Source organism: Pinus tabuliformis, chromosome J, assembly GCF_031772625.1.
Source record: "Pinus tabuliformis cultivar Carrire ecotype Pingquan chromosome J, CPIR1, whole genome shotgun sequence".
In the NCBI taxonomy this organism is placed as follows: domain Eukaryota; kingdom Viridiplantae; phylum Streptophyta; class Pinopsida; order Pinales; family Pinaceae; genus Pinus; species Pinus tabuliformis.
The window spans coordinates 1,085,214,534-1,085,286,622 of NC_142295.1; the positions used below are offsets into that span (position 1 = coordinate 1,085,214,534).

Genomic DNA, 72,089 nt, shown 5'->3' on the forward strand with positions numbered 1-72,089 from the left:
TATTTCTTGATTCTTCATCCTTGATATATTGATATACTTGATGTTTGGCTAACACCTATCATTTTGGATATGTTGATCCCATGAAGAAGGCTAGCACCTTGATTCTAATATATGATAACTTGATATTATTAATGTTGAAGAACATGGTAGCCATAGTGATAGAAGTATAACAATGAGATTTATATTTAGTATATTGTGTTGACCATGGTTATGCTTTGATGTGCTTAGTAATTATGACATATGTTAAAATTGACTAACGTGAGAAATAAGTAATGTTGTGATCACGACTCTTGGAGTATGATCCTATTAGCTATTTGCCACTGACCCTTGATGAAATATTGATTTCATGATGTCATGGTGAAGTAATTGATGCTAACATATATGATCATGATGAATATGTGATATAGTCTGAATTTATGATCTAACAAATCTGTTGATGCATGACAATATTATAGTCAAGTTGATGACTTGAATAAAGATGACTGAAGTGTCTTCCCATTCAGAGGGAGAATCCCTCCATAAGATCCCTACTCCTATTACCATTGGCATTATATGTATACTATTTACTATTGAAGTATGATTTATGGACATGAATAGACAAATATCTGACATTGTTGATCTGCAACAAAATTCTAATATGAAAAGACAGAAGTTTCCCTTACTTTAAGCCTAATTCGCATAAAAGCAGGGTTATAGGTGTGACTATAGCCTCTCAGCCGCAAGAAGTAAGGTCAAGGGTGCGACTGTAACCTCCCAACCACTCATAGAGAAGGCCTATGGGTGCAATTATGCCTGCTGGACACAAAAATGAAGTTTTGTGCATGAAATCAGATGTTCACTTGAAGGATGTTAGTCCTACAGATGTGGAGTAGACAACAAAAATATCTGTGAGAAAGAAATTTTGAATGTTTACTATAATATGAATATATAGACTGAACTTGTGTTTGCAGGTGACCGAGACATGCATATAGATATGTCATTATGTTTGAAGTTTGTGCTACAAGAGTTTGACATGATTTGGCTGATTGATATAGATGAGCAGTGTTTGGAGTTTTGACATGATGCTTGATAATGACTTAGAACTTTGACTTGATGTTGAGATATGTTATGGACTATAAATCTCACTATGATAGTGAATTTGGGTTTTGACTTGATGATTAATGATTTGATTTGACCACTGATGATTTACCTTGATAACAATGTTATGTGGGCATAATGACTTTCAGTGATTAATATTGGTATTTGATAATGGTTTTGTATTAGCCTCCTTGTTCTTAGCACATTGGTTGAAGTATTGACAATTGAGATTCAATGTGAAGAAACATAACAATGATTGGATGGAACTTGCATAAATTATTCTTGGTGTATGAATTTTCATCTAGTGACTTATATTATGATCATGAGGATGACTTGATGAAATTTGGATTGATATTGTTTGATAAATGACAACTTGTTGGCATGATAATAGATGAAGTCATGACTTGATGAGAACTCTACCTGTCACTTGGTCTAAAGAATTTTATACAAATGATATTGATGAGTTTGATATTAGTTTTGATCTGACAACAATGTTATGTTTGCAAGAATATTTGGATGAAGCAAGCTCCCTGATCGAGATATGTCCGCATTGACCATTATCTGGTGAAGCTAAGAATATGTGTTCATCCAAACCTCTACTTTAGAAGTGTTCCAAGGTATGACTTTGATTTTGATTTTTGTTTTATTTTGATGACAAGAAATGAGCCCTTGATAATCAAAGTAAGAGGGAAATGGTCTATGAAGTGAAAAATACTGAATCATGGCATGATGAATCGGTTTTTGAAATTGGGAAAATAAAATATATATTGCGAAGTTATTGGAAAATGGAAATGAAAATCCTTGGACACTTTGATTGAATTTCAAGAAGTTGTGAACTGATATTATTGAAATTGACATAGAAACCGACAGTTGATTGAAGCATTAATGTTCTGTTTGAACTCCCATTTGTATACATATATGTTTTACATATAACTCGAGTTGATTCATGAGTGAGCTGTCGAGTTGCTTCCTAACATCCTTCAAAATACTTGCATGGGATGATATTCTTGTGATATGCGACTACTTGGATGTAATGATGATGATTAGGATCAATATTAATGAGCTGAGCACATTTGGATGCTGCCTTAGTATGAGATCTTCCATGATATCTTAGATGAGAGGTTCGTATTACAACTGAGGTTGAGTACGATGTTGCTAGCATGGATAGCTATGTGGTAGGATGAAGAAGCTCCTTGGAGAGTCATCTGAGCAGGATCTAGATATGGCATGGATACATTATGATGACAAAGAGTGGGAACTGATTGGTCGGGAATCTCGCACATAGTTGGGACTGAGTTACCTTCATATATTGAGACAACGCTGCTATATGAGACAAGCTCAATCTTGTGGATTGACACCTCCTTGAGAGGGGGGATGAATATGGTATCCCTTTTGTGATATATATGATTATTTATGTTCTAATATGATATTTGATTTGATGTCCTATATGAAGAGGAGACTGCTGCTTTTGAAACATGATGATCAAGCTGATACCAAATATGAGTTTGATGAGATCATCGTTAATCGTGGACACTGTGTTAGGGTCCCACCCTAACCCCCTTATTTATGTCATGGGATCACGTCATAGTCAAGAGTCAATAAAGCCCATATTAATATTTGTAAGTGGTTAACCCGCAATTAATGACGGGACCACAGTTAGTTGTAAATGGGCGGTAGTATTAGATAGATGGTATTAATAAAACCCACGGTATTGGCCCGTGGTATTGCATGTATGAGTCATATATAAAGGATAGAGACTCCCTGCGAGGAGTATCATGTCTTGTTTTTGTAATCGAGCTCTGATCTATTGGAGGTTGCCCCCTCGAAGAGGCCTATGAACATTTCTCTCTGAATAATAAAATCATTGCTATTCTGTGTTCTGGGTATCTTTTCTTCGCATATTCTATGTTCTGGGTATCTTTTCTTCGCATATTCTGTGTTTGGGTATTACTTTGCAGGTTAAGAGCATAACAAGTGGTATCAGAGCACTTTCCAGGGCTCGGTGGGATCTCCAATTTTTAGCAAATTTTTTTTTTGGCTAGAGACGTGTTCCGGCGTCTTTAAACCACGGGATCTGTCGTTAAGCGCATAAACCTGCGGATTTGGGGAGGCATGCACGCAGGAAATACAAGAGGTGGTCACGTCTGTTGGAATCCCTTGTAACCCCTGTGGGTACCCCTTCGAGTAGTAGCGCATTAGACAGAACCGCGCACGGACTGTCTTCCACGTACCCTCTGGGTATATAGGAAGCCCCCTAGCTCCCTTGAAACCTCGCCATAGATAAACCTTCGGCCGTCTTGTGGCTACAGTACACCAAGAACAACACTCGGAGAGATTACTCGCCCGTACAATAGGGTAGTCGGGTTGTACGGCTAAGGGTACGGTCGATCCTCCTTAGTTAGAGCCCTGAAACATTGGGCCGAGTACTACTGTCAGACCCTTATGTATATTGCGATCTGTAGCACCTGACACTCCTCAAGACCATAGTTCCCTTTCTATCGGGGGATCACACATCATCTATTCCAGATCAGCAAGTGCAGCAGCAGCAGACATCAGTCCCACAGCTCCATCAGATCAGCAGCAGCAGTTGTTCCACCATTCATATCTCTCAGATCCACCAGATCAGAGTAGTTGTGAAGGGTTCCTGTACCTGGATATAATTTTCGCAGGACTTTTAGCGACATTGACATTTTGAGGATTTGGCGACTGCAGTATTGATAAGGAAGGAGTAAAACTCCGTTAGGAGTTTTCCAAAAAAAAAAAAAAAAGTCTGAGATCTTCCGAAGCGCTTATTTGTGATCTAGCCCATCAACATCAGGACGACGAGCTGAGCACGGTGGTACCATTCAATTTATTAGAAAAATTTTTTTTGGCGGTCCCAATTTTTCATCAAGTTGGTGTATGGTAGAAACTAGAGCTCAAGAAATGGCCAATGAAAGGCTAGACAAACTTGAAACAGATATGAACGAGCTCAAAACTACGATTAACGGACTCACTAGCCTGGTACGGCAAGCACTCGATAAGGGCAAGGAGCCAGCTCTCGAGGAACCGTATAATGACCATGAACACCATGAGGGTGAGTCTAGCCACTCTCCTCACCTCTGGCACACCCATTCACCACCCAGTCAGCGACCTCCCAAGTTGGATATGTGGAAATTTGACGGTTCTCACCCGTCCGCATGGCTAGCACAAATGGACTAGTATTTCAAATTGAATCGTCTCCAAGATGATTGGACTAAGCTTGGAGTGGGGACCAGGTACTTGGACAATGAACGATGGCAATGGGCGGAATGGCATCAACGTCGCCATGGACCTTTTCCGAGTTGGGCCTAATTTGCCAAAGCTCTTCGAGATCGCTTTGAACAGGGAGACTCCTCTTTGGGCCGTCTCACTAAGCTCCGACAGACGGGTACAATGGATGAATATATAACCGCTTTTGAAGCCTTAGCCTTCCGCACTCAGCATCTCTCAGATGAGTTCTACACGGAATGTTTTATCAGTGGTCTTAAAGAAGCCATCAAAGCTCAAGTTCTACTCCACCACCCTCCCACATGGACGGAGGCTTGCCAGGTAGCCCGTAAGGTGGAACGTGCCATAACAGCCCAATACAGCCGCCCCAATTTCCCCACTAAAGGTCGTCCCCCACAAGCTCACAACACGACTCAGACACTTAAGGTCCAAAAGGTGTCACCTCAGGAAATGGCCGAAAGAAGGAAGAAAGGACTATGTTACTACTGTGATGAAAAATATTCCCCTGGTCATAAATGCAAGGAGCCCAAGTTTTTTCAAATAGATGCCACTGACTACAGCTCCACCGAGGAAGATCCACCTCTTGAGGAACCGGAGGCGATCGAAGAAGACAACCAAAAGGAGATTGTATCTGACGAACCAGTTATTTCGCTCAATGCGTTGGCAGGAATCTCTTCCCCTCAAACTCTCAAAATCAGGGGTTTTCTTAAACATCGCCCAGTAATAGTCTTGATTGATAGTGGCAGTACCCATAATTTCATCCATCAAAAAATCGCCGAAGCAGCGCATTGTTTTGTACGGGCAGTTTCTAACTTCCAAGTCCAAATTGCAGATGGGGGCACAATGAAATGTGAAGGCCGCTGTGAAAATGTCAAACTTCAAATGGGGGATTATCAGTTGAAAACCCACATGTTTGCCATACACATGGGGGGATGCGACATTGTCCTAGGCGCTGAATGGCTCCGCACCCTTGGGCCAATCACAATGGATTTCCAGGAGTTATATATGAGTTTTAAGCAGAACAACTCCACCCATACCCTCCGTGGCCTCCAGGCGGGAGCCCCCTCTGTCATCAGCTTGCATCGGATGGAAAAATTGTTAAAAAAGGGCCATCATGGAGTGGTAGCTCAATTTAATGCCATCCAGGTAGTCGAAACCAGGTCTCTGCCAATTCATCCTGAGATGCAGCAGATTTTAAATAACCATCGGACGGTCTTTGACAAGCCTCATGAGCTTCCACCCTCGCGAGGGGAACATGATCATAGCATCACCTTGGTTCCAAGGGCCCAACCCCCAAATGTACGGCCATACAGATATCCGTTCACTCAAAAGAATGAAATAGAAAAAATCGTCAAGGAATTGTTGGAAGCAGGTGTCATTCGCCCCAGCATTAGTCCTTATTCATCCCCAGTGGTCATGGTCCTCAAGAAAGATGGGGAGTGGCGGATGTGTCCCGACTTCAGGGCCCTCAACAAGTTGACCATCAAAGATAAATTTCCCATTCCAGTGGTTGACGATTTGCTAGACGAACTCAATGGGGCTCAATTCTTCACTAAGTTGGATCTTCGCTCCGGCTACCACCAAATTCGCATGAAGGAAGTCGACATTCCCAAGACGGCTTTCAGAACTCATGAAGGCCATTATGAGTTCCTGGTCATGCCATTTGGTCTCTGTAATGCCCCTTCTACTTTTCAGAGTCTTATGAATCACATCCTCAAACCATATCTCAGAAAATTTGTCCTTGTCTTCTTTGATGACATTCTCATCTATAGTGGCACTTGGGCGGCACATCTTCAGCATGTAGATCTACTCTTGCAACTGCTCCGCAAGCACAAATTATTTGTCAAGATGTCTAAGTGTTCGTTTGGCATGGAAGAAGTTGAGTATTTGGGCCACATTGTGGGGTGTGAAGGTGTCAAGGTGGACCCCAAAAAGATCCAGGCAATGCAAGAATGGCCTCGACCTAAGACTTTGAAGAGCTTGAGAGGATTTTTGGGTCTCACAGGCTATTATCGTAAATTTGTCTGCAACTATGGCCGCATAGCGAAGCCCCTCACTCAACTCCTAAAGAAAAATTCCTTCTTCTGGACCGAGGAAGCACAACAGGCATTTACCGCTCTCAAAAACGCCATGTGTACCACTCCAGTCTTAGCACTACCTGACTTCACCAAATCCTTTGTCATTGAATGTGATGCTTCGGGTACAGGTATTGGGGCGGTCTTAATGCAGGAAGGGCGACCATTGGCCTTCACAAGCCAACAACTCAGTGGGAGGAATCTGGGCCAATTTACCTACGAAAAGGAGATGATGGCCATCTTACATGCAGTCGAGACCTGGCGACCTTACTTATTGGGGCGACGTTTCCAAATCCGCATAGATCATCACAGTCTTAAATATTTTTTGGAGCAACGCCTATCCTCCCCACAACAAAATAAATGGTTAGCCAAAATGCTGGGATATGATTATGAGATCATTTACAAGAAAGGGAAAGACAACAGTGTAGCAGATGCATTATCGCGCCAATTTGAGGAGGAAAGTACTCTGCTCGCAATTTCCCTTCCCATTCCAGACTGGATTGAAGAGGCTCGCAGGGAATGGTTTTCACACACATGGCTCTCCCAACTCATTTCTCAATTGCAGGTAGATCCTAATTCCAGCAAGGGCTACTCGTGGCAGAATGATATTCTTCGCTACAAGGACAGAGTCGTAATATCACCAACATCTACCCTCAAAAGTCGCCTTTTGGCAGAATTGCACTCATCTCCCATTGTAGGACATTTGGGCTTTCAGAAGACGTATGCTCGCACCAGAAGATCATTCTTTTGGACAGGCATGAAAAAGGATGTCCTTACTTTCGTAGCCGAATGTGATGTCTGTCAACGCCACAAAGGGGAAACCGTCAACACACCAGGCACCTTACAACCATTGCCCATTCCGGCCTCAATTTGGACGGAGGTTTCTATGGATTTCATTACAGGTCTTCCAAAGTCAGGGAACAAGTCAGTCATCATGGTGGTTGTGGACCGACTGTCGAAGTATGCTCATTTCTGCGCCCTACCCCACCCGTTTACACCAACCTTGGTTGCTCAAACTTTCATGGATCAGATCTTCAAATTACATGGCATGCCCACTTCTATAGTGTCCGACCGCGACCCGATCTTCACCAGCAATTTTTGGCAGGAACTCTTCAGAATACAAGGCACTCAACTCAAACTTAGTACTTCATATCATCCGCAAATAGATGGTCAAACCGAAGCCGTCAACAAATGTCTAGAAACCTACCTTAGGTGTTTCACTTCCGAAAAGCAACACCTTTGGGCACAGTGGTTACCTCTGGCTGAATGGTGGTATAACACCAACTATCATGCCACCACCAAAATGACTCCCTATGAAGCAGTCTATGGTCAACTTCCGCCTTCCCCTACTTCTTATTTCAAGGGATGCTCCAAAGTACAAGTAGTGGATCAACTCCTACAACACTGCGCAACTATGCTCGCCCATCTTCGCGAGAATCTTCATCAAGCTCAGAACCGCATGAAGCAACAGGCCGACCAACATCGCTCAGAGCGCCAATTTCAAGAAGGGGATCAGGTCTTTTTGAGGCTGCAACCATATAAGCAAACATCACTCAAAGATAAGGGTTGTCAAAAGCTCGCTCCAAAATTCTATGGACCATACCAAGTACTTCAGCGCATTGGAGAAGTGGCTTACAATTTGGCTTTTCCCCCTACGGCAAAAATCCATCCAGTTTTCCATGTATCGTGACTCAAGAAAGTGATTGGGAACAATTGCCGAGTTCAAACCAGTCTACCTGAATTAGACGAAGAAGGGTCAATCTGGCTTCAACCCGAACAGGTTCTAGACACACGAGACAAGCACCTGCGCAGCCGCATGATTAAGGAGGTCCTCGTCAAATGGAAAGACACCTCTCCGGAAGATGCAACTTGGGAACCAGCCACTATTCTTCAGTAGTTTCCGCAGCTTCAGCCTTGAGGACAAGGCTAGTCTTAAGGGGGAGGGCATGTTAGGGTCCCACCCTAACCCCCTTATTTATGTCACGGGATCACGTCATAGTCAAGAGTCAATAAAGCCCATATTAATATTTGTAAGTGGTTAACCCGCAATTAATGACGGGACCACAGTTAGTTGCAAATGGGCGGTAGTATTAGATAGATGGTATTAATAAAACCCACAGTATTGGCCCGTGGTATTGCATGTATGAGTCATATATAAAGGATAGAGACTCCCTGCGAGGAGTATCGTGTCTTGTTTTTGTAATCGAGCTCTGCTCTATTGGAGGTTGCCCCCTCGAAGAGGCCTGTGAACATTTCTCTCTGAATAATAAAATCATTGCTATTCTGTGTTCTGGGTATCTTTTCTTCGCATATTCAGTGTTCTGGGTATCTTTTCTTCGCATATTCTGTGTTTGGGTATTACTTTGCAGGTTAAGAGCATAACACACTAAGCCAACTCTCCCCCCCTTTATGATCTCCCAGGGTGAGGAATTGAGATAGAGGGCTCCTGGGGTTGAGGGAACTATGGACAATAGTGTATCACCCCTATATGTTACCCATAGGGTTAGAGTAATATCTCACCCTATCTTGGTCTTTGTAGAGTATAACCTAGTTGGCATCATACCCACAAGCTGGGCTTGTTGGGATTGTCCCTCCTCGTCTGGCCAACAGGTTGAGGAGGTTTGGAGGCATGTGATCCTCACGTCTTGGTAAGTCGGGTATCTTGTCCAAGCTCAAATTATGATGCAGGTGTTCTACCACATGAATATTGAGGGTCATTGTTGGGAAGATCGGTAGGCAATAGGATGGGTTGAGTAGTAGCTCCCCTATATCACCTATTGCTCAATATGGAGTCGTAGTAGTAGCCCCCCCATGAGATTCCGGGTTAAGATATGCTCCCCGATGTGATTCCAGGTTGAGATATGCTCCTTGATGATATGCTCTCAGATGATGATGCAGGTCGTAGATCTGACTCCCCGCTGATATTTCCAGAGAGTATCCCGCTGGCAGAGATTCCAGGTAGTAGCCTGCTGATTGAGATTCCGGGTAGTAGCCCAATGAATAGAGGGTGGGGGCTTAGGCTCCCCTCCGATGATAAATTCTTCTTCTTTTAGGTTTGATAATATTCAGCATATGAGTAGGGACAATTAATATATAAGAAAGAATGATCAAGATATGACCAGTGATGATACGAAATGATGAGATACTGCTAGATTGGATATGATTTGATGATATGATACACATGACATGATGCAGGTAGATTTCTCCCTAGTTGAGAGGGAGTGTTAAAATATGTAACTGCAGTCAAATTCCACTTTTTAAAACTCACCTGATGGAGATAAGTATTTCATTCAATTCCTCTTTTCGAGAGGACCAAAATCAACCTAAAGATCACTGAAAACGCATAAGGGAAAGTGTACTTATGAAGAAAAGCCTAGATCTGCACATCTGACAAGGTCGACCCTAAAGCAAAGTGGACACCCTTGGAAGGATATAAATGATCTGAACTTAAATAGGAACACAAAAAATTTACATAAATAACCATAACTACAGATATGCAATAGAAATAACACTTTATTTCATTAATATCAAAACACTGAAATATGATTACAAATAGAATGGAAATAAACTAGCTCGGGTGATGGTAGCTTATCTCTGAGAAGAGATGTGGTGGCTACATGCCTTTGAACTGCTTTACAATGAGGCTAAAATGCCTATTTATTATTGAATAACAAGAGAAAACCCTAAACAACCAAAACCCTAACCCCAAGAGATGTAACACCAAGAGTTTGTGGGCCCCATTGGGGTTAGTTGGGCAGCCAACTTCTCGGGGTCGTAACTTGGTCATATTATATCCATTTATCACGTACAATACCTTGTTGGAAAGGTCACTTTGAGTACTATAGGATTTGTGGCAGTCCCTTGTCTATGGTTATGGGCCTACAACAGACCTAAAAGAACGTTGTTTAGGGGGTCAAAACTGCTCCGGAAGTTCATGACCTGAAAAACTGCTAAAAATAGTAAATGATGAAATAAACAACGAAACCGATGAAACCGACTGGAGGTCTAGGTGGAATAGGTGGGTGGCCACCAATATCCACCTGGATCATTCCTCCTCCCTTAGGAAGAAATGGTCCCCATTGCGTGCAGAGCCTCCATGAGGTGAGGAAATTTATGTTGAACCTAGTCCCTGGGGAAGCAGTTGGCATGCTTTGACAACTCGATATAGCTGGATCCTCTATTGGCGAGTGTTCTTGACCTGTCTGCCTATGAGGTGATTAGTTGTGGCTTGTTCCATGTAGTCTAGGTTGAGCTCTATTTGTGTGAGTTGTTTTGCAATGTCGGATGTGTCCAACAATGGTCGAAAGTACGGCCGAGGGCGATCTACATTGAATACTAGGTACAGAACAAGGAACGGTGGGATGCTGAGCTTGAAGGCATTGTCACCAACAACCTTTTTGATGGCGTATGGCCCATATCTGAGTGGGCAAATCTTGTGGTGGGGTCCGATGAGGCGCTCCTTCTGCAAATGTAGCCAAACTTTGTTGCCCACCTGGAACTTGTGCAACACTCAATGCTGATTATGGCGTTGCTTGTACTTAGCATTGACTCTGTCCAATATATCATGGACTTGCTGGCGAATGTGTTGAATGTGCTCGATGATGTTGTTAGCCCTGCTGGCTTCGGACTGGATGTGAGCTGAATCTGCTTGAGTGGCTGCGAATGGTATGGCCACATCAATGGGACATAATGGCTGAAATCCCAGCCTACCTGAAAGGGGTTGTGGCTCGTTGAGTTGTGGAGAGCTCTGTTGTAGTTGTGCTAGACATAGGGGAGACTTTCATCCCATGTGCATGGATGCTTCGAGTTGTACATGCACATAATGTGTATGATCATCCTATTGACAACCTCTGTTTGGCCATTAGTTTGGGGATGGAAAGCCGTGGACTTAGTAAGTTTTGTATCTAGCATCAACTAGAGACTTGACCAAAATGCACTCGAGAATCTGTTGTCCTGATTTGAGACAATGGACTATGGGACCCCAAAGTGTACCCACACTCGCTCAAAGAAGAGCTGAGCATTGGCCTCTGCTGTGATACTCTTCTTACAGGCCTCCATGATGGCCATCTTAGAGAATCTATCGAAAACCATGAAAATGCAGTCGTTTCCATGCTTAGTAGAAGGAAGGCCCAAAATGTATTCCATGGAGATAGATTCCCAAGGTCGACTAGGAGTAGGTAGAGGAGTATATAGGCCTTGCTTCCTGATGGTTGGTTTGGCAACGACACAGGCGGTGTAGGGCCTAATGTACTTCCCAACAACCTGACGAAATTTTGGCCAATAAAAATACTTTTGCAGTACCACCACTGTTTTCTCTACTCTGAAATATCCAGCGACCCGATTGTAGTGTGCCTCCCAAATCATCTTGGCACGCTCGCTTGAAGGGACACATATTTATCCCAGGTGGCATAAAAATGCATCCTAAAAGTTAAAATTTGGAACTTGCTTCCCTTCTAGGAGTGTCTGGTATGTTCTACCGAATTCTGGATCACTTTAGTAAATATGCGGCCATTCTGAAGTCTCGTACCCACATGAGTCCAGCAAAGTGACCAACGCCATGAATGGTGGTCAGCTGAGGTAGTCTGCAACATTATTGGTGCTTCCCTTATTGTACTTAATGTTTATATGGAACTGTTGCAGGTAGGTGGACCATTTATGATGGAGATCATTCTGTAACTTCCCTTGTGTTTATATGAACTGCAGGGGTCGGTGGTCTATGTGGATGACAATGTCCTTCCTCAGAATGTAATGCTTCCATTAACGACAGACCTACACAATGGAACGCATTTCTTTTTCGTAAGTTGGATACGTTCAGGCTATGTCTGAAAGTGTCTCACTGTGGTAAGCCACTGGATGCCCCTATTGAGTAAGAAGTGAACCAAGAGCATAGTCATAGGCACTTGTCTCAATCTCAAATGGTTGCTATAGGTCTGGTAATGTGAGCACTGGTGGAGAGAAAAGGCGATGCTTTAACCCGAAAAATTCCTTTTGTTTGGTTTCAGACCAAAAAAACTTTTCTTTCGCTCCACCCTTGGTGACTTGACTTAAAGGCCAAGTGATATGAGAGAACCCCAACACGAACCTGTGGTAGAAATTGGCAAGACTGAGAAAGCTGTGTAGCTATGTTAGAGTGGTTCGGGCTGTCCAATCCTGAATGACTTGTATCTTGGCTGGGTCCACATGGTCAACCTTATCATCAATGATGTACCCCAAATATTGAACATGGGTCATGCCAAAAGTGCATTTATCCAAATAGGCACATAACTTGTGTTATCGCAGGGTTTGAAGGAACTGTCGTATATGGTGGAGGTGCTCTTCCCAAATCTAGATGAAACTCAAGATGTTATATAAATACACCACCATGAATGCGTTGGTGAAGGGTCACAAGATGTCATCCATCAATCTCATGAAGGTTGCATGGGCATTCGTCAACCCGAAAGGCATGACCAACCATTCGAAAGGCCCTCCTTGGATTTGAAGACAGTCTTCCACACATCAGAACATTCGATAGGCACCTAGTGATAATCAGACTTCAAGTCAATCTTTATGAAATATTTGGCCCCCTTGAGCTGGTCTAGAAGGTCATTAATCCATGGGATTGGGAACCCATTTTGGACAATGATCTTATTCAGCGCCTGATAGTCAATACAAAGTCTCCAGGTCCCATCCTTCTTCTGTACCAATACAATCGAGCTTCCACATGGTGATGAACTTGGTTTGATATGCCCTTTCTTCAACAGCTCCTAAATCTGCCTCTTGATCTCATTGTTCTCCAGAATAGAGTGTCGATAGATCGGTCCATTGGGTAGCAACATGCCTGGGGTCAGATCGATGGAGTGCTTGAGCTAATGGTGCAGAGGTACCCATGTAGGTGAGCCAAAATTTTTCCTGTACCTTGTCCATTTGCTGTTGTTGTGTGGAGGAGCCCTATTTGGAAGTCATGGCCACAACCTTCTTCCTTCCCTTAGGGAAAATCATAAGGAAAAATAATTTCCTAGTCTGGGAAATAATCTTACTGTATTGTTTTGCATTGATCAAAGAGATGGTGGTAGGCAGGGCTACCTCCGGTATCCTGTACAATTTATTGCCCAAAGTAATAACCACGAAGCGAGTTCTAGACTCATATATAATATGTCGCTTCCACAAGTATGGTTGTCCTAACAATACATCACAAACTTCAAGATAAGAAACATCACATAGTACCTCATCCATGAAGGGCTTGATGTTGTAGGGAAGGCGACACTATTGGCTGACACAGAGATCTTGTCCGTGGTGAAGCCACCCGATGGTGTATGGATGCGAATGTGTTATCGTCAATAGGCGTCGCTGCTTCACGACCTCTACTGAAATGAGGTTCTTTTGGCTCCCATTGTCAATAATGAACTGCAACGGAGAACCCTTTACCCACATTCACAAGTAGAAGAGGAGTTCCCCCTCCTCTAGATTTTCAGGCTCATTTTTCTAGATCTTGGTGGTGGCCATGGTGGCACTGAGCTCCACATTAATGATATGCTTCCCTTTTTCATTCCCCTTGTCAGGTTCTGACTTAGAGTTGGAACATGCATATGAATTAGAAGCCTTAAGATCAGCCACTAGTGTCTGCTTGGCCCGACACTCACTTGTGCTGTGAGTGGAGCTCTTATGGAACTCACACCATTTTCCCGTGTCCATAGAAAATTTTAGGGGCGAATGTTTGCCCTTTGGCGAAATTAAGGGGTTTTAAATTTTTAGTGGGCGAATATTTTGTATTATAATACATTTTTACAAATCACCTCAAATAGCCCACCTTATTTTAAGGGAGAGGGTAAAAAAGGTAAATTTAGCCCTTGAAATTAGGAGTTACAACCTTCCATTCGCCCATTTTGAAGAATAGGTTTTATTTAAGTGAATCCTATGGGCAAAAGGCCCAAATACCATATTTATAAAAGAGGTATGGTAAATTAATAAAAATATAAATAAATGAGAGGTATGGTAAATAAATAAAACATTTTTTATATTTACTCCATAAGTCACCTTATATACATGCAAGGGTGTAAACAAATAAAAATATAAGTAAAGTGGAGGTATGGTAAATAAATAAAATGTCTTTTTATACTTACTCAAAAGGTATGGTAAATAAACAAAAATATAAATAAACTAGACGCATGGTAAATAAATAAAACCTCTTTTTATATTTAGTCCATAACCCTTGTTCTATTTATGAAGACTTAAGAAAGAGGTTTTATTTAAGTGAATCCTATGGGCCAAATACCATATTTGTAAAAGAGGTATGGTAAATTAATAAAAATATAAATAACAAATAAAACATTTTTTTATATTTACTCCATAAGTCACCTTATATTTACGAACACTCAAAAAATGCGTTATATTTAGGTGAAACCTATGGGCAAAATACTATGGGACAAATACCATGGACTAGATTGTTATTAATACCATGCAAAAAAACATTATTAACCCTAATATTGGTATTAATAAAAATAAAAATGGCACATGGTATTGACCCATGGTATTCACTAAAATGGCACATGGTATTGACCCATGGTATTCACCTGGAATGTAGCCTATTTAAATGGGGGAATTAAACCAACATAGATCCATCTTTACTCTAGATCTACTAACCCCCGAGAGGTATTTAAATGGGGGAATTAAACCAACATAGATCCATCTTTACTCTAGATCTACTAACCCAGGTATCAAATATCGTGATATGCAAACTAGCATAGAGTGAAAAAATATTTGATCCGATCAAGAGTAAAAATGGATGTTGTAATTTAATGTATGTTAAACATTTTAGCTTGGTTAAAATAAAAAATAAAATAAAAATCAACTATTAATTTTATTAATTTTTATAAATTACTAATAGTAATTTTTAACCTCCAGGTTTATGATAACCCATGGTATTGACCCATGGTAATACCATGGTATTCATGTGAGCATAGACTATTTAAAGGGGAAATTCTATCATCTTAGATCCATCTTAATTCTGGGTCTACCAAGTGCTAAGAGGGATAAATAGATTTCATCCCCCTAAGAGTGGTAGATGTGGAATTAAGATGGATATAGGTTGGTTTTTATGATAAAGAAGATATTAAATAGACTTAGGAAATTATATTGTAAAAAAATCTTAAGGTGAATGGTTAAAGCATAAAATTTGGACAAGTATATTTGTATACTTTTGTTTTAAACTGAAACAAATCCAGGGCTAAAAGGAATGGATTGATTGCACTAGTCATCCTTCTATAACTTTCCAACATATGCTGGAGTAAACAGATTGTAAGTTGGGTAATTTTTCTAATTGCAGGAACATACTTGTGTATTTGCAGGGTGGTTACGAGGTCCCTAGAAGTGATGAATTTGAATTTTTCTTGGTTTTATATATAGTATTAGGTTTTTCTCATGCTTTCTGTGAATGGCACGAGTGAATTTTATCCTACACCCACTAGGTTATCGATATGTAATTTCGGTAATTTTGATTTCAAAAGATATTTTAAAGAAATGCAATGATTTCATTTGTCTATTCAATAAACACAAGATTTTATAATTGAGTAAAATATTCGCCATGCCTAATGAGAGATTCGCAAAAAAATTATATATACATATCATATTATTGATAAAATCGCCTTCCATTTTTCCTATATACCATGGAGATTCGCCCATTTATTATACATGTAAATTTAGGGAGGGTTCTTAAAATTTTCCTTGCCCGTGTCCTTCTTTATCTTTGTGGTGTTTTTCTTTGCTTGCGACTTCAACGAGTTGTCCTAGGTCACTTCACTTGGGCTTTAGCCTTTGCTATGTGGTTTCAGGGTGCCTTTTCCTTGCTTCGGATTCACAAATCCAAAGTCTTGGTTCTTCTGTTTAAATTTCTGCTCAATCTTGACAATGTATCGATATGTCGTGCCAAGAGAGGAGATGTCCAGGAACTCCATCTCATCTTGGATGTACTTGTGTAGATAGTCACGATGCTTGAGTAACAAATGCCACTTAGAATCCTTGATACCCAACTTCATGTGGAGGGTATGGAAAACATTTGTGAACTCCAACATATCTTGGTCCCTTCCTTGCCGTAGTGTGGTCCACTTTATGTATTTATCTTCGTAGCTACCAATAGGGTAATATTGTTCCTTGATGGCATCTTGGAATGAATCCCAAGTGGGTGCGGCTGAAAATAGTGAGGCTTCTCTCTCATCCTTTTGTTCACAGTAGGTTTCCCACCAGTCCTTGACATGTGGGGCAGCTTTGAGAAGTGAAAAAATAATCTTTTCCCAATTGGAAAAGTCATGAACTGAAAAATATCCTTCCAAAAGATTCAACCATTTATCTATGACATCTGCATATATTTGGCCCTCAAATATGGGAATATCAAAGTTAACATGTACCTTAAAAGGGGTGGCACCTCCAAAGTGGCTGCTGGACGAAGATGCGTCGCTTGTGGGCAGCTGTTGAATGATCTAGGCGAAGTTATCCATTATCGCGTTCCTCTGTCGCTCGAGGGCTTCCTCGAGTAGTATTTTGAAAGGATCTCCCGTTCCCTCGTCTTTATTTTATTTTACCATGGGATGTTGTCAAGGTTTGCTAGACTCGTCTTGTAAAGTTTCAACTAGTTCGAGCCCGAACTCCTTATACCCTGACCTCGTTGGGGACATGCAAAGAAAAATAGAGAAAGAGTAGACTGATCTGATACCACTGATCCGAACTTAAACAAGAATGCAAAAAATTACAGAATAACCATAACTATAGAGATGAAATAGAAATAACACTTCATTTCATTAATATCAAAATACTAAAATATAGTTACAAACATAATGGAAATAAACTAGCTCGAGCGATGGTAACTTATCTCTGAGAAGAGATGTGGTGGCTACATGCCTCTGAACTGTGTTACAATGAGGCTCAAGGGCCTGTTTATTATTGAATAACAATAGAAAACCCTAAACAACCGAAACCCTAAACCTAGGAGATGTAACACCTAGGGTTTGTGGGCCCCGTTGGGGTTAGTTAGGCAGCCAACTTCTCAGGGTCGTAACTTGGTCATATTATCTCTGTTTGGTGCATATGATACCTTGTTGGAGATGTATCTCCAAGTACTATAGGATTTGTGGTAGGCCCCTACCTATAACTACGGGCTTGCAACAAACCTCAAAAAAATGTTGTTTAGGGTTAAAGCTACTTCGAAAGTTCAGGACATGAAAAACTGCTAAAAATAGTAAATTCTAAAATAAACAAGGAAACAGAAGAAACAGATTAGAGGTCTAGGTGGAATACGCGGGTGGCCACTAGTATCCACTTGGATCAACAAATGAAAGTGACCTCTACCTCATTTGGACACCATCATGAGACACTCTTCTATCTTGGTTTTTGGCTCGGACAAGTTTGAGGCTCGTCCACAGAGGATCAAGTTTGCTTTGAGGTGAAATTGCAGGGTCTGAAGCACACATCTCAGTTTTAGGGTTTTGGGCCTCAGTCAATGGAACAACGCAGGATGAAATCGACCATAGTTGCTTGTACAGAAGCTCATCCGTGTGACTGGAGCCTTCCAGTCACACGTATAACTCCCATCAATGCGTCTATGAGTTAGGGCTTCAAAATCTCGGTTGCAAACCCTAGTCGATCACTTGCTAGGCCTGAGGGTGCGACTAGGATGCTATAGTCACTCACATGACTCCTACTCCGTGCGACCAAGACCTAAATGATGGAATTTGAGTTGTCCGAAGATTTCGCTTAGTGATTGCAAGGTTCAACAGTTCACTGTAGACAATGATAGTTCATTACAGACTTCAGAATCAATTTTTTGAGTATAAAGTTTGTTGGGTTCATTTATGAATGTTGTAGTTGTTTTTGATGATTAGTTACATAGATGAAGATATGGATCATTGTACTATATTTCGTTGAATCATTTGATGACAATCTAAGAAGAAGAATTTGAAAGGGGTTTCCCCATAATGGGTTTTCCCTGGTCTCCGGCCAATCCAAATGTCTCCATGTGTGAATGATTTTCTTCTATTGTTCCTTTATATTACGCTGCATTGATGATGATGCTGATGATGATATTGTTATTTCTACATAGTTGCATATGCTGCTGAATAAAGATGAAAATCAGAATAATGTTATGATTTTATGGGGTGAACTTAATGTGTTAATGAAGAAATGAAGATATCAAAGAAAAGAACAATATAGTCCAATGAAAAACTAACACTCTCTCTCCCCCCTCCATCTTTGTGTCTCCCTCTCCCTCTCTTACCCTTCTCTACCTCTCTCACTCTTCATTCCTCCTCTCCCCTCTCCTTCAGTTTATCTCTATCTCTCCCTTGTCACTCCCCCTATCTCTCTGTTAGTGCTCAAATCTGCCTTAGGCTGAAGGAAAGCAGGATTCAAGGTAACATCAAACCAAGCTCAGCCTCGTAGCTAGCCCTACGAGGACAGGAGAGGGCTCTCTCCGGGTCTATCTTGGCAAAAGATATCCAATAGGGCCTAAGATGACCCAAATGCAAAACTGATAATGATTTTAGGCTAGTAAACAGATATGAAAAAGATAATTTAATAAATGACTGAGTTTCTGGGCTGTATGGGACAAGGACAACATGAGCAGAGATTTAACCAAAGGCACAGGATATTTCATAAGGCGAGATAGGCATGAGGTTTTAGCAATCGAATTGAATTTAAATGAGGTGAAAAGACTGTTTAAGAAAGCTGAAAAGGGCATTAATGTATGAATCCTTTCCAGGCAGAAGAAAACACATAAAATCTGAACACTTCCTCAAGGCAGAGCAATGACTGAATTCTACCTTTCTCACTTAAAAGTATTCAGCTGGAAACGATCATGAATGAACTACAAAACATCACATGATACATATGAAACAGAGAAAAAAAAACACATGCCAAAACTCATACCGCAAGAATCTTATAAATCAGAGCTGCACCATTTAATTATTTCTCTGTCAAAACTGTACAGTGATAGTGCTGGGTTTTTTCCTCCCACACTTTTCCTCATAACTCTCCGAACCCCTTCCAATTTTTTTTTTTCATACAATAAATAAACCCCCTCTATGGGAAAACAGATCGACACAAATGAGGAGCTGTTTAATCATTAACTAATAGAAGCTGGAAAGCCAACCACCTATTCTGAAAAAGAGCAGCGTTACATCTTGTTTTTCTCTGGTGACCAATTAAAAGGAAAAAATGCAACGTGGATCCCATGAAATCGTGACTTGAAGACAAAAATAGACCATACGTTCCTATCTCTCTGCTGTGACAGATGTCTTTGTTTTAAATTTAGGCGTTCGGTTTTGACTGTTCGCTTTCCCTTTACATTGGCCGTTTGAATAAAAACTAATTTTTAATAAAAATGGCTTTGAACTAAGACTCTGCTTTTTATAAAGGGGGAAACGTGTCAATGAACGATCCCAGCTGTAATTTTGCTAAACTCAATAATATCTGCTTCAATGCCAGCGAACACATATCCATTTTGCTTATAGGTCTTTGAATCTTTAAACAATGGATCCACCTGTTTCTCCTCTACCCAACTGACTGACTCTGCAGGAAACCTCATAAGGGATTGATATGGATCTGAAAATGCTACGAGTTTCTTGCTACATCCTATTTCATTTGCTGATTTTGGAATCAACATGTCTATTTTGACACATTCCTCATTTCCCTTAACTGCCTTCTTGTCATTCTCAAACCTTTAGTATAAGGTCTTTCATCTGCAGAAATCCCACAGGCATCATCTTGTCCAGCAACACCAGTTGTCATTAGTTCCCCTGAAGCTGTAACAGCTTCTGCAACACATGCAAACATAGCTTCCTGAGCCTGGTGACGTCGTTTAGAGGGGGGGTAGGGCTGCTTCATTTTGATGTAGCAACTTTTCGCTCATACGAGTAAAGAACATACCAAAAATTTGCATCCAGATTTCCTCGGCCTCCAAGTCCCATGAATATGGGTCTTCCCCACCCAAAGTCTGCATCATGAATAGGCAACCGAGACCAGCTTGTGACACCAATATTTGGACAAAGAGCGATGATGGAGGCTCAGCCCGTCAAATTCATTTTGGGCGATGGAGGAAGGTCTCGGCAATTTTTTGACTTTCAGGCTGTGTGCGCCGCGCTCACTGTATGCACCGCGACAGTGTATTTTTGCACTGCGGAATCTCACCCAATGCGTCGCGCGCTGTGGGTGCGCCGCGCGGGAGGCTCAATGCGCCATAACTTATACAGGAAATAGGATAGCGCCAGATTGGCTTGGGAAGCTCGGTTACCTGACGGGAAAATCCTGAAGTCATCATAAAAATTGCCAGAATTGCAGCGCCTGTTCCAATTCCCATCAGAAAGTTCGGTACCAAAGCAGCAATAATCATCATCAAACTTTCAACCACAGCAATTGTTCCAAGCAGATCCAGAAACCAGTATGAAAAGCGAACACAAGCCTGATGCAACTGCACCATGAAAAAGACAATTGTGGTAGAGAATCCGGCCACCATTACTAGGTATGGAAAAGATGATAAAAAATTCGCAATTGCAAAACTGCCACTCCATAGTGTCCACTGAGCCTCTCATGGTGGAAAACCTTCATGTCCTCTAAGAATGATGGGAAGCCTCCTATAGACATGAAAGTCATGAATCCTGCTACGAAGGCACCACAAGAGTCCCTTGCCACAATGGCGTTGTAATTTGTGCCTACATCGAAATAGATGGTGCCAACACACAGAGACACCAATGTATATATAATTACTCTTAACCAGTAATAGTCAATATCTCTGTACATATTAACAAAAGACCTCCTTGTCAATGTTAGGCGTTGCATCCAGAAGCTCACTTGACTTCCATTGGATTTTAACATTGTTCCTTTAATTTGGGACATTTCCTGAAGCCTGGTTGCTGCTGTCATAGCATACTGAGATGACTGGAAAGCTTCGGTCAAGATTCTTATGGCCTGGGCTGAGTAGAATTTGAGCAAAGGGTCTCTCACTTCCACTTCATACATTATTTCGTGATGTCTAAACGATCCCTTTAGCGTGTCCTTTACTTTGTCAAAATCCGAATTGATGCAATGGAGGAAATGGTCTACAGGATTTCGCGTTCTGGGACAAGTGAAACCCGCTTGCCCAAAACCTTTTGAGCCATTTGGATTCACCAAAGTACACAGTCTATCCACCAGAAAGAAGGTACAGGTAATCGAAAAGCTCAAAGACTTCACTACTCGGTTGATGGACTGAATCTAGCACTGTTCCTTGGCATGTATGATCACACACATGCACAAACTCTGTTTTTTCACATAGAAAAATGTCACCAATTTTGTGAGTATGCGCATGTACTTCTAGGGCATACATGGGCACCTGTGAAAAAATCAGGCAAACCATGATTTTAGCTTGCTCTGCAGTGATGTTCTTGACCTCTGGCAAATTCCATGTGATTTCTTGACGCACTAATAATGTTTCAAACAATGAAAAACACGACTATAAATCAGAGTAAATTGCGTGAAAGATATCCTTAGCTTGCCAGCACTCGAAACTCTTCAAATATTCCGGGTCTCTTTGCTCGTTCCTGAAATTTCTTGAACCATCGATCTAGTATATCAGTAGGCACTACCAATTTATTACTGTCCATAGTACAAAATGACTACATGAAATTGAATAGATTTTCCCCAACCTTCATTGCTAGTTGTTCTATGTGTTGCTGGTGGCCGACATTAAGAACAGGAATAGCATTCAGGTCTTCAATGGATACACCAATCTTCGCTGTAAGTGGAACATAATTAGAAGTGAGCTGCATCTGACCCCCTGGCTCTGGCTAGCATAGAGGAAGGACAACTGAGGGACAAGAACAATATACTGCACCACAGTACTTAAACTCGGAACCTGGAGCCTGAACATATACAGCCAGAACTTTGTCTGGTGGCAAAGAGAATTCATTCAAAAAAAAGAAAAATGCACATCTCCTTTATTTGATCATATGCTTCACCCACAAAAGTATTCATATCCAAGATCCAATGCAAGGAATCTATCTGAGTGAGACATGACAAATCCATTGGAAAGCTTCGGTTTGGAAAAACCACTCCGAACATGTTTTTTTTTTCTAATCTTCCCTTTGATTCAAATATCCATTTCAATCATGGATCTGAATGTCCACTCCGATCACTGATTCAAATGCCCACTTCAATCTCTGAGCGCGCACCCCCATAATTTTTGGCATTTTTGCAGGGATGTTGGCGTTGAACTTTAGCAAAGGAGGCACAGAGTCTGCAAGTGAAGAACTTCATGGTGGAAAGATACATCTTATTACAAAAACTGAATTCGACAATTTCTTATTCAAAACAGAGTTTTGAACAAGAAATGTCCTCAAATGTGTTTGATGATGAACTTTTGAACTAAGAACCTCTTCGAAAACCATCCTCATGGCCTGCGGGCATTATTCGACATGTTTGAAGACCAACCACTAGACCTAGACTCTGAAAATAACTCTTTTTGACCAAAATAGCATAATGACTATGAATGACTGAAATGAACTTTGATGAACATAGAGAAATTTTGACTAGCCCGGGCAGGTACAAGCATGAGGGAAACAAGAACACCAAACCCTTCCGTCAGACAATGGCATGCCCCTAGCGAAATGCAACGAAGTGAGTCGAGCGAGACACCTAAAAATGAATTGCAAAAGGAGAAATGATCTCTGACGGAGGGCTGTAAGGACCGACTCTAACACTCTCCACCTCTATCACTCTATGTCTTTGGTCTTCCCTCCCATATATATCTAGAGTTAATATATATCATGATATATTAATATATATTATAATATAACAGATTTAATATTGTATTAATCCAAACTTATTAAATTTAATAATATTAATATTATAATATATTAATATGAACATTATATTTAATATATTATAATATTAATGTTAATATTTTAATATTAATATTAGGGTTAATAATAATTTTTTTGCATGGTACTAATAATAATTTGGCCCATAGGCTTCATCTAAATAAAACCTATTTTTTGAGTTTTCTTTAAATATAAAGAGGTTTATGTTGTAAATATAAAAAAGGTTTTATTTATTTACCATACCTCTAGTTTATTTATATTTTTATTTATTTACCATACCTCTGGAGTAAGTATAAAAAGATATTTTATTTATTTACCATACGTCTAGTTTATTTATGTTTGTGTTTATTTACCATACCTCTTTTTTGAGTGTTGGTAAACTCTTTATATTTAAATTTATATTGTGTTTAAACATAATAATAATTAGATTGGCATTACATTAAAAAAGTTAAATGTTAAATATGACATGTTAAATGTTTGGGCTTGAGATCTACCCCATTACATTTAAAACTTTATATTACTTTTAAAACTTTATATTACATTTATTTAGGAAAAGATCTCTCTTTTTCAATGTTCAAAAATATATACCTTTACACATGATTATTATTAACCAAAAAATTGTGTAATTATGAAAATGATAAAGTGTTTAAGTTTCAACGAGTGCCTTTTTAGATTTGATCTCAAATCTAATTAAAACTTGGTAAAGTTTTATTTGCAAGTTGTTAAATTTATAACATTTAAATGTTATAAAGGTTTTCCAAATATTGAATTCATTCATATAATTACCAATACAATTTAAATAACTCTCTCATGGGGTAGAAAATGAGGTGGGGCAGGGGTTGGGGGTGAGCCTACAACTCCACATCCTCATAATTTATTTAAGAGAGGGGTGGCATGGTCAACCCCTTATATGCAAAAGTGTGTGAAGTAGAGGGTGAACTATAAGTATGAAACACAACCTTCCCATTCTCATTCTTGCTCCATAGAGGGGTTGACTCCTAGTTATATGGTCTTGCTTTGTATATCCTTGGCTGTAGGTGGGACTTTATGAACTTGGTGGCGTGGGGAGACTTACGCATGGAAGGGATGGAATTTCTATGGAACTTCTTCAATTGAGTTGCATGCTTTGAAGTGTGGTTGTTTTCATTTCTGGGCTTGCAATAGTGTGGGTTTATTGGGTGGTTACAGTGAGTCATGACACTGGGATATGGGTAATCTGGAATCTATACATAGAATATCCTCGACAGACCGAGGATTCATCTATGGCTCCATAAGTCATGAGCACCTATGGCACCTTTCCAGCTAGACTTTCATTATGGGGTTGGACACCGTAACATTGGTGATTTGGTTGCAATTAGAGCAATCGGTGACTCGATTGACCTCAAAACTGGTAAAATATGTGCTCTTAAATTTATATTCTCATCCCTTTGGAGCTTTTTACATGGTGTTTAATTCGTACATGGAGTCCTTTAACAGTGGTGGTTTCTGGTCAATTTTCCAGGAGAACTTGTCACAACGGTTGCCTTCACGTTTTACTTGTTGGCTTTGTCTTAGTTTGTTATCTTTAGTGGTGGTTGTTTCTGTTGGGCACACTTTTTTGGGACACCCACTCCCTTTCGGTTTAGTTTCATAGTCCTTGGTACGTGCCTTGATTTCCTCCTCTGTATAGTTTGGTGTTTACCATCTGGTTTCTAGTTTTATTCCTCCCTAGTCTCCATGCCTCAACGACAAATTTGTAGCCACCAAGGAGGGGGTAGTTGTAGTCCTCAAGGTCAACCACAAGCCAAGAATCAAGTAGAAGAAGTTGCAACTATATACAACCTGACTACTCCATCATAAATTTGATCTTAAATTCGTCATTTGAAATCCTTATTTGTAGCTGACTGATAAGCATTTTTTTTATTTTAACACCATAGATGAGATAGCTCAATGGGTTCTTGACCTTGGTAACACCAAGGGAAGATGGAAGCAATACCTCAACACTATCACATTTCATTGGCAATTGAAACCATCTTGGGTCAAGTGCTGAAAGAAAATGTGGAACAATACGACATATCTGCAGCTGTGGAGGTTCTCAAAGGTGTTCAGGGGAATTAGCGCTATTGGCTAGAGTGTTTGGATTCTCGATTAGATCACCTATAGAGACACCTTCAATGTGAGGAAAAACAATTAACTCCATAGGGATACAACTCCAAATATCCTACTATGTTGAAGTCATCTGAATGATGCATTTGCAATGTTTTCTTGTTTTAGGTTGTTTAGTGTCTTTGTTCCAAATAGGACAATTTACTATGGAGGAAGTTAAATTTTATTCAAACATCATTGTGGATGAGTGATCAATATAATTGGTGCCCTAGGCTTTAAGTGGATATTTATTTCTTTGGCCCATAGTCCCTTTGGGACTGTTTTATTTTATGTAATTTGTTTTCCGATTTAATGAAATAGAAGGTATGACTCTTACTTTAGCAAAAAGAAGAGTGATCAATATAATCGGTTTCCTAGGTGGTAGATTGAGATCACCTAGGCTGAGCTTAATATGGCCATGAAAAATTTATGGAATGTAACAATATTTTGTTTTTTGAGGAAATACACAATTAGTTCACAAAAATATACAATTTAAATAACAAAACATCTTGATCTCATAAAAGATCATGTTGTTGGATTTCAATAAAACAAACCAAAAAATCATGTTGTTAGATTATGTATTTAAATTTAAGTGTGTGTGTATTTTGTGAATTTGAATTATGTTTCCTCAAAATGTTTTCATAAAACAAAAGATATAATTGTTCTTGCTATGCCCGGTCACATTCTACCTCAAAGGAAATCAAAGTTGTTGATCATGGAAAAGAGTTTTTATAATTTAAAATGTCAACAACTATAACTATGAAGTTCATGACAACTAATGTAAACTGAACTACAAAAAGTAAAAGAGAACTAAAGAGTGTCTAAACATAACGTCAAGAGTTAGATGAAGTAACCAAAGGTGGATCTCGAATTCTAGTTCCAACTATTGCTGGAGATTTCAGACCACATTAGAGATGACTCTCTATGTAAGCAAGTTAAGCATCCAAACTAGCAAGGTAGGAGCGTTGGTGACGTTGTACCCCTACTATGTTCTAAGCATTGCATCAAAAACATCAAAACCAAGAGGCAAACCAATAATCACCCCTTTTATGTTCTGAGCACTACATGCCAACACCCACCAAATAGAATCTAAACTGACAAATAATTTGTTAAAGCAATTGGAATTGGACATAGAAAGAATTACCCGATGCTGACTGGCCCACCATGAACCTACATTACCATGAGAGCTAACTGAAGGTTGTCATCTATTGCTCTTGCAATGACTGTCATTGTGGTTGCCATCAACACCTAAGGTGGTGCCTCCACTATGTTCCTATGTCTATTCCCCTCATTGTTGCTCAAGATCCAGTGCATGAGTTGGAAAACCAGAAACCTAGAAGCTAAGCCTCTAAAAATTCTTGTGCATGTCGAGCCATGGCCTTAGAAAACATCTGTCTCTCGCACCAAAGAGGAAATCCATAGTTTGCGACACAACCTATAGTATTCACAACCAAATATGAGCCCCTCACTGGTTGTTTCCCAAAGGAATTGCCCCACCTATGGAGGGGGTATGTTACAAACATAATAGAAAAATTAGAGAGTAAGATATCAACCTAGAGCGCTCAGATGAAGAATAATATGCCATGAGATTAAACTGTGGTAATAGTTGTTTGTATGTGCGTGCATAGGGTGGGTTGGCCACACCACCCCCCTCTTAAATGCGATGGGAGGTGGTTGGGTGGCAAGCTCACCCCACCTCCTCCATTGTCCCAAATTCCAACACCTTGATTGAGGTGTGTGTGTGTATTATATGCAATTCACTATTGAGTTTTATTGGGAGCAATATAACCATTAGAAATTTTTACTTTTTTTGGCCATAATTTGGGGATAAATTTTTTCATGAGATAGTTGATTTCCATTTTCTAAAATGTGTGTTCAAATACATAAATGGATTCAATGCTCTTAAAAGCCTCTGGGACACTTAGGTTATGCAAATTACATAACTCAGACTTACCATTCCACGAAATTTCTACCAAAATTTGGACAAAATCAATTGGAAAATATCACTAAAAAAAGGTGAAAATCGTCTTATATTTAGATTACATGGTTTTATTATTTAGTATATTTTGTTTATCATTAATTATTATATTACAATTATCAAGTGGGTGTAGCTTGGGTGGTATGGATGAGTCACTATTATCCTCCATACTCGAGTTCTAGTCTCATTGAGATTGACATGCTTGCTCCTTGAGAGTTATTTCTACATGAAAGATAATTGGCTACTATAAATCTCTTGTAAAATAAACCACATACATATTTTTTTTAATTAAATTATGTTAGATTACCACTAAAATAGAAAAAAGAAAAAAATAAATTAAAATTTACCATCACAAAATAAATGACATACAAATATCTTATCTAATCATTAAAAAATCACCCCAGGCCAACACATTTCATAATCACACCCAACAATAACACACTAAACTCTTAAAATAACTAATTTTTTTACATCCATTAAATTTATAAGAAACAATTTTTGTATAGAAAATATTTTAATAAAATATAGTATTAAATTTAAGAGAAATTTTTTTTGGCGTAAATCACATGATGATGATGGTGGTGGTGGTGGTGGTTAACTTCCACTGAGACCAAACATTGGTCTATCGGACCTAAAGAAACAAATTATTTATTTTGATTTAAGATTTTATTCCTATGCTCAAAAAGCTTGGAGAGAAGCCTCCCGAGCTCACTATAATTTTGACATTGTAAAAGGCTAGGAAGGTCAGTATTGTAACAAAGATTGTGAAACTGAGATCTAATGTGGTTGTACATGAGGCACTCTAAGAGGAAGTGGTTTTCATCCTCAATGTTCCTATTCTCACATATATGGCAGATCCTTTCCATCCATGGTGTTTTAGGAACTGCCCAACGACTTGTTTCACTATGGAGCTCATGAGAATTCGTTCTAATCTTTGCTATATTAATTTTCTTCTTTGAGCTAATTAAAATAGAGAGATAATTTTGATCTGCTAGGGTGGGGTTGATGACCTTCTTATAGTAACTTAATTTTCTTTTAGCCGCTAAATCTTTCTCACACCACATTTTTCTTTGAACTTAGAAGTAACAATATCTTTAATGTTATTAATGTTTTGCAATGCATCATTCTCGTTGATCTCCCAATAGTTTAACCAAGCCCTTGTGTCTTTATGCCACCCCCGATTGAGCCTTAGGTGGTTTTGGATGGAATTTAAAGCTAGCTTAGGAAGTCTATGATCGTCTATGTTATTGAGTTTGTGCTTGTACAACAGAAACCTAATCATAGCTAGGATCTCAATAGGGGAAAGACATGCTTCTATAAGGAGAATAGGATAGGGTGTATTACTTTTAACTTTCAGGTTATAAGTTATAAAACGCTTATGGATTTGCTCAATCTTTCTCCAGGATTCTCTGGAGATGCTGCAACCCCAAACCTCACAGCGATATAATATAACAGGAGTGACTAAAGTTTCAAAGAGGAACTTCTTTTTATCCCACATTAAGAGGTTTGCTGTTTTACAATTATTTTCAAGACCAAAATAAGCTTTCCACCCCACATTAATCCTTTTCTCAATGCTATGGTTCCAGTTGAGCTTGTGATGAATATCAATTCCTAGGTACTTGTAAGAATACACTTCCTCCAAGTTATTATTGTCATACATAAAATTAGCGTAAGTGTCCTTCTTGGATTTGATAATCATAACTTTTGTTTTGTCAGTGTTAACATTCATACCCATGGTAGAGCAGAAATCCTTAAGAAGCCTGAGTTGCTTATCAAGATTAGATGGGCACCTTGCGAAAAGAACAATATCGTCAGCATAGAGAAGAAGGATGACGACTATCCCAGCTAAGATCGTGCCATCACATCCTGGTTCGAAACGCGTCGACAAATGTATTATCATGTGATTTACGCTGAAAAACTTTTTCTCTTAAATTTAATATGGATCACAGAAGCCTCAATTCAACAATATTTAAAAAAATACAGTATTATCAATAATTTTACATGTTATAAATTAATTTTAAAATACAAAATTTAATAATAAAAAATATTTATTAATATTAAAATATTTTAGATAACTAATAATTTCTATATAAAAAAATACTTTAATAAAATATAGTATTATCAATAATTTTACATGTTATAAATTACTTGTAAAATATAAAATTTAATAATATTTTTTTTTTTAATTTTTTTTTTTAATATTATTTTATAATTATTTTCACACCGAAGGTGTTTTTATGATGGGTTTGACTGAGTAAATCTAACCAATAAGATCTTTCATTTTCATCTTCCGTCTAATCAATTTTTACCACGTGGCACTTTCAATCTGGCAATCGGTATTTATGTTGCAAAGAAGCCTGTGTGGGATATTCTTTGTCCAAATAAAAGCTGATACATGAAAAGTTAGCGGTTTGATTGACTTACCACTATATTTTTGCTGTGGGCACCTCCATGTCTCTCTCCCGAGCAGGGTTGCAATTTCAAACCAAGTTTACACGTCAAATTTGCCGGTCTTCACACCTTTTTACTTGTTTTCACAATTTCAACAAAGAATGTTGACAGTTTTACAATTTTTTGAATGGTATTTGACAGACAAATCACCCCATAATAAACAATTTACCTGTCAAATTCCATCCCTACTCCCGAAGAACATTCTGTAACTTATTGACTTACCACTATTTTTTTGCTGTTGGCACCTCCATGTCTTTCTCCCGAGAACATTCTGTAACTCCCACTGGTATCTTTGATAGCATAATCCACTTGTAGTGAAGTTAATGTTTGTGAGTTCACAGTCACCGTAATATGACGAATGCCTGAGTACCTCCCATGGTTAAAATATGTACCCTCAGGCCCCCCATAGCTTGGAGAACAATATAATACATTGTAGCTTTTAGTGTTGAGAGTTATACACCATGGTCTAAAAGGCAAAATTTCCTACAAATTTTAAAGTTTGAAGAATCAAAAGTGTCGAAGAATTGGATTTTAATGGTAATCATAAGTTGTGTTCTGCCTTAGTATTAGGCATGCACGCCATAAACACATTGGATAACTTATATCGAGGACTAATTTTGATGAAGTAGAAAATACCATTAATATTTTTAACGTGAATCCATTCCATTGTGTCTTTTGAGAAAGGAACATCTTATGAACACAAGTGAATGGCACATCATGGAGAAGTATGAGGAAGAAGTTCGAAGCAAATTTATTTATTTATTTATTATTATTATTTTTATATGTTTTTATTAAATGGTTGTAGAATTAGTAATAATTGATATGAGGGATATAATTTTTGTTTGTTTGTCAAATTGTTTAAGCCTTAAGATGGTTGCAGGCTTAATTTTTGATTTGAGAAATTACTTGAGTCATCTAAGCTTTCAAAATCACTAAGAGATCACATCTAATTGGGGCCACACCAACCCTTAACAAGACTGGATTTTTACCAACAGAATTTCGAATCAGTGATCTTCACATCATGAAGTGACTTAACAATACACCCTATCACCGTTTATTCTATACCCCATATACAATACATTTAAATAAATTATATATATATATATATATATATATATATATATATATATATATATATATATATATATATATATATAAAAGTTTAGATTGGATTTATTTTTAAAGTTGAACCATTACATTATATTTTATTATTTAATTTTTTTGTAAGTTTGACATATGCCCTCATCATGTCAAATATATCACCATCTATCCAAAACCCCATGGACTTATTATTTAAAATTTTATTTAAACAAAAATATTTGGAAAAAAATGATATTTTGGTCTCTACATCACCCTCTATTTAAGCCTGTGCCATGATCTGCATCTTAAATTATGTTGAAATAACCTAAAAAAAAGAAAATTGAATTACCCCATGTTCTACATTCATTTTAATATTGGTAGCGTTGGGAGTAATGAAATTAAACACCTAAATAGTCTTTAATACCTACGTTCATATCAGGTTGTGGTGTAGATGTGGTCTCTAAATGAATATAGATTTAATGTCAACTATGCTGATTTATATAAAGGAATTATCAACTTTTTTTTATTAAAAATTATGTGTTAAGAATGCCTTTTTGGTTGAAAAGTTGAATGTGTAGAAGAATATTTTGTTGTTAATTATAATTCAATTTTTTTTTAAGAAAAATTATGTGTTAAGAATGTATTTTTTGAAAAGTTTTTTATATTTAGTGATTTTGTTTTTTAAGATGATGTTAAGAGTTTTTATGTTTAATGATTTTGTTTTTCAAGATGTTTTTCCCAAATTTTTATTTTTTTTCGTTTATTTTTGCATCTTTAGGAGCAATGGTTAGTTACTAAATAATATAAGTTTTTGATGAAATAAGAAATGAGATTATCTCTCATAATATTATTTCTTATTTTATTATTTTCGCTATCCAAATTCCACATAGTTAACGTGATTTTTACCGATGAAACAGTAAGATTTATCATTTTTTCTAAAATTATTAAATGTTATTATGGAAAATAATTTGTTGTTATTTAAAAGTTTAAATATTATAATATTTTATCATTTATATATATTTATCAATAACTAAGATTTATCATTTTTTCTAAAATTATTAAATGTTATTATGGACAATAATTTGTTGTTATTTAAAAGTTTAAATATTATATTATTTTATCATTTATATATATTTATCAATAACTTGTTTATGAGGCAGTGTTATTAGGTATTATGTGTAGAATATTATTTTGATTTATAATAAATTAGGTTAAAAAATTATATTGGTTTTTATTTTATTTTTTAATTTTTAAGTTTTAAATTATGTAAGTTTATGGGGTAGAATAAATGGTGATGGGTGTATTGTTAAGGTACTCTATGATGTGAAGGTTACTAATTTGAAATTCAACATGCAAAAAATTTAGTGATGTTAAGGCTAGTGCGGCCAAGGCTGGGCATGATCCTTGAGTGATTTTGACACCTTAGCTGCCCCTAGTTCATGGTTTCTCAAGCCAAAGGTTAAGCTTGCAATCATCTAAGGACTTACACAACTTAGCGAACAAATAATATTGTCTCTCATAATATTGTTTCTTATTTTGGCTATCCAAATTCCACATAGTAAACGTGATATTCATTGATGAAATGGTAAGATTTATCATTTTTTCTAAAATTATTAAATGTTATTATGGACAATAATTTGTTATCATTTAAAAGTTTAAATATTACATTATTTTATCATTCATATATATTTATCAATAACTTGTTTATGAGGTGGTGTTATTAGGTATTATGTGTATAATATTATTTTGATTTATAATAAATTAGGTTTGAAAATTATATTGGATTTTATTTTATTTTATTTTTTATTTTTTAATTATTTAAGTTTATGGGGTGTAGAATAAATGGTGTTGGGTGTATTGTTAAGGCACTCCATGATGTGAAGGATACTGATTTGAAATTCAGCATGCAAAAATTTTAGTGATATTAAGGCTAGTGCGGCCTAGGCTGGGCACAATCCTCGAGTGACTTTGACACCTTAGCTGCCCCTAGTTTGTGATTTCTCAAACCAAACGTTAAGCGTGCAATCATGTGAGGACTCACACAACTTAACAAAAAAATAAATAAAATATGTAGCAATATCTTTTGAATAATAAAATTATTTTCAAAATTGTCAAAATTACAAATCCATGAACATTAATGTTGTTTATAGATTTGATTTTTTACTTAGTTTTAGAAGAATGGTAATCTATCCATTGATAACCCAGAATTAATGGTGAATTAATTGGAGAATATCTTCCAAAAGGAGTTGGAGTTGTGAGCATTCAAATATATTTTTTGAGTGGAGAAGTAGGTGGCCTATATGATTGAACACACTTTAGTTAAAATATCGATTTTGTCACTATGATTTTTAAGGATCAATTTTAACATTAAGCTATACCTACTAATATGTCACCAATTACACTATATATTTTAAAAACAAGCTGAAAAATAATTTTACAATTGTAAAATGTTATATGACTTAAGAAAATAAGCACAAAAAACTACAGAGATTTTTAATGTACTCTTGATTTTCAAAATTTTAATACTTGCTTTTATATTGTTTTGCAAATATTTGTAACCATATTTGCATAAATTTTAAAATTAAAGTAATTTCAAAGATTAGTTAAAGTGATCATGAAATTGAAATAAAACTTTTTATTTCTTTTAAGTTAGAGAGGTTATATTTTATTTTTTGGGATATTTTTAGAATTAAATTTTAGAATTAAAATTGATAATTTATTTTATTTACCATCTATAAATTATAAAGAAATATTTAAAAATTATTATTATTTTTAATAAAATAAAAACAAATTTTTTTATTCAATTTCTTTAAAATTGAAACCAGGAAAAGTTTTAATTTTAAAAGTAACCTTAGAACTCTAGAAAGTTTGTTGTCATTCCCCATTTTCTCATTTAAATAGAAAAACATAAAAAGAGAGTATCTTGTTACTATTTTCCCATTTAAAAAAAAAACACGGGAGAGTATCTTGTTATAAATTTTTTCATGTGAAAGTTAATGATAGATGTAAACTTTTTAATCATTAGTGACTATATTTTAACATGCCTTGCAACGTATATATATATATTGTGGCCATCCTTTGGCGTGGCTTGGGGGTTACACAACCAAAGCTTTAATCATTATACTATGCGAATACATACTCACTACTTGTACACTTCAATAACCAGCGGGTCTTAGCGCATCATTGTATTGTTCACTGTTTATAAGCAAGCAATCTACTTTTACACTTAAGTGAGCAAGTAATCATTGTTTCGATTTATTATTTTTATAAACAAACATTCTAACCCTACCATTCTCTTCAAATACTTTTATTCTCAAAGTCATACCATTTTAGAACTACTGTTTTTAAAATTTATATGTATAAAGAGAAGAAGTATATAGCAATTAAAAATTGGAACACCAAACCTAAATTTGTTAGATATGATGAATAGTTTGAAGTGAGTACAATTTAATATTGTGGTGGCATAAGTTTTCATGGTGGAGTATTTATTTCAAAAATTACAATTAAAAATAAAAAACTTCGAGAGTTGTAGAAGTTTGAATAAACTATAATATAAAGTTTATTCACAGAGTTTTTTTTTATTTTTTAATTGTAATTTTTTGAAGTTTGAATAAACTATAATATAAAGATGCATATGAGTGCATGGTTCAGCGGACGGGGCAGTCGGCTAACTCGCACCCTGCTCGCGTTCGAACCTTCTTTGTGTTGTTGCGCTGCAACATATGCTGTTCCATGGCGATTATTTCGGCTGATCGAATATTCTGGTTGATATGATGGTTTTGGATGTGACAATTATCAGCTTGTCTGATATGTATATAATGTAATAAAAGAAGGCCCTATAACGCTTCTGCTTGGGAACTAGCCCCTCCCTTCTAAAAAAACTATAATATAAAGTTGTTGCAGTAGTAAAAGAACAATGTTATATGATTTATGTTCTGTGGATTTGAACTTTTTGAGTTTGTCATTATCAAATTTGGTAGGTAATTTTTAACAAAATTATTATTTTGGATTGATATTGTTGTTTTTACTGTAAAAATTAAATTGTTATTTTAGATTGATATTGTAAAAATAAATTAACATTTTTGAATATTACTGAAATAATTGAATTATGTAATGTTATTTTTTAATATTTAAAATTTCATTAATCTAAAATGGTTTTGGATAGATTTCAAATTAAAAATGTAAGTTTCATTTCTTGTTGTTTTAAATAATTGGGAAAAGATAAAATTTATAAAAAAAATAGATTATATCATTACAAAATAAAATTGTGAATATAAACATTTGAAAATTTATGTGAAATTTGTAAAATAATTTTATAAATATAAAATTTTGAAAAATCCGCAAATGTATTGAAAATTTGAAAAAAAAGACTATCCTTATACATAAGTTCAAAAACCTAAAAAGATATGATCAAATGTAGAAGCACTTTTTTATTACAATTTATTGCAACTGCGAGACTTAAAGTTAAGGGTGACAAACCTTGTAAATCATATTGAAATGAAAATATTATGATTATGATATATTGCCCAGTATTGGAATGTTATGGTAAATAGGAATCACTACAATTTAGATATCAATTTACAAGTAGTAAAGTTGAGAAATGAAAAATTTAGAACTTGAAGCGTAATAAAATATATCATTAACTATAATAAAAGTGATTTACAAAGAAATATTTAATGTAAATTAGGTCAAATGAAGTCTTAAAATCCATTCAAACATATTTGGGGATATAAGTTGAAAGGCATAAAGTCTAATAACTTTGGATGTGGATTTAAAATATCTAGAAACAAAGTTAAAAATGGTATTAGATCTAGAGTAAAGGGAGTAGGAAATATTGGAGTACTCGTTACTTTTGATTGGGAATGATAAGTTGATATCTGTAATTTTATTTTATTTTTTTTATTTTTATGATTAACTATGTAGATTGTTTAAGATTCATGTCATTAATTATAACCCATTTTCTATGGCTATCATTCATTAATGACTATTTTCTCTTGAGCTTGAATAATTTAGTTGGCATTCATTGGATTAGGAGATGGAATACGTGCCAAGTGAATTCTTCATAAGAATTTGGTTATTAGAAAATGAAGCTCATAGGAGATGGGGCATAGTGAATGACCTGATAATTAAATCTAACTAGTTAATCCCAAAAGAGGATACAAATATTGGACTATAGAAGTCCCCACACACTAACACACAATAAGTATAATAATGACACAAGAAATGGTACTAAAAAATATTTCAATGTAAAACAAAACAAAAATAAGGAACATTATGTGGTGTCAAATGGGTTTAGCTTGGGTGGTTAGAAGGAATAATCATTATCCTCCCCACTCAGGTTTAATCCCCACAAGTGATGTGTTGAGCTCTTAATAAATATACCATGTAATGGTTTTGAGCCCTATTGTTGATCAACCTTATGCCTTGAAGATTATAGGGTTTACCTTGGGTACCATCCTTAAAAGAGAGGAAGTACTGAGAAGAAAGAGGAGCATTACATGGTGCAAGAGAGGCACATAACGAAAGGTGCACAAAGAAGGAATGCATAATTTGACTTTGATTGTAATTAAGTCATAATCATAGAGGCATCATGAATTGTTATCTTCCTTATCCGAGCTTAATTCCCACAAGTGACATGTTGAGCTCTCAATGAATATATTATTGTAATGGTTTTAAGCCTTATTTTTTATCAATCTTATGCCTTGAAGATTCTAGGATTTACCTAGGGTACCATCCTTAAAATGAGGGTAAGTACTCAGAAGAAACAAAATCTTTACGTGGTGCAAGAGAGGAGCATAAAGAAAGGTGCACAAAGAAGGAATACATAATTTGACTTGTAATTAAGTCATAATCATAGAGTCATCATGAATTGTGTGGCTCAAGGAAGATTCAATATTTTTTTTAGGCATAGATCCATTATAGTAGCTATTCTTGTTTTGAACTAAAGCTTACTTTAAGCTCTATTAATTGGCAAAAGCATGGACGTGCAAGTTTAATGCAAAAGGGGGCGAGGTTCTACTAGCAAGTTTAAAAGCTAAAATTTAGGGATGGTTTAAGCCAAAAAACTCCCCATTGTGAATACTTAGTCATAGTCATAAAAAATAAAAAGAAAAGAAAAGAAAAGAAACAAAACAAAAGAAAACAAACATGTGCCCTATGCCTAATATGAATAGATACTTTATAACCCAACTAGTCATGGGAGGACATTGGTCATGGTCATTTAGGGCCTTGCTGGACTTAGTCGCTAGCGGATAAATATCAATAAGAACCATGAGAACCCATTAATAGGTGGATACGGGGGCTTGGGCCCCTCCAAAATGACAAGTACTAGAGTTAGAAACTATTTGTCATGATGAAGTGGTCTAATACAAAGATTATGTGCATGCTTGTATCGTTCCTATACTTTCCATCCAACCCTACATTGAGGTTAACTATGATTATACCTATTGGAGTCACGTTGTGAGGGCATACTCTATGGGCCAAGCAATGCAAATGGGATAAGAGGGTTTGGAGGAACTCTACTCACCTTGCGGCCATGCCAATACTCAAGAAGTTACTAGAGTTTCTACATCTCTAGCCATATTTTATAGGTCTATACAATAATTTGCAATAGTAAGTTGACACATATCATTGTTGGATGAAATCAATAAAAGTGCTATGATGATACAACCTCCTTAAACAAAGAATAATTTTTTTTCTAGATGTAAAAGAGATCTTCAACTCTAAAGAGCATCCAAGCACCCTATAACTCAATGACCCATGGGAGGTGGCCACTTAGCAAGGTAACACATGCTATGCTAGGGATATAGATAAATTCTACTCACAAATAGATTCTACCCAAGTCTAGACATTATGAGTTAGGGGAAAAACCAAAAGATGTGTCTTAATGCATGAGCACATTGTGGACAATAGGATAACAATTAGTTAATCATGGACATATTCAGGTCAATGACCATATTTTATATATACCAATTTACCCTTGTAAAGCTCAATATGTGATTACTATAAGATATCAACAAAGATTGAGAGATATCATTAAGAAGAATATAGATCCATGAAGGATGTCAAGTCAATCAGAAGGGGGATATGTGGAAGCTTTACAAAATTATTATGAATCTATGTGACTAGAAATTAACCCTTATGATTGAAGTTATATACTCTATAATATAGGTCTTGTACATGGGTTTTAAATCCATAGGTATTTGAGTTGTTATTTTACGAGTAGGCCTATTGGCACTAGGCTCCATACAAAAGATGCATTCTTTAGTTCCAAAATGGATTTCCATAAGTAATTTAGAAGAAATAACCACATCTTTTACTCATATTTTGTTCATCTATATTTGTTAAGCTAACTCTCATGTAAAGGCATGGAGTAAAGCCACATGTAGCACATGGTTGTCTTCTTTATGTGGAATGTATTGGGCACACCCCAATTTTAGAGTCACCACTAGGTGTGAGGTGTTGGTATGCCCAACTTTAACAAAGTGTTTAAGGATGATCCCATGGATTTAGTATATGACAATGTTATCAATTTTGAATGGGAAGAAATTTTGGTTAAGCTCAACCCTCTAGAGCCAATTTCTTGGATAGGGTATTAAAAGATCATTGACCAAGTGAATAATTCATTGAAAACCACCACAAAGAGTGTGCATTAAAATATAAATTAGTTTATGGGGAGGGTGGTTTTTAGATTAAGAAGGGTTTAAGCACTTCTTAGGCCTTCCAAATACTATACACAAAAAACATGCCCCACATTTTAACCCTAGAGGGGCTTTCCATTATAAATTTTATTAAGATGTTTAGCCACATTTTTTTGCCAAGTAATAGCCCTTACTTAATGTAGTACCTAAGAAGAAATTCCCAAGCTTATTTACCTTCCATAACTAAAACCGTCCACTTGGAACGCAGTGCTTGGATTTGAACCTAATTTTAATGATGCCTAATTCCCTAAAGGCTTGTGGGGTACAATGTAAATTCCAACTAGCCTAGAAAAAACATAGCCTTTGATCCAATTTCATCTAAATAATAGTATGAATAACCTTTTCTAGATTGTCACATGTTATCCTAAATGGAACCAAACAAGAAGAGTTGTAAACATGCATAGTTGCTAACATCTTGGTATAGTTTTGGAACTTGACTATCAACACTAAGTGTTTAGTTACCCAATTCTCAATCTTCTTTTCTACCCAATGCACTACCGCTTCACATAAGTCCTTAGGTATGCCTAAAAGGCGAAGGGAATACTTAGGAATTCAAAGACTAGACTTGGATGAATCTAAGTCCAGTGATTAGAGGAGACCCGCCTTGGTTCTAAATGTTGGCTCTACTTGTGGCATTGGATCTTAGATCATTAAATATAAAATTTTAAATGACATGAAAAAATTAGGCACTCCATGATATCATTATATCACATATAGTATTCAAACATGGTTAGGACGGAATCATCAAAAAAATGACCATTAACTAACAACCCAAATTTCAAATTAGGAAGAGGAATCCCTTAAATGTGTGCTAGACTAACTCTAGAATTAATTATATGTACAAACCTTAATGACCAAAACATAAAGGGCTATGCGTAAGGGGATATATGCACTTGAACATCCTATTGTCCCTCGAGTTTATCGTAGTTAGGAATCAATGTCAAGGCACCCTATAGAGGTTATAAAATCCTCCATGCTTTATGTCTCAAGCTAACCCTTGGACCCAAGGGGGTAACCCTCAAACTATCACGATTAATAGTTATAATTATAAATTTTTAGAACAATTCATTTAAATCCTTAAATGCTGGATTTTAAGATGAATTGTTTAATAAATAGGTGAAGAAATATTAAAAGTGAGAGATAATAGTAACGTTGAACTATATCTTAGAAAAAAGTATATACAATAGATACATTTACCCCACAATACATGTACTTCAAAATTATAAAATGGAAGATTCAAAAAAATAAATGCCAATAAGAATAGGAAGAGTATTCCTTAGCATCAAGGAACACAAATAGTATTCCTTAACATCAAGGAACACAAATAGCTCAAAATGCTAATAAAAATAACATGAGTATTCCTTATCCATTTGATAAGAAGAAAGTATATCAAATCAATATAAATAAAAATTCATTATATGCCACCACAACACATTCATATTAACCTAATAACTCACAAGAAAAAAAACAAACATAAACAATGAAACATTTGATTTTTAATAAATATGATTGTCATAATGAAAATGTGATAATCAATGTGATAGATGTTATAAAGTTTTAGAAGAAATACATTTTATCAAAATGCTAAGCAACTAATGAAATAAACACATAAAATAGTGTATACTTCACGAGTTATTAATAAAAAAATGTTTTGGACAACTAAAAGATAAATCATGAGGCTGAAAAACAAATGACACAAGAGTTTATGTCACCAGAAAAAGAAAAGATTTTGACTTACATAAGAAATATTACAATAACATGAGAACTAGACTAAATCTGCAAAGTAGGAGGAAAATATGCGTGCCGGTTCGACTATCTATTGTAAAAATTTGACCCCCTTGGACCTCTCTAAGTGTTCAACTATATTCCTGCACTATAAGTCTAACCCCCCTTTCATTGTCCTTTTTATCCTCGTGAAAAGTTAGTTTCCAAGTTTCTCATTATGTAACCATTTCATACGAATATTCTTAGTGTTTAAAAAATAAAAACAATCCAAGCACTCTAAGTCTTAAAATATAATTATAAATAGTTTTTTTTCAGTAAGATAATTATAAATAGTTTATATTTCCAAGTAAACTTTATCATTTTAATAATGTGGGCGCATGACAATATTCATATTGTATTAAGACTCACGAATTCAATTATCATTAATATAAAAGAGATTGAACACTAATTATTAGATTAATGGTCATTATCAAGAGTTAGAGTCTTTATTAAATAATTTTGAATATAAAAATGTTTAAATGTATGTTAATGGTTTGCGGGTATTTATGAATTTATTGTCCAATAATAAAAATTTATTATATTAAAAAATATTTATGAGAGATTTTTCGACGTAAATTACATGATATTTCATTTGTCGACGTGTTTCGAACCAATCAGTGTGGTTCATCGTCAAGACAAGTTGAATGAACAGATCACGCTTTGCATGTTAAATAGATAGAGTAGAACCTCCAAGGGCTATATTCCTTGACCAAGTAACCGCTAGATTTGACTGGTTAGTTAGGACAAGATTATAACCATTATTTAATTAAATAAGTTACCCCGGTTAGTTATATTCTTATTAAAATAAAAGTAAATGGACCCTTTTTATACACTTACAATTATAAATATATATTAAAAAATAAAATTATAACATAAATTAATTTAAATTAATAGTTAGTTATCAAAGTTAATATATCTAAATATTAGAGTAACTAAAAGTTATTAAATATATAAATATTAGAGCAATATATAAATAGCTAGTTATATTCTTATTAAAATATAAGTCAAAGAGCTGTTTCATACATTCATTTATAAATATCATGTGATTTACGCCGAAAAATGAAATATCATGTGATTTACGCCCAAAAATCTCTCATAAACTTGATATGGATCACAGAAGCCTCAATTCAACAATTAAAAAATATTTATTTCTATTTTCAAAGTTAAGGAGTTAGGTTGTATACGATACTTGTTCAACAAATATTTATGAACGAAGGTGGCATATTTCTTATTTTCAATATGTGATGACTTAGATTGAGAGGTCAACTTATAAATGTGGTGATATTTTCTGAATGAGGTGTAGAATAGAGATGGATTTTGATGATAAAATTCCATTTTGGTATTTTGTTTGACAACAAATCCAACACATATTATAAAATTTAATTAAAATGTTTAATAAGATTAACACAATTATTTTTCAATTGAGTTTAGCTTGTAATCCTCCCCACCCAAGTTCAAGTCTCATCGCTTGACATGTTATTTCTATAGAATAAAGTAACTATGTTTCACTCTTAAATGAGTATATACTGTAAGTATCAACAACCTCTCTTGCTTTTGGGCTAAGAGGGAAGTTGATTTCTTTCCTTGGGTAGTCCCCAATGCCAAAAACTTTTTTCAGTTGAGTTTAGCTTAGGTGGTTGGGTGGGATTGTTTTGATCCTCCCCACCCAAGTTTAGGTTTCATAGTTTGACATGTTCTAGCTCTAGAATAGAGTAACTATGTTGCATCCTTAAGTATATACTGTGGCTGGCTAGGTACCAACAATCTCTCTCTTGATGCCTAAAATTTTAAATCTTTGGAAAAAAAAGATTAACAAAATTATTTAAACTATGAAATTTTATAAGCGACTATGTTTCGTAATTCCAACCATAAAAAAAATGGGAAAGGAAGTTTCCAAATTAAAAATGAAAAATTTTCCCATTTACTATTGCAAATAAACATAAATAAATCTTTTACAACTTCACCCATAGACAAAAATATGAAAAGTAAGGTATTATAGGTTGTAGTACTATTCATAGAAATTAAAACCAGAAAATATGTCTAGATGCCTAGTGTTCAATACTACATACGTATATGCATTTGAGTCCTAACATGACTTCTTGAGAAATAGTTGAAATAATAGATTTCTTCAAATTTGGTAGTTGATTGTCTACTACATTGATCCATTGCAAAACAATTCCAATCAAAAGACAAACTTGCTCATAATTCTCTTTAAAACACAACTAGAGTATTCCAAAACCAATATGTTCCAATATTTGTGTCTTAATATTTTCATGTTTTGCAATTTTGGAAGTCATGATGCCATCTTAAAATGAATGAAGTTGAGGTTTTATCTATCATGGTATAAAAGTCATCCCTCCAAATAAAGTTAACTTATGGGAAATGCCAAAATGGGAAGGATGTAGATCACTTAACTCATATTCACATCATGCCTTTAACCCAACTAATGTTACCTACATAAATAGAGATTAGTTTGAATGAATACAATTATAATAATATAAGTGTATGCCAACTTGATGCAGGAACATCAATCTCTCCGAGCAGTCAAGATTTGAATATTCAAATTTCTAGAAGGTAGATGTGGCCATGAGGAAGAGATTTCCTTGGATTCAATTGAGTTTGTTAATTGTTTGTTCCAAATTCTATGGATCGTGAGTGATATCAGGGATTTGATCAGATCCTTTTAGTGATTTGATCCATATTGTATTGTGTTACTTATAAATTGTAAGGCCTGTGATGTGTTGAGCATGACCAAAGGCCCAGAGAGGGTGCATTATAATAAAGACCAGGTCATCATGGCACCATAATATTGTGTAATATTGGGTATCTTAATGAAATGATTGAGTGAGGCTTATGTGAGAAATATAAATTATATTTTTTGAGTTATTATGTGTATTTATGAGTTTGTGTGTGTTTGAAATATGTGTGGAAGTGTGTTCATTCTAGTGAGGGGATGATACACCGTTGATTATAGGATGGATCAATGGTGATACATTAACTTAGATTTTAGGCGTAAGGCTGAGAGGAATAAGAGTTTAATGTTTTAGTGTTGCAGCCACAGTGCAGCGGAGGATCTCATCAGTGTCAGGAATTAAGGCATAGTCAGGTCATAGATGAGTATGAACGAGGAATGAAGCCTAACCCCTAACTACTCAAACTATATTTTTCTACATGGGACCCTATTAGTTAGGCTAGTTCCTTTATAGTTGAACCCAACCAAATCACGAGTGAATATGAGTCGACTTGTTACGCAACCAACTCACAAAATAGAAGAAAAGATAGATTAATGACTTAAAAATTAGCCCCTTCAAGGGGGCAACCTCCTTTACATTACATAAATGAACAATTCTTGGATGATACAAATGATAAGACCTCCTTGGTATATATAGAGTCTAAGGGGTCATAATATAATCAAATCCTACATAATAATAATAATGCAAGGGCACAACAATAACAATAGTGGGATTCTATGGGGCACAATAATAACAATATGGGAAATACATGGGCACAACAATAACAATAGGGGGATACACTAGTATTATAGGGACCTAACATGCCCCTCTCCTTCAAAAGAGTGTTGTCCTCAACAATTGAGTAGTTCCGGATGCTTTTGTATAAATTGTAGAAATTTCACAATAGATTAAACTGATAATGCAATGTAACTAAAGCAATATACTTAATCTACTTCTACAATCAAACTTGCAGAAGCTTAATCGATTTTGAGAAAGATCAAATAAAACACATATAAGAGATGAAGAAGAAATCAATCACACATGAACACAAAAGAATACTCTGGGGAAAGCCTAAGCTAAAAACCCTGTTCTCTGTATTATCATACAAGTGGAAATATCTCAGGATTACACAAAGATTTAGCTCACAAGCTATCTAGCTCTCAGTACAATCCCTCACTACTGCTCATAGACAGAATAGACAACACATATGCCTTCCTTCAGTCCTCCAAGCCTCCTATTTCCTTGCGCAGTTTCTCTTGGGTCCTCAAGCTGCCACCTGTGTGTAATAATCCCTCACACACTGCTCTGACCTCTGTAATAACTACACAATCCTGAAGGAGTGAATTCCTTCTGCATGGATGAGTTTCCTTTATAGGAAAATTCTTCCAACTGATAGTACACTGTCCCTTCCTTTAATCTCAACTGGGTCTTTCTCTGAACTGACATGCATCAGTTATTTATGAGAGAATATTCAGTTATCTGGAGAACACTAGTTGCATGCATGCATGCATTAACTGACTGAACTCACAATTAGTTACTGTTTGGAACTAATTTAATTGGACTTAACTCAGTTAATTGAGCTAACTAATTACAACTCAAATACAACTCATCCTTATCTCCTTAATTAAGGGATAACTTCCTCAATCAAAGGGATAACTGTTGCATGTCTTCACAAAGACTTCATGTTTGATTTTCTCCAACTAATTAACTCAAGATGAATTAATTAATTATTTTTCAAATAGCTGCTAAGACTAAATTCAAATTTTAATTCAAGGACAGATTAAAATTGGAATATTATGAATACTATTTTTAGTATTTCTATTTTTAGCATTTCTTGTTGCTATGCTCAACATTCCCTCTCAACAAGAAAGGAATTCAACTCGATCCCAATCCTGAACCTTTGGAATGTTCTGCATGCAACACTTCTCTCTAGTGTTGTTGCTCTAGCAACTCCAAAAAAAAAAAAAATCCAACCTGAATCAATATGATGTAGCTGTCATCAAAGTCTCTGACTGTTATTGCCTCTGTCAACTGAAAAACTCTGCGCTTCTGTTGACTCAGCCTTTCTGCACTGTTGTGAATCCTTCTTTGTGCTCTTCAGTATCTGACTGCTCTAGCCTCTATCACTTTGATCTCTGACTGCATCAATCACACTGATTCCTCCTGTTGCATCCGTGATGCTGCTAGTCCTATCTCCCAGCACTGCATCCGCACTGCACCTCCTCCCATCATGTTGAATCGTGCTGCCCAATGCTGCACTGCAACTCGGTTAGTGAGAAGTAAGTAATTAATCTCTTAACTGACCTCCCTGTTGGGCTAGAAACATCCTCTGATGCTGAAGCTTCCTCTGCCATTCCATCCGCATCTGTCTTTGCCCACTTAGCCAGTCCTACTACTCCTCGTCGGGGCTCCTGTAGCAAGGTCTAATAAAAGAGGTTGGGTACCTCAAAGATCCTGCCCCTATTTTAGCGTTCTTGGGACTATCACTTCACATCGCCCCACCTCACACCTACAGGTATGGTTGCATGTGATCCCTCTGCCCACTTGGCTTGATATTTCGCCCTACTAGAGGTCTCTGCATGAGTGGATGCCTCCACTCGGTCTCCTCTTAAGATCTCCAGTTGTGGCTCCTCCACAATTTTCTGAGACTTCTTTTGGGGCTGCATGTTGAGAGGTAATTTACTCTCCCTCTCAACCACCAAGTCTCTAACATTTGCCTTGCTCCTCAAGGCTTTGCATGCATCTTGTACCTCAAGTGCATACAGGTTTTTGGCTAGAACACCAATCTGTTTCATCTTTCCTGCCGTCACGAAATTTTTTGGAAAAAGAGTTGATTTTAAATCAGCAATATCTCCCTCATCCGAACTCCGATTTAGCCGATTTTTTTTTTTTGAATTTGTGTATTTTTTCGCAAGGAATCCATATCTGCTATTTGTTTATGAATTTTCAGATCTTCTCTGCAAACTCGCGGTCCAATTTTTATTTTTATTTATTTATTTATTTAATTTATTTTTTACTTTGATTTCTCTTCTTCGTATACTATTCACAGCTCTGATCACCTTTGCTCTAATACCATGTAGAAATTTCTCTACAGATCATCTAACTCTGATACCATGTAGAAATTTCACCGTAGATTAAACTGATAATGCAATGTAACTAAAGCAGTATACTTAATCTACTTCTACAATCAAACTTGCGAAAGCTTAATCGATTTTGAGCAAGATCAAATAGAACACATATAACAGATGAAGAAGAAATCAATCACACATGAAAACAGAAGAATACTCTGGGGAAAGCCTCAGCTAAAAACCCCGCTCTTTGTATTATCATACAAGTGGAAATATCTTAGCATTACACAAAGCTTTAGCTCACAAGCTATCCAGCTCTTAGTACAATCCCTAACTGCTGCTCATAGACAGAATAGACAACACATATGCCTTCCTTTAGTCCTCCAAGCCTCCTATTTCCTTATGCAGTTTCTCCTGGGTCCTCAAGCTACCACCTGTGTGTAATAATCCCTCGCACACTACTCTGACCTCTGAAATAACTGCACAATCCTGAAAGAGTGAATTCCTTCTGCATGGATGAGTTTCCTATATAGGAAAATTCTTCCAACTGATGTCCCTTCCTTTAATCTCAACTGGGTCTTTCTCTGAACTGACACGCATCAGTTATTTATGAGAGAATATTCAGTTATTTGGAGAACATTAGTTACATGCATGCATGCATTAATTGATTGAACTCACAATTAGTTCCACAAACTGTTTGGAACTAATTTAATTGGACTTAACTCAGTTAACTGAGCTAACTAATTACAACTCAAATAAAGCTCATTCTTATCTCCTTAATTAAGTGATAACTTCCTCAATCAAAGGGATAACTGTTGCATGTCTTCACAAAGACTTCATGTTTGATTTTCTCCAACTAATTAACTCAAGATGAGTTAATTAATTATTTTTCAAACAACTGCTAAGACTAAATTTGAATTTTAATTCTCAATTTTAATTCAAGGACAAATTAAAATTGGAATATTCTGAATGCTATTTTTAGCATTTCATGTTGCTATTCTCAACATAAATTTCTCATCCTCCCATGTGGAATATTCAGCGGGTAAGTTCTTCCACTTAATGAGATACTATAAAATTAATCGATTCCATAGTTGTCGGGTCTTGTTTCCATGACTACTTCAGGCCCAAATATGATTTTTCCTTCTTCGTTAAGTTCTGGAAACACTGTTTGAACTAGGAGCTTCTCACCGATAACCTTCTTTAAGCATGAAACATGGAAAACTAGGTGTACTTGGGAAGATGCACGAAACTCCAATTTGTATGCCATAGTACCAATATTTTACAACACCTTGTTAGGACCATAGTACTTGGGCGATAATTTATTATCCTTCTTAGCTAACTTGAGGGACATTTTATTATATGGTTGTAGTCGTAAAAATACCCAGTCTCCTACATCAAAACTTCTCTCACTGCGATGCTGATCTGTCTGTTGTTTCATTCGATTCTGCGCCAGAGTGAGGTTACCCTTTAAGAGTTGGAGAACTTGTTGTTGATGCGCGATGTGATATTCCACTGCTTGAACCTTAGAATTTTCTCTTAAAGAAGATGTGATGGATGATGGATGATATCCATAAAGTTCCATAAATGGGGTCATTTTTGCTGCAATATGGATGGAAGTGTTATACCACCATTCAACTAGAGGTAACCACTTGACCCATTTGTTTGTTTATCAAATATAAATCAACGAAGATATCCTTCCAAACATTTTTTTACTATCTCAGTTTTCCCATAATATTGAGGATGATAAGGTGAGTTATGAGCTAATTGAGTACCAAGACAAGAAAATAATTCCGTCCAAAAATTTCCAGGGAAAATGGGATCTCTGTCACTTACAATAATCTTTGGATTTCCATGTAGCTTTTGCAACTATACTGGCTTTAAAAGGATGAGATAATGCACAAAAGTGTGCATACTTGGTAAGTCTATCAACTACCACCATGATGACACTCTTTCCTTTAGAATTGGGTAAAACTATGATAAAACCCATAGAGAACTCTTCCCGATACTGACTTGGAATGGATAAAGGTTGTAACAAACCTGGGGTCTTAACTGTCTCAACTTTATTTTGTTGGCAAACCAAACATTCTGCCACAAACTTTTGAATATCAGATTTAAGGCCATCCCAAAAAATTCCTTCTTAAACTAGTGGTAAGTTTTTTAAAAATCCTTAGTTCCCTCTGAAGGGGGAGGTGTGCAATTCCAAAAGAATATTTTGTTTGAGTTGGTAAGTCTTAAAAATATATTAGCGATATTTGTACCATAATGATGTTGGGTTGTGTTATATTCTTTCTAAAACTAGCCCCCCTATTCATCTAATATAGTGCCATGTACTACCATATTATAGGCTTGTACTATGATATGGAAAGGCACATAAGATGGGAGGTGGAAAGCAGTCAATTGATTCCAATAAAAAGAGACGACATGACTAGAATAATGTTCTTCTTCTCATAAAATGCAAAATGAATCTTTCACATAAAACACTTTAATGAAAATTTTCACAATTCCGAACAAACAAGCATAAATCAAATCCAAAGCATGATAAATGAAACTAAAAGCAACTTTTTCCCTGAATCGAACAAACCAAACACATAAATGCTTCAATCGATAAACCAAGCAAAGTAGTCTATGCTCGGAACAAGAAAAGAGACACTCGAAATAAGAGAACGAACGAGACTCTTTCACTCATTCAATTGAAAATGAAGCAATGAAGATGTTGCAACTAAAAGATGAATTAAATGAAGAAACAAATTAGAAACTTGACATAATGAGTAAAAAAACAATTGAACAGTGTTATCGGGAAAACCAGTGTCCATTTAGAGCTGCTAGTCCCACTAAGACGGGTAGCTATCTTAGAAACAAACAAACTAAAGTCACTTGTGTTTTCCTTTATGAGAGATAGATGAGAGAGAAGCAGAGAGTACCAACCTCAGTCTTTCGCTAGTCTCCTTGCTCGTTTCCTCTCTCCCTTGATAGAGATTTCACCACTCCTTTCTCACTTGTCCCGCTTCAAAGAACACTGTAGAATAAACACAACAAAATACCATCAAAGCATAGAGATCTATAACCATAAATAATGTAAGATCAGATGTACAATAACCATATAAATGCATATACAAATACAAGATTCAGAGATATACAAACATATGGAGGAAAACTCAAATAGCTTTATTGATAAAAGTAGTAGAAGAGAGGATTACAACCAAGCTGTCTGATCCAGCATCATCCTCCCAGCATGAAAGCCCTCTTCACCTCATACAAAGCAAGATCACCCAACAATGTCTTCAAAGAGAAACCAACAACACTTCCTTGCAAATTACAAAATTCCAGCCTTCCGGATCTCTTAGATGAGGGATCCATATATAGATGTTTACAGGAGAGTGAGTCAGCTTCTGGGATTTTGATTAGTGTCATTTCACTGATAGTTCTTGGTTCCACTTGGAGATTTCAGATCTCTTACTCATCCCTGGGCAAATTCAGAGAGGCAAGTGTCATATGAGCAGTTTCTAGAAGATTCTCTGGGTTTCCACCTAGCAAACTGCTTCTGCCATTTGTCTGCTCTTGCTCATCGCACCCTACAGAAGGGCTTTCCAGTATGCATCACACCCCCCATGTGTAATAGGTGAGATGCATCACACCCTATGCATGGAGGAGTATGTATGGTCCAGTTTTGAGTAGTTTTTCATGGAGAACTTCTGGGAGATGATGTAATCAGCTGACCTTGTTCCTTTAGGGTATGAAACAACACTTTTAGGGGTTTAGAAGCCCTTGTTTTATGGACATATGTGATTGGGGTTGCAGTGCCCAAATATGTCTATAACAATTGCCCCCTAAAGCATGAGGTCGTAAATCTTTTGATGTCAGGTGAAATGATTTATAATGAGGATCCGAGGTTTTTCGAACTGGAAGGTGACCTGTAATAAGATACAATACAATACGTTATCTTCACAATATTTTCATGATCTAGCTGAGGCGAGCATTCCCATGCCCAACTTTATAAATTCATATTCATGTACATAAGACAGACAATTGTCTATGTGGCAGACCGATGATTCTGGTAGAGCCATCATCCTTTAGTTTGGATGATTATCTGTGCAGCTGTACATTTGATGTCTTTATTTTCTTGAATATATTGCAGCCCGGATGGATGAAACTAGATTCGGGGTCTTCAAACTCGTTCAATCTTCGCTCGAAGTACAAGTCGATCCATGTGAAAATATGTTCTGATGTCGAACATGGAAAGACATCGCCTGATTACCAGTCAATGATGTAAGCTATTAACAGGCGCGAGAGGAATCACCGATAATGATAATGACCCTCAAGGTACTGCAGTACAATTCACGTGGTGTGAATGCATGAGTTGATGTTGAACACCACGTAAAATCTTTCAGTCGAAGGCCATTGATGTAAACCTGTCACTGGAAGTGAGAAACTTTCCATTGAGGCATGCAAGCTTCAAAGTACTGAAAGGGTTGTCCCTAAGTCAACTTCTTGGATAATGAGCTGATGTCAACAAGAAGTGACCTGTCGTAGGAGGGCCTTAATGAATCCCACATCTACGACACTGAACGGAGCAAATGATTTTGTGGAGGTGAAAACGAGCTGATGATATAAGGTTCAGGGTGGCGGTCATGAAAAATGGAGAGTGAAGGTATTGCAGTGGATGAGATGTTAGCTAGGTTGGTGAATTCTTTGAGTGACTTCTCTTGAACATATCGACGACACTGAAATGGATTGGTAGCATTAACCCAAAAAATGGATGGTACGGTGGACCAATGGTGATATGACCAATGAACAGAATAACCCAACCCAACTCAATCATGGTGACAGAGTGAAAGTGTCATGTTCAAGAGCGACTTGCTACGAATGAAGCTATTCAAGTTTTCTTCCCTTTTTCCCCAGTCATTGTTGACCAGTACCTCTTTAATTTTGTCAAGCTTGAGGAGGATAACATATGCTTGTTCTATAATTTTCCCTTCGAGCAAACCTGTCGCTATGTTTTAACGAGCCTAGCGACAGTGAAACTCGCTCTTGTTTGCATGGACAAGTTTGTCGCTATTGTTTTAACGAGTTTAACGACAAAGATAACTCAGTCCTTTTCAATTTTAGAGAGTTTAAAAAGAGATTTAAAGGAAACTCCAGTGGTCCTTTTCGTAATGTAATCCCTTAAGTCCAAAAAAGTGTAAAATAATACGAAAGGGATGACTTTTTGATAGTTTTAACGAGCCAAACAAGACAAGCAGTCGATCTTTTTGTGTAATGATCCCTCGGGTCCAAAAAGATTAAAATCTAGAGGAGGGATGGCACTTCCGATCGCTTTAACAAGCTGGATAGGCCAATTGATCGGCAATCTTTTCATATTTTACGAGTCAGATGAAAAGAGCTTAAAGGAGACTCGTTTTTTGAGGAACGAATGATGTTTTTGGATAGCAACTGGTTCTAGGTAAGGTTTGGAACTTTTCAATCATGGTAGTGTAAAGAAGGTGGCTAATAGAATCACTTGCCGCAACTGTTCCTCAAAAGGGTAAACAATCAAATGGAGGTGTATGATCGGCTAAAAAAGAGTGGAGGTGATGGTAAGAACATGACCAAGGTTCAAAAGCTAATAATTATGCGATCACAATGGCTATTTACTGAAGGTGGGGTTCATTTTTTAATGAGCTTAAACTCTGGGGGAACATTTGCTCATTGCTAGGTTTTTTTTTAACGAGCTTGAACTTCGCGTAAAACTGCTTGTGGCGAGGTTTATTTTTTAACGAGCTTGAACTTTGTGTAAAACTGCTCGTACCAGTCGTATAATAAGGATGTCTCACCAGTAGGTTCATTTTTTAGGGAGCTTGCCCCATGCGCAACTTTGCTCCTGAGTCTTTCATTATGCAAGCTAGGAACGACCAACCTACGAGTTTAAAGGGTTAAGAGTCTACAAACTAAGAAAATAAATGGTTACTTTTCACTTGCATGCCAAAAGGTTTGCATGCCCCCAGGTATAAAATAGAGTTTCCAGGTCACTATAGGGAAGTTCTTGCATTAGCAAGATTGTTCCATCTGCGTCGTAGACAAAACACTTCCTTGGCGATGTCCATCGAAATGGACAAAGGTGACTGTTGTTAGTCCCAATCACATAACCTTTGACGAGGGAATCTTTTTCCAGTCCAAATCCATTTTCCTAAATGGACAGGGGTATCAGACTAGTCATATTCCTACGCGGAAACCTTCCTTATATCTGGGGTTTTCCTGCCGAAGCAGACCAGAGCGCATGCCTCCTGGGTTTCAGTCACAATCACCGAATCACTCGCGATCATCAAGTGGAAAGACTGGAGATTGACTAGACATTCCTTGTGTAAAAATACCAGTTAGGGATGGCATTTGACTAATAGCTATGTTTGAACCAGGGAATGAAAGCTGATCAACTAGGTGGACCACTTTGCCTTCATGTGGAAAACATATCACTTGGAAGAGTGAGGAAACAATAGCTCCCATGCTATAAATGTAGTCATGCTCAAGGAGTAAATTGTAATCTAGAGGTCCTTGGACTACCATCACGTTTAGATGAATGGTTTTCCTTCTCAAAGTTATAGGAAAATTTGGAAGGATCCCTAACGATCAACTTGTTCCTTTGTTGAAGCCTATTAGATTTCGAATCTCAGGCAGAAGCGATGGCGAACCAAGCGCTTTCCAAGCAGTTGAGGAAAGGATACTCACAGAAGCCCCTTCATCTACAATAGTACCAACCATGATAATTTTGTAAGCTTGTACTATGATTCGGAATGGTACATTAGATGGTAGGCGAGGTCTGCCTAGTAGATTCCAATCGAAGGAAACAACTAGATTGCTTAGAGGTGGGACCGAATAAATGGCCGGATAAATCTCTGATGAACTTCCTTCCTATGGTAAAGGAATGGGTAGATTGCCCCCATGTTCATCAAAGTCTGTGTTTATGAAGAGAATTTGAATGGTGTCGTTCTCATTCTCCTTGGTGACAGTATCATCTAAAGGTGGACCCTCTGAAGACAAGATTGGGTCCACTGCCGTCTCGACCTGTTGACTTTGGTTCGGTGTGGAATCAGAGGGTTTATCTTCAATGATAGGTGCTTCAACCGACAAAAAAGGTGTGTCAGTCGGATTCTCAACTAGCAATGGACTCGGCAAGAGTTTTTTGTATCTGGGAGGAAGTCGTTGGGTGAAGCAGGACGGTTATCCAAGACTCTCTTAGCTTCGTCTAGGAAGGGACAATGGTGGAGGGCATGATCGCCTTCACACAGTCTACAAGGAAATTTGGATCTTCATTTTTGTCCATTGACTTCGTTTTCACTAGTTGACGGTGTGCTCTCAACATGATCATCAGTAGTTGAAGACACCAGATTGTGCAAGCGGGGAGACCAGTCCCTCAAGATCCATGGAATGCAAGGATAATCTCGATGATAGCGGTCTCCCTTGCAAATGACACATGGAGATTTAGGTTTGGAAGGTGCAGTGTGTGGATTTTCGCTAGATGATGTACGGTTTCCCCCTTTTGCTATTGGATTCTTCTTCTTCTTCTCCTTCCCTTTCTTTTTTTTCTCAGTTACTTGGTTTTTAGCGTGACTAGCTTCAACAAGTGAAGAGGAAGAAGGAGAGGGAGAAACAAACAAAGTAGAAGGTTGGGGAGCAACTTCATCTGATTGCTGAGGAATTGCGGTGTTTTGAACGATAGAGGTCGATAAAAGCCATACTAGCAGGTCAATTGTGAGTCCTGGAAGGGGCAATGTGGCCATATGTGGAGCACCAACATCCCCCCAAGAGGAGAAGGGAATAGGATTTCCCCCAAGGAGAAATCCTTGATTGCTAGACTCCATTTTCTCAACCTAAGACCAATGAGGGAACAATGACGTTATTCCGATTAAAATAAATTTTATGACGCTTTGACACAACTTGCTTTTTCAATTTTTAAGAGTCGAGAAAAAGCTAAAGATGACTCTAGTCGCCTTCGATTTTTATTGAGCCTGAAGTGACAAGTGCTCAGATGGAACTTTTCTTTTAAGGAGTCTAAAAAGGAACGAAAGTGACTACTCTGTAAATCTAGATAGAGGGATTACCAAACCAATCGCAAAATTGCAGAATACTTACAGTACGACAGTCAGTCTTCCCGAATGCTGTGTTCGGTGCATTATGATCGATAGGGCGGCAGACACGGCTTCCTAAGGATAAAGGATGTAGCCTATTGTGGTCTCCCAATATATACTCGACAGTACGTGGGAGCACAAGTCCGTACTGGCACTTGTCGTCTCAAAGAGGAGGAATCACCCAACCTATGATGAAAGCGATAGTTACTAGGCTTTACGACACCGGAATACGTCTCTAGCCTAGACTTCTAAATGTTGTGCGTTAGGTTCCAAAGCATTTTTATGTTCATTGAAGTTTATTTTACAGTTGATCTTTCTTAAGAAGTTTTCCTTTAAGGTTCACCACGTGATGTAGATATACAATTCCTAAATATGCAATCTAAGATGATAAACAGTCGTTTACTTTCTTTTTGCAATGAAAATCCTAGCTACTAAGGAAAGAGAGATGAAATTATTTCAACATAGAGCAGAGAGCACACACTAGATGCACTTTTCCTAAATCAACTTCAGCATGCAGTATTAATGAAAATGCACATGCATGTATTGTTTTTCAGTTTCCTTAATGTGAGAATGACAAAAAGAAAACTAAGTATAGATCTGAACTATTTTCTTTCAAAGCGACAGTACTAACAATTTTCTTTTCAAAAAACGAAAGTAAGGTCAAGACGACACTTTGCGATTTTGAATTTAAAACTGCTTTCGACACTTTAAATACTAATGATTCAAACCAAATACAATGGAAAAAGTGTAATCGACTATCTAAAAGATGAATGCTTTGTGACACTCTTTTTCTTGACTGAAAATGACACTTGCGACACTTTCAAATCAAAGGACGACAGTTCGATTGAGCTACTATTTGCAAAGGAGAACTGTAAATGATGAAAAATACATAAAAAACGTTCACAATTCCTTCTGATCGAGGCTGAACAATGCAAAGGAAGATGGTTTCAATAGAGATATATTGATCATAGACAGCAAAAATACTGAATAAAGCTAAAGACAATGAAGAAAAAACCAAAATCTGGAGGCAGAAACAGTCTCACTCAATCATCGCACCTGTAACACAGGGAAACAGGGATGCATCTCACCTGCAACACATGGGAGGTGCGATGCATCTAGATTTCCTAGAAGAGACAGTGCGATGGACCAGGGATGAGATTGAGCTTGGTTTTCACTCACAGTTTGCAACTAAGTTCAGGGATTTAGGCTGAGCTAATGATAGTCAGTAAACACAAAGTATAGGGGCTGATCTAATGAGGTTATTTGAGCTACCACCAGGGCACTTAGGATGTTTGCAAGATAGATGTTCAGTTCATAAACCAACCCAGAGATTGACTGAAACGACGTTGATCTACTTTTCAGTTGCATAACAAAAGCAGTTCGAAGGCTAGTTGGCTTAACTTCAGGCTCCATCTATGGTTTATAAAGCAAACAACAGTGACAAAACAAACAAACTATTCATTCCCAAGCGGAGTCTCCATTTTTTTATCGGGAAAACTAGTGTCCATTTAGAGCTGCTAGTCCCACTAAGAGGGGTAGCTATCTTAGAAACAAATAAACTAAAGTCACTTGTGTTTTCCTTTATGAGAGATAGATGAGAGAGAAGTAGAGAGTACCAACCTCAGTCTTTCGCTAGTCTCCTTGCTCGTTTCCTCTCTCCCTTGATAGAGCTTTGTCCACTCCTTTCTCACTTGTCCTGCTTCAAAGAAGACCTGTAGAATAAATGCAACAAAATACCATCAAAGCATAGAGATATATAACCATAAATAATGTAGGATCAGATGTACATTAACCATATAAATGCATATACAAATACAAGATTCAGAGATATACAAACATATGGAGGAAAACTCAAATAGCTTTATTGATAAAAGTAGTAGAAGAGAGGATTACAACCAAGCTGTCCGATCCAGCATCATCCTCCCAGCATGAAAGCCCTCTTCACCTCATACAAAGCAAGATCACCCAACAATGTCTTCAAAGAGAAACCAACAACACTTCCTTGCAAATTACAAAATTCCAGCCTTTTGGATCTCTTGGATGAGGGATCGATATATAGATGTTTACAAGAGAGTGAGTAAGCTTCTAGGATTTTGATTAGTGTCATTTCACTGATAGTTTTTGGTTCCACTTGTAGATTTCAGATCTCTTACTCATCCCTAGGCGAATTCAGAGAGGCAAGTGTCATATGAGCAGTTTCTAGAAGATTCTCTGGGTTTCCACCTAGCAAACTACTTCTGCCATTTGTATGCTCTTGCTCATCGTACCCTATAGAAGGGATTTCTAGTATGCATCGCAACCCCCGTGTGTAATAGGTGAGATGCATCGCACCCTATGCATGGAGCAGTATGTATGGTCCAGTTTTGACCATTTTTGAGTAGTTTTTCATGGAGAACTTTTGGGAGATGATGTAATCAGCTGACCTTGCTCCTTCAGGGTATGAAACAACACTTTTAGGGGTTTAGAAGCCCTTGGTTTATGGACATATGTGATTGGGGTTGCAGTGCCCAAATATGTCTATAACAAACGGTAATTGACCTAGATGCCCTAAGGTCATAGGAACCATCCAACAAACTAAAAAAATCAAGCAATGAAACTTCAAGCTAATCAATCAATCAAAACCAGCAAATAAAGCATCCTAGTCACTTCTGGGTGGAAGAAGAGAGTCTGAGGGTCAATACACACTGGCACTAGAATGGGCGAAATTCTAATTTTTTTCTTAACTCAGAGACCACAACGACTGCCTAACTGACAACTAGCGTTGATCGACATGACCGAAACGACTTACTAGACTACAACTAGCGTTGATGGGCTTATCGGCACGACTGAACAGGCTACAAGTAGTGTTGATCGAGGGATTCAAAGAAAAAATAAAAAAGAAATTCACACAGGGCCAGAATTAACACATCAGAGGATGGGCTAAACTAAACAAGCACGGAAACCAAGCTAAATGAAGCTTTCCAGTCAGGGAGAACACAGTCAGAACAAGCTAAGAGGTAGAAATCAAGAGGGCAAGACACACTGGTTGAGATATAGGGTAAACCCTGATCTTCACCTACAGGAATCGATGCGACTGCCTAATTGACAACACATGCCAAAAGGGGCTCGACGCGACTGCCTAACTAAAAACACATGCCAAAGGGGGTCGACGTGAGTGTCAAAAAAATGAATGCGCTGACTGAGGATTCAAAGAAAAAAATAAAAATTTTCAAAGGTTAAAACCAGACTTGCCACTATAAATTTCAGGCTCAGAGCAGTAAACCAGGTAAAGCAAAGAACACTAAGGGGAAATGGTGATACTAGAAAAGTTCACACAAAACCATAAAATGGAAATCAATTAAACAAAAGGATTGGCTCCCCAGTGGAGTCGCCAATTTGTGGTGCGGGTAATTTCTCAGTGTGGACACAAACAATTCCTCTAGCCCGAGAGAGCGGGTCTAGCCACAAACAATCTATCTATGGAAAATATCCTTAAGCTAGAATCAATTAAGAGGGCCTACCTCTTAGAACATTATTATGCTTGGTGATGGTCATGCTTTCTCACTCCAGCTATCTTTCGTTTCCTTCCTTCGAATACCTAAAACAAGAAAATAACAACAACAACAAACGTGATAGCATGCAATATTGTATTCAACCTACTTAATATGTCAAGGAACATTAAGACATAAAGATGTAAAATGACACTTCATGTAGGAAATCAATCGATAGTTGCATTAATATAAATTAGAAAGAGATTACAACCAGTGCCTTAACGTTGTTGGTCTCCTCCGTCAAATCCGAGTGTGGTCTGCTAGCACTTCATGGATAGCCCTAAAAAATGGAAGTTTAAGGCATATTTCCCTCTAGTCTCAAACCAAACCAAAATCACACTATTCTCCCTCAAACACACACTAGAAAGCTATAAGCTATAAATGTCTCGTTGGTTATTCACACTTACTCCAAAACTCCAACTAGCTTTTTCTTGGGAGAAAGAAAGGCTTATATAGCTTGAATGGATGGGAGATGGTTCCTCTCATCATGGGATAAGGTCTTATCTCTTGAGGTTGTTCCATCCTAATAGGGGAAGGATCCCAAATTGATTTCCTCGGCTCTATTCGGCTCAACCATCTACCAGACTTATGTTACGAAGCTTCTAGACATGGAAGCTTCGGCTCCTTATTTAAAAAACCTTCCAAATGAGGATTGGTGCGAGTGAAAAAGGGCTCAGTCGATCTGATCGGCGTGAGGGTTAGTTTTAACCTCTATAAATTGGCACGAGGAGAAAATTGGTCAGTAGCGTCAGTCTTGTAAACTGGGATAGAAGGAAGATTCTTGGGAAATGATGCAAAGGGGAATTATTTTGCTCATGAAGAGGGACATACTGGGAGTTTCTTCATGATGGGAAAGCATGTCGGGTACACTGTAGAGGTCCTCCGGGATCGTAGACAGGGAGTACAGGGGCAGTGACAAAATGATGTGTAACATGAGGGAAAGCAGAATTTTTGTCAACAAGGGCTTTTTGTTCATATGGAATGTGATTTTCCTCCCATTCTAGCATAGTCTAGCCCAACAATGATTGATTGTTATTCTAGAATGCACTTTTCACTGAGGGAGGTAGCAAAAAGCTAGGTCACTTAGACTAGAAAGTGCTTCACCGAGTTGAGGAATTAGGAGGGCCTTTGAATGGCGTAATTTTGTTTTTCAAAGGGATGGAACAGGTCTTCGTTGTCAAATAAAAGTACTTAATGTGCTATGCAAGGCATAGCTAACCAAACCTTAGTGCAGTGAGTCAGTATGAGCCACTAGGGTTAGGTGACCGTGCTAGGAAGATTTCTCAATGTATAGTCATTTGAGATGACCTTGAGAAGAGATTGGTGCACAATTATTGGTGAGAAAGGTTGCATCACTGAGGCTCATGAATAATCTATGCTCATCACCTGGTACAAGGGCTAATGTCTTCACAACTTGCATTGAGCAGGTTGATCACGAAGAGCTCCAAAATGGATAAGTGTGGGACCAATAGAGTAAAGGAGGAAAATGCATCTGAACATGACTCAAACATGGATCACATACACATGAAATCCATAAACACATGTGAAGGGAATACACAATACTTGTGGATAGTATTCACACCTCGAAATTATAGAAAAGCGACACTTATTTCTAAGTGCGATAGTTGAAACGACACATTATGACACTTAGAACACACGCTACGAAAAAAGTATTGACTGTGATTGAAAGGTGCGCTAAGCTATAGGTATGTGTCTAATACATATTCCTATGATATGTAAAGCTATGTAATGCAGAAGGGTGTGCCAGAACTAACTTTAATAACGCGCAAAGGTGTAACACATGCAGGAGTGAAAACAACAAAAGGCGACACCTGCGACAGTAAGAAAACATGAAAACAACACTTGAAAATGAAAATGACATTAAAAGTGACACATTCTAGAGTGAATATAACATGAAAAATCCACTTGTTAAAGTGAAAGCAAGCAAAAACAACAACCGTTGAAAAACTCACCGATGTGCGCCACAAAAGTGACAGTTGGGAAAACTCACCGAAATAGAAGTACAATCACAACCAAAGTGAGGGATACTATCAACGAAAAGTGCACACTAATTTTTGACATGAATTGAACATTGCACAGACACTATTTAGATGGGTTTTGTTATGCTTGTTCAAGTTTTCATAAACGAATCATGCTTATAAACTCATTACAGACTGAGCATGTGTGAGAAAGTGAATTTGACACTTATAACTTGAGAAGAAGACTTAAATATTTATCAAAACATCAATTAACCATGAAGGGACTATGGAATGACATATCAAAGGATCCTCAATAAGAACCAAAATTCAAGTGTAGGCAAAATTTTGGAGGGTGTTGATTGCGATGTCAACACTTGGCGACACAGTGGAAGAACCCCAACTTTTCTATCCAGGATTTACCCTTTAAGTGCAAAGTATCAATCTTTCAGGAAATATTGATTCATCACGTGGGTTACCTTTGCTCCCCCATTTGACCTGGTTATAGATATAATCTCCTCTATTCCTTTTCTTGGTTAAAAACATTATCAAATATTGCCAAATCACAATTGTTTTGATTTAGGAGAAGGGTAATATGTACTTGCGAGTTAAAGATAATCAGAGTATGGGTTTTCATCTCTAGTGTTGCTCCATTGTCAGTAGGCCTGGAAAGTATCCTGACAGAGTCACTATAGGAACACAAGCATCGCTTCGCTACCAGTGAGCCTGAACAATACCCCAACAAAGTTACTTGCTTCACCTCTCTACGCAGGAAGCCTTTCTCTTCTTTCACCCTTTCATTTAATTTATTTATAGAAATGTGGTTAGGCACTTATTTATTTTACAGGGTGGAAGAGGGATCCTTACTTATTGAGAGTAGAAGAGGTTATTCCTTCAAAGAAGGTAATATATACCTATGATATTGGTTTGCTCATTATTTATTTTCCCCTTTCCCTTCTCTACTTGATTGGATCGACAAGAAAACACCATTTAATTTCAATATTGAGTTAAGGAATGAGGATACTGAAATAGATGTGGGCATCATGGTTCTTATTTTGGATTTCCATTTGAATGAATCATATTTTCCATCAGACATTATTGAATTTAAAGATATATAAACCCAAATAGAGGAGAGATAACAAATTAGCCAAGCATTGTTCGTCATCACAATTTCCCTTTTCAAAACTTTGCCACATTGTATTTTGGGCTAAACATGAGAATCTTTCATGCAAAGTATTATTAAACAAAATAAAAAATAAAATATACGTCAAAACAAAAAAACATGATCAAAAGAATAAAGCAAACATAGAAATGAACCAAAAAGCAACATGCAACACAAAATATAAGAAAATAAGACAAATGTAGAGACTAGATGGATAACAAGTGCAGGGTGAGTGCAAAAGGAAACTAGAATGCAACTAGACCCACTCCTAACCTAAACAGATATAAGGTAAATGTCAAGTGTAATGGAATTTCTAATGAAGCCATCGTAACTTCTTTCGACCTACATTCACAAAGATACAGGCGCCTAAAACTGGTATAACACAATGTGCAGCAAAAAAGATAAGGATTTGAATAACTTGCATAACATATTGAAGGTATTGTCTATCAGTAGAAAAACGTGTCATAGAAACTACCTCTAACCCACTTGAAAACTTACCTTTTTGATGAAAACCATGATCAAACAAACCTTAAAAGATTCTTGTGAATGCACCTTCATCTGTGTTTTTCTTATTAGCAAGCATGAGAAAGATCGAAGCTTATTATTAGCATAAGAGCTTGCTAAGTATGATGCTTCCAACCAATCATAAATTAGATTCTAAAACTAAAAAAAATTCTCTTCAAAACCTTGAAATCCTTAAGAAAACAATTTTTTAGTTAATGATATGGAATCATGATGAGAGTCTTGTAAGGGAAAATGAATTTGACCATATTCAAAAGGCTCATTGAGATAGTGAGGACCTGACATAACCATCAATGAAAGTTGAAGTGTCGCAACTGCTTGGCAAGGATCCGAGTATTAAGATGATAAACCATAAAGGTTAGTTAATGCAAAAAAAATATCATGAGATACACTGATGAGAAAATGATCAGTCGCAGGACAGTTTCTAGAACCAAAATTATGATTAGACGAACTGATAAAAGCATAAGGTTCCTGATTAGTAGACAACAAAGATAAATCAATTTGAACAACTTTAAAAATTATTTGAATAATAGATTCACCTTCCTCACATACTGAATGTGACAAACCATTTCCCTGAACCTAGTTACAGACTGCATCAACATCACAATCATCAAAAGAATTGAGAAGGAATGCCAATATAGAAAACACATGAAATCAGTCAAGATACAATGGGTGAAAAAGAGGAACTTTATTCACCATATAAATCAAGAATTTATTTACACTTAAGAGGATACCTGGTACCATGCAGAAAATTATTAGCATGAGAACATTCACAATAAAAACTAGGGGCTAATTATTTTCAAAAGAACCGGATAGGTATGAATCTTTCGGCCAATGATAATCTTTGAAATGACCACCTTCACAACTTTGTGTATCTATGAGAGGTATACACTCCAAACCCGAGTTTGATACAAGAGGTTTGCATGGACATGAATCAATTGAAACAAAATCTTCAATCCGATCAGAAGATGAATTTTTAAAGTTAGGAAAGACATCTTTGAAACACCAAAAATATTTGGAGAAATAATTTACATTAAGTGAAACAATGTGAAAGAAAGAATTTTGCGAGAAAATCTAGATCTGACTTAGCTCAGGGACCTTATCAGTATTGTGAGAAGCTAACATAACCATCAATGAAAGTTGAAGTGCCTCGAGTCCCTGACAAGTCCTGGAGCTTTCAAGAATTATAGAATCACGTTTTGAAGATTGGATCAGATCATGCATGGGGTATGGAAAACTATTGCCAGTAATTTTAATTTACAATCCAGATGGTAGCTATCTATGTCACGTATCTGATCATATTTGTCAACTTCAACAAATAAATTAATCAATTCAAAAAATTATTGTAATTGCACCCCTAAGGATGGATGGACTAGAAAAATCTCATGAGTAACTTGAACTGAAGAATTTTCATCATGCAAAATTGGAGATAAAAAGGAATGGAATGGATACTTGATAACTTTATTACCTTCCTCTTCACCATGAATTACCTCACCACCCTTTTCAATTGAAAATTTAACTTATTAGATGATGAAATTGAAGGGCATGGATAATATTCTTCACAAATTACTACATTACAAAACACAAAGCACAAGCCATAGTAAGGTGAAGAAGAAGTTTCCATAGGAACATCTTCTTTAACCAAACTAGATTCTAGATCTAAATATTTTGAATTAAAATCTTATTGAGAAACCGAATGATGAGGTGATGCACTTGGGAATTCAACATCATGTATAACAATAAATTAATCATCATCATAATGATGGTTTCCTAATACTTTAGAATGATTAGACAAATTAGTTTCATTTGATTGACTGCCAAGATTAGTAAATTCTAAATCAACCAAGAATGAATAAACATTACCTTGACATAGAGGACTTTGAAAAAGAGAAGAGAGATAGAAAGAATCTTCACCTTTCTGCTCCTCTACCTGTGAAATGTAACTCCCTTGCACCCGTTCATTGCTTGGATTTGGAAGGGACTGATCAAGCGGATCAAGGGGCAAGGGATCATGAGAAAGAGATGATAGAGGATGATAGGTATCCAAATCAGATTCAAGGTTGGAGTTATGAGTGTTAATATCATCTTGACATATCACAGGATTAGCCTTCACCTTAGGTTCCATGAACCATTCCAAATTATCCTCAGTCAGATCAAGATCATGGGAAGTGGATGAAGGTTGAGAAGATGGATTAGGAATTTGATTTGCAGATTTCCCAACTTGATCATTAATACGTAGAGGCACCCTAATTGGTATTGGAAAAGGAGGAGGAAAAGGAACAAAAGGAATAGTAGGTTCCTCCTTTGAAATAAGAGGTGTCTCATGCTTTACAAAAGTTGAGAGAACAAGATCATCTAAGGGTTTAGACTCACCGTGTAAAGAGATTTGAACCAAACTTTCAAACTTCCTTTTAAGGAAATCCCAATTTGTATTTTCTCCAGGAAACTCATAACATAAGTGAAGGAATCGATTAGAAAAATCCTCAATTGATTCATTAGGGTACATTCTTAGTTGATTAATCCTTTTAAGAACATCTCGGTAATCATACCTATCAAAAGCTTGATGAAGCTCCTTAAGGAATTGATCAAATGAATGGATGGAAGAAGATGGTAGGGTATGACACCATTGGTTAACTCGACCTTCAAGGGTGAGGAAGAAAACCAAACAAGAAACATATCTATCTTTGATTTCATGAGATTCACAAAACTTGAAAAAATGAAAGAAATGCTCAGTTGTGGATATATCACCCTTACCATCAAACTTGAAATGAGAAAAGTCATAAATTTGTTCCTCGGAGATGAAAATTGTACCATGGGATAGGTTAGAAAAACACTCAGGGATTATGATTTGAGGAAGAGCCATTTATAATAAGAGATTCAAAACAGACTCAATGGGAACAAATTTTCATATGGTTGTCCTTATAGCACTAGAATGTTGACGATGACAGATACTGCCAACATACAGGGGGTCTCCTTGACGTGACGTCCCAATTAGACCTCACACCGTTTGGAGTAGGAGCCCCATTCAGAGTATCGAACCAACCTCCATAACTTAAGGTTTGCCTTGGGTTTCAATGGTTAACATATTAAGGTATTATACACATAACCTTCGAACAAGAAAGTAAGCTGACATTATGGAACACCAATTGCAATGTGTAAAAGGAGACCTTCATGAGAGGGAGACAAGAGTGAGTCTCTATAAGGAAAGTAATAATACTATCCTAAGAGAGGCACATGAGAGAAAGGAAATGTTCATTGATTAAACTACAAATTAGTTCAAAAGATAACAACGATTCATGAAAGAAAATACAACATACATTCAACAAGATAAGTACCAAAGCCAATGAAGTAGTTCAATTTCCTTAGTACATAAGAATATAACATATACTCCAAACATCTAAAGAATAATATCAAACCATCCGCTATACATGCATGAAAGTATGTTTGCTCAATGAGCTTTAATATTAGGTGAAAGATCCAAGTACAAACTTACAATGTTGAGGCACTAGTTCTAGTAGTGGAACATTAAGTCATTTATTGCTTCCCCAAGGAATTATTTTCTCTCTTATGCCAAGCGGAAGAAGCCAAGGTTAGCTCTCTAAAGTCTCGAACTCCAAAAATACTATTTCTTGGGTTATGAGAGACTATTTATAACAAGAGGGATGCCTTTTCTTATCCCCATGACTCTTGGACTTCCCTCATGGCTCTTGGACTTCTAGTGTGACCTTTGAACTTCTATACAACCTTTGGACTTCTAAATGGATTTTAGACTTCTATAAAACTCTTTTGTCCACGTGTGACTTTTCGCATTCCACGTGACCCTTGGAATTCCACAAATTACTTTTTATACTTTTCCTTTTGATAATTATATGATTACACCCACATGATCATGTGGCATGACATATAAACACATATTGACCATTGTGGTGACACTTGCATAAGTCACAACTTGACAATGGTGACATGGACTTCATGATGAGGTGGAAATGCCAAGTTGTTCTTCTTGTTTCCCTGTATTAAATCTTCTTTAAAGACATGATCTATACTCCATATTCTTGAAAGATCCACTTTGTTGCTTATCATTCACCCTACAAAGGGTCTTGGATCAGTATTGGAATCTTCCGAGTCATCATGAATTGTCTCCATTCTGTCTTGGTCCAAGATCTACTTCATGTCTTTGATATGGTTCTTTTTGCTATCATCCTTGAGCATCACCCTATAATATTATGAAGGTATTCCTATCATTGAAGATCACTCATGACAAAGAAAAAATTGTCTTAAAATTTTCTATTCTATCCCTACCTAGCTCATGGGGAGGACTACTTACGATAGGCGTGTGTGGCAGCTGAAAGGGAATGGCTTGATAAGGAAAGCATAGTTGAACTCAAAAATGTTATAGGAAGGCATTGTTGTTCACTGTTACTATGCTATGCGCTCTAAACAAGGACTCTCGTTAGTCCAACGCAATGGGGAAGCATAAGGAACAAGGCGGTGAGCTTGTTGGTTAAGACTGCACCATGGACCATGAAGAAAAGAGAGGAAGACACTAATAAAGAAATTTTACTACTTAAGGGATAAGAGGAGGCCTTACGTAACCTTGTTACTACACCATGTGATGAGGGGAATAAGCTCAAGAAAGTGTTCAATGTAGAGGGGAAGAACAAGGAACAAGGTTGAAAGCTTGTCCCTTGAGACTGCGCTATGCACTGAAGGAAAGAGGAGGCTTGAGGGAAAGCATGATTTTTCTCAACAAGGGCTCACTATTCATATGGAATGCACTTTTCCTCCTATGCTAGCATAGTCTGGACCAATATTGGTTGACTGTTCTTCTATAATTCACTTTTCACTTAGGGAGGTGTTGAAAATGCGACAAGAAAATCCTAATTTATTTTTTTCCTTGAATTAAATTAGGAATAAAATTGTAGTTCCACATCACAAGAAAAGTTGTACGAGTTAACTAAGTTAAAGTGACGTAGTCGGCTCAGTTAATTCAAGTTGAGGGTATAACTTGAGTCATGTAGAGTATCTCCTACTTTTATTGGAGCCTTGGTTGAGTTTATTTTGAGTTGTAATTAATTAATTCAGTTCAACTGTGTGAAAGCCATTTAAACTAGTTCCAACTGATGGAGGAACTAGTAGGAGGTCATACAGTGGGGTGCTACTTCATGTTTTCAACCATTTAACTAATGATTCACGTATAAATAACTCATGCATGTCAGATCTGAGAGTTACCCAATTGAGATTGGAGTTTAGGGACAATGTACTATTAGTTGTATAATCATATGAATTGTACTGGTGGTGCATGTAGTCAGAGGAAGGCCTATGGTGGATTGCACAATTCCTTTTAGGAATTTCCCTAATTAATAGGGGGCTAATTCCCAAGGAAACAACACAAGGAAATAAGGACTTGGAAATGCTAAAATTTGGTTAAGTATTGGCCTGGGCTTCTATAGGAGGTTGTGAGACAAATAGAGATAGTGCAAAGGTTACTCAGGCTTGAGAAAAGCATTGTAATCTTCTCATATTTTCTGTCTAATGCAATATATAGATAGCGAGGGTTTTTAGTCGTGGCTTTCCCCATGAAATCATTGTGTAATGCGTTGATCTAATTCTTTCCCTTGTATGCTTCGTGATTTCACAATTGTTTAATTATTTCCGCTGATGAGTACAATAGATTCAAGTCTATTGTTTTAGTAAATTACAATTAGCAGTTTGAATCTACAAGGAATTTCTGCATGGTATCTAAGAATAAATCACACTAGAAGAGGAGAATACGAGTTTGTCTTTTGCAGGTGAAATCAAATTTTCAATATCATTCTTCCTAGCCAACAGGATGTCGTTTTACAAATTGAGACTCAAATATGCCTTTGAGGGTAGTTCGAACTATATGGCTTGGAAGGATAGGATGGAGGCAATGTTGGAAGACAACGGGTTAAAGGAATTCATAGACAAAGATATTCCTAAGCCTCCAACAACTGATCCTCAAGATTTGGCAGAGTGGAGGAAATGTGTTGTAAAGGCGAGAAGGATCATACTAGAAGGAGTTAGAGATCATATTGTCTTGAACCTCCATGGGAAGGAGACTCCATATGAAATGTGAAGGTCTTGACAGACCTGTTTCAAAATAGTAGTGATCATAAGAAGAAGTCACTAAAGTACAAGCTCAGCAAAATCAAGATGGAGAAGGGCGACATAATACCAAAGTACTTGACCAAGTTCACCCAATATCAGGATGAGCTTGGAAATGTTGGTGTTATAATTGTTGAAGATGTTCTGGTCAACCTAACACTTTTAGGCCTTCCCAAGAGTTGGCACAACTACTAGGATTCGATAAATGGGAGGGAGAAGCTACCAGAGTGGGCACGTTTGTGGTCTGACTTGGTGAAATAAGAGAATCAATAGAACACCAGAGATGGATCCTAATCCAAGCATGATGATGAGGAGAAATGTGCCTTGGATGGAAAGGAAAAGAAAGGGAAAGGGAATTCATCCCATTTCAAATTAGATTCTAGCCAGGGCGACAAGAAGAAGGACTTGTCTAATATTAAATGTTTTCAGTATCATGAGCTGGGAAAATATGCCACAAAAGTGTCCACACAAGAAGGCCGACAAGAAGCCCTCAGGAGGAGCGGAAGGTGAAGGTCTTGCTTCAAAATTCGAGCTGGATTTCACCCTCATCACTTGCATGGTGACATCAGTGATGGGTAGTGTGTGGTATTTGGATATTGGAGCTTCATTCCATATGACTAGTAACAAATAATTCTTCAGTGACTTCGAGGAGAAGGACCTCCAAATGTACATTGAAATGGGAGATGATGGAAGGTATAGTGTGACCGACATCAATACTGTTACTTTTTAGAGGGAGTTTGGTTCTCCTCTCACATTAAAAGATGTCATTCATGTTCAGGTCTGAAGAATAATTTACTTTCAGTTGTGTTGACAATTGCAACAAGAAATGTTGAAAATAACATCAAGAATATTCTAATTTAATTTTGTCCTTGAATTAAATTGGGAATAAAATTGTAATGCCACATCTCATGACAACTTGTATTATTTAACTAAGTTAATTTGACTTCTTTGGCTTAGTTATTCAAGTTGAGGTTCTAACTAGAGTCATGTAGAGTGTCTCCTACATTATAGGAGCCTCATTGAGTTTATTTTGAGTTGTAATTAATTAATTCAGTCTAACTAAATTAAAGTCAGTTAAACTAGTTCCAAATGATGGAGGAACTAGTGGGAGCTATAGTAATGTGGTTCTTCCTGCAGTCGAGTGTGGTGTTGCCTGAAGCGAAGTGTGGTGCTACCTAAAGTGTATTGTGGTGCTGCCTGAAGTGCAGTGTAGTGATGCCTACAGTCGAGTCTAGTGCTGCTTGCAGTGATCAACCAATAAACTAAAGATTCACTCATAATTAACTCATGCATGTTAGATATGAGAAATCCCCAGTTGAGATGGGAGTTCAGGGATAATTTACTGTCACACGGAATCTGTCAAGGGTGCGGACACGACTGACCTTCCTAGAAGTCTAATACATTCTAATGACAAACAAGACAAAATGGAGTGATCTTTCTCTAAATACACCTTTTACGACATGAAAACTACAAGTGTTTAGGCTTACCTTATTCCAAAACGCTGTTGTTGAAGTCCGTTCTTGACGATCCGGATGAGCTCCTCCTTCAAGTCAATTCCTGCAACCACAAACAATCAAACAATTACCAAGCACTTGCATTTCATATAATAAAACATATATTCAACATGCAGACCAAGGAACACATGAAATAACTCATTAACACAAGCTATTGAGAAAAATAAACCAGTTTGTATTAATAACGAAACAAAGAAACTCTTACAACCTGGCCTTGGTGTTGTGCAAGTTCCTCCCAGGGTCCATCAAGGGTTTTCCTCTACTTTGACAAAGCTCACCCTCTCCCAAGTAGAATCAAGTGAAGACAATCTCTCCTCACAAAGGCTCTAATGGAAGACCTAAATCCTGCAGCATTTACCCAAAGAAAATGTATAGCTCCAACCTCTTCTCCTTCTGGCTCAATGCCTTTATTTATAGTGCTGTAAAGAGGTTATTCAGGTCCACTATCAATGGGATCATCCCCCTCTATGGGTGGGATAGCTCCCTTATTGATGGGATAAGTTCCCCCTTAATAGAGATACATGAACCAACTGGAGGCGCATCCATTTCATCAAACCGACCTCTAGAATGTTCTAGAAGTAACCACAAGTAACTTTTTCAAGATAAAACTCGCGCATTTTGCCTTTTACAGAGGGACGCACCTGTCCCTTAACATACAGAGCGTCCATGGACGCAGATTTTGTGAACATGGTCAGCGTCCCCGCAGGTAAGGCTAGAGAGAACCTGCGACCCCAGAGATAAACATAGTTTTTACAAGACTTTCTCTCTTCTTTGAGTTTGAGATGGATAACAGAGGCATGAGACTTGCCTAAGAGGGTAGCATGACTGTTGATTTGAGCCATACTAACTGTAAGTAGTCAAGGTGACATTTTTTAGTGTAACAGATTGCCCCCTAAAGTGCGAAGCCTGGAATAGAATAGGGTTTTGTAATTCTAGGAAGGGTGAAGCGCTTTATCATTTCAAGGATTGCCTTGTGGATGGCCTGGTTGGAACCTGCAATTTTCAACACAAAATACATGGATAAGATTATATCATCACTGAGGTAGGCATTCCCATACTCAGATTCAAAACTTTAACTAATGGACTAACTATTCTGATACAGGAATGATCTTGCAGTACATCATTTTTATAGACTTTTGTAGACACAGTATGGACGCAGCCATCTGTTTATGATTAGTCTACATAGATAATGAATACAAAACTCCTCGCAGCCTGGATGGTAGAAACTAGATCCAGGGTCTTCACTTCTACTTCCCGAATTGGTACGATTCTAGCCATGTGATTAAATGATTCGATGTCGAACATGGTAGAAACCACTTGATTACCAGTCAATGATGTAAACTGTTAACAAGCGTGAGAGAAACCACCAGTAATGTCAATGGTTCTCAAAGTACCAAGCACAACCCGTGAAATGTGAATAGATGTTTTGATGTCGAACACTTCACGGAATCCTCTGATCGAAAGTCAATGATGTAAACTGACGTCAAAGGCGAGAAACCTGCCATTGATGCATGCAGACTTCAAGGTACTGTCGATTCCTAAGTCATCTTTCTAGATAATGTGTCGATGTCGATAGAAAGCGACCCGTTGCAGGCAAGCCCGCAACACGAAATCATTGTTCAAGTTGAAGAAATGTTGCTGTAAGGACTGACTCAGGGATGGTCAAATGGATGACAAGTATTTTGCAGATGAAAGTTTTTGCTTGCAGACCTCTTGAACACATAACGACACAACAGATGGCTTGGTGACGAATAACTCAAAGTTAACCCCTGGAACCCGGTTAAAGACTTTCAAAGTGATTTGGTCAACTGTGAGGTAAAAGATTTCCCAACCCAGGTGAATGAAAAGTGTCGTGTTCAAGAGCGGTAATAAAGTTTCTTCTGAGACAAAAGGTGACAAATAGGTTCATTCTTCTCTTTTTTCCCCCACCATTTCTGGCAAGTACCTCTTTATTTTTAACAAGCTTGAGGAGGATAACATATGCTTGATTATAAGCTCATCCTTCGGACGAGTCCAACCTAGTTTAAATTCGAACCCTAGGAAGGAGTGGTTCGTTCCTGTTTGTAATTGAACAGGTCCTCTACTGTAAAAGTTTAACGAGCCCAGTATAGGAGAAACTCGGCGTTTTTCAATTTTAGAGAGTCTGAAAAAACTAAAGGAGACTCCACGTTGAACTTTTTCGTATATTTGTGTCCCTCAAGCCCGAAAAAGTATAAAATAATACCTGGGGGAACCGCTTGATCTTGCGACCAAGGAGTACTTTCATAATAGTGTCGTTAACCTGAAAAGTAAAAAGCGATCAAGGACACGTCGTTTTATTTCCTTATCGAGTTCGAAACGACAAAAACCCGGCAATCTTTTCCTGATTTTGCGGTCAGAAAAGAGCTAAAAGGGGACCGTCTTTTAATTCCGTTTTAACGAGTGAAAAAGAAACACTCGGCGATCTTTTCATGTTTTAGGAGTCAGAAAAGGGCTTAAAAGATGACTCTGATATTTTTGTTTGTGAAAAATTACAATTTCCCTCGAAATCCCTTTGTCCTGCACAAAAGCGACACATTACTCATACCTGTTTAAAATAGGCAAAAATACATTCAAAAACATCTTTTCATGGTAAAAAATGAACTAATTCATCCAAAAAACCTATAAAAAGACCTTTTACCATGTCATTTTTACCGTTTCACTGTTGAGGTTGAAAAAGGAGCTTTTGACAAGAAACTTCCCGTGGTCGCTGCGGAAAATCTGACCGTCGGAATCGAACGCCGTCTCATCCAGGTATTTTACACATCCTACTCTGCATTTCTATCCGTTTAGAATCAATTTTTAGGTTTTAGTTTCATTTTTTGGGGGGTTTTGGTTTTGGAATGCGCCTCTCGGCGGACGCAGGTGCCCTTCGGGTGACCTGCGTCCCCCGACTTTTTCTCATACGGGAAAACGGTCGGAAGACGCAGCCCGCCTTCAGGCCAGCTGCGTCCGGGCGCCCTGTGCTACAAAGCCGGGGTGCGTCCTCCGAGAAACGCGCATTTCAAAACCCCAACTCTCTCA

The 72,089-nt window shown here is 37.2% G+C and overlaps 2 pseudogenes; both read right to left on the bottom strand.

Annotated features, from left to right (window-relative positions):
- Positions 1 to 20,505: 20,505 nt before the first annotated feature.
- Positions 20,506 to 21,756, bottom strand: LOC149230761 (ABC transporter G family member 11 pseudogene; annotated as a pseudogene).
- Positions 21,757 to 21,852: 96 nt separating this feature from the next.
- On the bottom strand, positions 21,853 to 22,460 carry LOC149230762 (protein OPI10 homolog; annotated as a pseudogene).
- Between the last annotated feature and the right edge of the window lie 49,629 nt (positions 22,461 to 72,089).